Here is a 72,089-nt window from a genome sequence, read left to right as displayed (position 1 = left end):
GTACCGGTGGGACGAAAGGAATTGTCAACGACACAAGGGATTCTGCAGATGCTGGAAAATCAGACCAACAGACACAAAATGCTGGAGGAAATCTTGTTGAAAGATTGGAGTGACTGGGGTTGTATACATTGGAATTTAGAAGGATAAGAGGGGATCTGATTGAAACATATAAGATTATTAAGGGATTGGACATGCTAGAGGCAGGTAACATGTTCCTGATGTTGGGGGAGTCCAGAACCAGAGGTCACAGTTTAAGAATAAGGGGTAGACAATTTAGAACGGGGTTGAGGAGAAACTTTTTCACACAGAGGGTTGTGGTTCTGTTGAATGCTCTGCCTCAGAAGGCAGTGGAGGCCAATTCTTTGGATTCTTTCAAGAAAGAGTTAGCTAGAGCTCTTAATGATAGTGGAGTGAAGGGATATGGGGAGAAGGCAGGTAAAGGGTACTGATTGTGGATGATCAGCCATGATCACAGTGAATGGTGGTGCTGGCTCAAAGGGCTGAATGGCCTACTCCTGCACCTATTGTCTATTGTCTATTGAAATCAGCAGGTTAAGCAGCATCTATGGAGGGGAATAAACAGATGGCATTTCAGGCTGAGACCCTTTATCAAGACAACCTTTTCCACTTCATTGTGAATATTTTTTGCACTGTCTTACTTTTGCAATCTTATTTTCCACTGTGGTATAATTTTAAGTACAATTTCTGAATGATTTATACTCTATGTGTTGCCTGTGATGCTGCTGCCAGCAAAGCTTGTCTTTGTACCTGTACCTCACTGACTATCGCTGATAAACAGGTCAGCTGTATCTCTGCCCATTAATGACTTTGCTTGGCTTCTGAAAATGTGACTTCAAAAGAAATGAACTGGCAAGCATAAGGAGGAGGTGATCCTTGGCAAGAAGTGATTGAGTACTGGACAAATATAAGTTCTTTCGTTAAGTCTCCAAAGATTAGTTGTTACGTAAATTCAGTTGTTTTACTGATGACGGGAGCTTTGCAACCCACAGGGATCGCCAGATCCTGGCCAAGAGCAATATGGCTTCAATCCAGAAATACTATCCACGTCCAACCGTTAATATCTGCAGGTATATGAGATCCTGATTTATGGGGGCACTTAAAGACTGGGGCTATTGCAGTGTCCCTGTTAGCAAACCTTCTCCAGCACTGGGAGGGCCCCCTCAGCCCCTCAGTTTCCTGGCAGATGACTGCATCACTAAGTGCGGGGCAGGAGTGTGGATCTGAACTGAGAGAATTGACAGGTCAGTTGCTGTCCACCAAGCAAAGCATGAACATCAGACAGGGCTCCAACTATTGCTCGTCGCCCCATAAGATTGGTTGACAATGGGCTCAGTCGTGGTTCAAATGGACAAAGGGCTCCTGCTCAGACTCTGAAAGAACATCTGTCTGACCAAGCACAAAGTCTACACTCAAAGACAATGTAAAAGAATGTCACTTAAAGATTCAATTATTTAATTCTAGTTGGGGCCTTAGGGCGGGTAAGCATGTGTATTGATGGACTGAATCCTTTTGACCGAAGAAGAGCAACAAAATCCTGAGAGAAAGCGATTTTCAGAACCTCTGCTAACGGGGTGTATATGAGGAGCCTACTGAAAGGTCTGGGAAGAGCAGACATGGAGAGGATATTTCCATTAGCAGAAGAACCTAGAAACCAGGAGACTACCTCACAATAAAGGGATGTCCTTTTAAAACTCAAATGAGGAAGAATTTCTTCTGCCAGAAAGTGGTGAGTCTGTGGATTTTGTTGTCACACTGGGGTGTGGAGGCCAAATCACTGGGTATTGGAGGCAGAGATTGATAGGTAGGGGCGAGGGGCTAAATGTTACTGGAAGAAGAGGGGAGAGTTAAATTGAAAAAATAAGTCTGCCTTGATTGAATGGTGGCTATTGATATGATCAAGTCAGTTACTAAGAAAGAAATTTCGACAGAAAAACCACCAAAGCCACCAGTAAAGTATTAAACAACAAGTGATTATCACCACAGGCCACCAAGATTGAGGAAACCCTGAGACTGACACCAAATGTTTATGTCACGCAGCCATCTGTGGAAAAGAGTAAACAGTCAACGTTTCGGGCCCAGGCCCTCCTTCATCAGGACTGGAAAAAAGATGAAAAGTTAGAGCAAGAAGGTCGGGGGAGGGGAGTTAGAAGTACAAGGCAAAATAAAAACTGTTTATTTTAGGTTTCCAGTATCTGTAGTTGTTTTTTTTTGTAAATGGTCATTCAGTGTAACATTCTGACTGATTTTATCTTACAGTTATTCGCATGCAGACTCAACGGGCCAAATGCCCTCATTCTACTCCTAAATCCATCGGACCTTAAGACATAGGAGCAGAATTAGGCCATTCAGCCCATCAAGTCTGCTCCGCCATTCCATTGTGGCTGATTTATTATCCCTGTCAACACTATTCTCCCGCCTTCTCCATCAAGAACCTATCAATCTCCGCTTTAAATACACCAATAAGCTGGCCTCTACATCTGTCTGTGGGCATGAATTCCACAGATCCAGCACCCTCTGGCTAAACAAATTCCTCCTCATCTCTGTTCTAAATCGACGTCCCTCTACCCTGAGTCTGTGCCCTCTGGTCCTGGACACCCTCACTATAGGACACATCCACTCTATCTAAGCCTTTCAATATTGTTTTATAGACAGCATGACAATTTGCTCTTCAAAGCAGGTTGAACAAAGAGTTAAAAATTCATCGGGTTTTACAAGAACCACAGAGAAGACAAACACAAAGAACCTGAAGATTGGGTCTCCAAATAGAATTACGATTCTCTGGCTAAACAGCTCCATTCCTTCTGAAAATGGCTACGAGCCAAAGAAACCAACTTCTTACTCCTCACTGAATGCAGTCCTCAGCTTATGATCTGTGTTACGCCCTGGTCAGGAGCTTCTCCAATCCCTCCCCCTGCTCTTCTCTTGAAGAGCTTCCCGGGGCTTTGCCCCTCTCGCTAATGCAGCCGAGGGTCAAATTCCGTTTGATGTCGTTCCTGTGAAGCACCTTATTGAGGGCTTTGGATAATTGTAAAAATTCGCCGTTGTTTGTGTTTAAAATGAATAATGACTGAACTAGTTCATGAGGTTACAGTGGACTGCGGGGACCCCTTGTTCAAGCACACGCACATTCCATTGGCATGTCATTAGTCCATGATTTATTGTGGCATATGAGTTATTGACAACGCTTCATTTATATTCCTAAACTGTTAACAACTGAATTGAACCAGGCGTTTAGTCGTCATTACCACAATGATGCATACCAGAGAAGGCTGGTATATCTGGCAGAAATTTGTCATCATGAGTAAAGTGGCAGGCAGAGTATAGGCAGCTTTGCCCACTGCCCCAGACCACCACCCCCTTCCCCTCAACCCAAGGGCATCCAATACCGAATTCACTTGCAAGAATGTCGGCTGTCTATCTGTACATGGCGCAATGATACAGCACAGATGGAAGCTTCTTGACATGAGATGACTGTGCCAGTTCTGTGAAAAAGCTATCCAACAGATCCTCTTTCTACGTGAGAACTATTCTTTTCAAGGTCCACCTCTTGTTTACATTTGCACCCATCACCCTTGCACTGCTGCTTTGATCATCACAACTTACTGTGTTAAAGGAAAACTTCCTCAGCTTTCCCTCTGCTCCTGCCAATTATCTTTAATATACGTCCACTGGTTACCAAGTCTCCAGACACTACAAACAGATTCTCTTTATTTACTTTAGCAAGTCCTTCTCATCTTTCCTGTGGATTTTGTGCCAGTTATCTTACATCATTGTCTTCTGCTTACTCACCTGGCAGACAGTAGAATTTCCATTTCTTACAATATTTAACTCGCTCTGTATCTCCTCTGGTTTCAGACTGTTTTACGAAATTGCATTCAATTTGACCCAGATCTCATCTGCGCCTACAGAATATTGGTTCAGAAGACAGCAACTGAGGGTACATACAGAGCTCAGGAGGAGGTCAGCAAGATGGGTAAAGAGACACAGGATTCGCCTCTCTTACAAATTTTAACACTCACAGACTTTAACATCCGCTAAAGTCGGAAACTTTAAATTCTTGGCGTTATCATATTAGAGGACCAGTCCTGGGACCAACAAGTGTCATCACAAAGAAGGCACAACTCTACTTTCTTAGAAGTTTACGTAGATTCAGCATGTTATCTGAAACTTCTATAGATGCACAGTGGAGAGTATCTTAGTTGGTTGCATCACGGCCCGGTATTGAAATACTAATGCTCAGGAATGAAAAAGTCTGCAGAAAGTGTGGGATATGGCCCTCTCCGTCACAGACAAAGCCCTCCTCCCAATTCATCAGCACATCTACGTGGAGCGCTGCCTCAGGAAAACAGCATCCATCATCAAGGACCCTTCTCAGACAACCTCTCTTCTTGCTAATGTAGGGTTTCTCAGTAATGTTAACTGCTAAGGCTAATGTAATGGCTTTCCTGTAATGCTAACTGCTGATGTAATGGTTTCTCTGTAGCAGCGATGTTTGGGTTATAACTACAGATAACGGGTAGCTAACCAATGGAAGACAAGTTATTCTTTCTCGTATGTCTGGGAACCGGGCTTTCGGTTGAGGAGGAAGGAGAGGAAGGACGTGTGTGAGAGTGCTGGCAGACCACCAGACGGCGGAGACTGGAACCCGAGGGTCCGAGTGTCGCAGCGTTTCGGCAGAGGTTGTTTGTGGAGGAATACCTACTGCGTAAGCTCCAACGATTTGTTGTGCACAAATTATTTTATAAAAGTGGCACCTTTTTCTTTTATATTCTGTTTCTCTACTAACCACATAGCCAAAGTAAGAGTTATAAAGTGTAATCATGTAATCGCATATTGTGTACTGTCTGATATTTCACGTTGTGGGTTTGTCCTGTGGTGCATTACACAGCATCCACACAAACGTGATTACACCGTTTGGCCAGGCAGATGGTAGCTCCCCCTAGACGAACGTGAGTTAATCGAGCCTGAGTGTTACCCACCAGGAGCCTTAGGTCCCACACCACCAGATTCAGTAACAGTTATTACCATACAACCATCAGGCTCGTCAAGCAGTGTGGACAACTTCACTCACCTCAACCTCCAGGCTCACTTTCAGGAATCTTCAACTCATATCCTCAGTATTATTTATTCTTATTTGGACATTAGTTGCTTGTCAGTCTTTATGCATGCCTTTTCATAAATTCTATAGTATTTCTTTAGTTCCTTGCAAAAGCCCGCCAGAAAATGAACCTCATGGTCGTATATGGTAAAAACTATGTACTTTGATAATAAATTTACTTTGAATTTGAGCTTAAAGTTTGTGATGGAAAGTTTGAGGTGGATCCCAGTGGAAGTAAGATTGGTAGATAAGTAGAGCGTAAAGGGTTTGGGGCAGAAGAAGAAAAGAAAGAAGATATTGAGAAGGAAAACGAGGGAGAGAGCAAACAATAGGAAGAGAAAGAACTGATCGTACAAAATGTGGAACTAGAGGAGAGTGAGAGCAGGAAGGGAGTAGGAATCAGCCTGAAAGAGGAAAAGGTCAAGATAAAACTAAAGGGGGAAGAAAGCGATGAGGAAGTATCTGAGCTTCCCTGAGATCGTACAAGGGAGCTGAGCATTCAAATGAAAAATACCCAACTGTCCTCCCTTTAGTTCCTTGTCCTCTTCTTCTGAAGCTTTGCTCGATGGGGTCTGTGCTGTACACATCTGCCTGCCAGCCTCCAGTACCGCACCCTAGGGTGTGTTTCTCGGAGTACACCTGAAATGAGGACAATGGGTCACCAAGCTACCCCTGACCTTCAGCTGAAGCCTGGGCGAGGGGAGGATGACCCTCGAGAAGTGTGGGGTTTATGACTGTGGTCACACAGGCAGGGTGGTTGCTGTAGGATACGGGAAAGGGGAGTGACTTAATATCTCCAATGTATACAATATACGGAGACGGTGATGGTCAGGCAGCACAGGACATAGCATTGTGCCATTACCTTTGCTCTACCTGCTGCAAAAGGCAGCATCAACTGCTGGCAACCCATTCAAATTCACATCCCCATTCCCGTTCTGACAGGTTTGTCCACGGCCTCCTCTGCTGCCACAATGAGGCCAGGCTCATGCTGGTGGAACAACACCTCATATTCTGTTTGGGTGGTGTCCAATCTGATATGAATATTCATTTCTCCAACTTCTGGGATTGTCTATCTTCTCCCTCCTTCTCACTTTTTCCATTGCCCATTCTGGTTACCCTCTCCGGAGGGTTTCGGCCCAAAACGTCAACTGTGCTTTTTCCCACAGATGCTGCCTGGCCTGCTGAGTTCCTCCGGAACCCTATGTGTGTTCACCCTCTCACTCTTTCTCTTTCCCTCACCTGCACATCACCTCCCTCTGGTTCCTCTCCTTCTTCCCTTTCAACCATGGTCCACTGTCCTCTCCTATCAGGGTCCTTCTCCTTCCCTATCATCTCAAGGCATTTCACTTTGTACCCCCCCCATGCCCACCCACCTTCCTCCTCACCTGGTTTCACCTATTACTAACCAGCTTCTGCTCCTTCCCCCCACTCACCTTCTTGTTCTGGTTTCTACGGTCTTCCTTTCCAGTCCTGACGAAGGGTCTCATCCTAAAACATTGGCTGTTTATTCCCCTCCATAGCTGTTGCCTGACTTGCTGAGTTCCTCCAGCACTTTATGTGTGTTTCTCTGAATTTCCATCATCTGTCCAATCTCTTATGTTTCTGCCCTTTATGTCCAAGGTGGGTATCAATTACCCACCCACACCACTCTCATTTACCAGCACTTGGTCCACAACCCTCTGTGCCTTGGCCCATCAGTGTTTATCATGTAACTTCTTAAATGTCATGAGAGTCTCTGATTCCAGCTCTGCCTCCTGCAGTGCCCTCCAGATTACAACCACACCCAGGCTGGGAAAGTTCTTCCTCAGACCCCCTCTAACCTTAGTACCCTAAAGTTTTAGATATCTCCGCTACGTTCCCTGCAGGCATAGGAAAGACATTGAGGGGTATGGGCCAAATGCTGGGTGATGAGAATCACGGCCAGCATGGACCAGTTGGCCTGGAAAGCCTGTTTTGATGCTGTCTGGCTCTTCGACTCTATCTTACCCTATCGATGCCTTTCGCCATTTTGTCCAGTTCTATCAGGTTCCCCCCTCCCGCTCAGCATCCTCCTCTCAAAAGGAAACAAACCCCAGCTTCTCTTTTATTTTCTTTCTAACTGAAATACTCCATCCCACGTCACAGAACAACAAGTAGGGATGGGCCAGAGGGGTATGGCTTGGATGCTTCCACTGTGGTGAGCGGTTTTCCTTTAACTAGAACAAGGCACCGCCATCCGAGTACAGAGACTCGTTTTAACTGGAGAATAAAGGGAGTGTATAACAGGAACGTGACAGTCAGAAGGAGCCAGGGATTACAAGCAGTTCAAAGCATTCCTGAAATGCATATTAAACGTTATCAGGATCCATATTTATTTGGAGAGATTACATAACTGACACTTCCTGTGCAAATTGGCAGTAAATGAGGAGTTTCCCAACACATCTGTATCTCACTGGAGGAAGGAGTACCAAATGAACAGCGCACTGTTGATGTCTCCTGGTGCAGTGACGAAACGTTTGCAAATGAATTGCCAAGGTCAGAGAACAAGTCAACCCAACCATCAACCACTTGAGTTATACATTTTCCGAGGTTTTTTTCCCTTAGTTATTTATTTATTAATTAAGCTGCAGCCTCCAATAGGCCCTTCTGGCCCTTCAAGCGGTGCTGCCCAGCAACTCCAGTTTAACCCTTGCCTTATCATGGGTCAATTTACACTGACCAGTTAACCGACCAACCAGCACCTCTTTGGAGTGTGGGCAGAAAGAGGAGTGCCCGGAAGAAACCCACTTGGTCGTGGGGAGGATGAACTAACAATGGCATGAACTGAACCTATGTCGCTGGTACTGTAGGGCGTTGTGCTCACCACTACGCTGCCGTGCCCCTCACCACCACCCCCCGCCAATGAATAAAGTAAAATAAGGGACTGCTGAGAAATGGGAGAGACTGCAACTCTGCTCTCATTGGCACCACAGTGCCTCATGGTTTCCTAGTTCGGCACAGGGGCAGCGCCACACATCCTGGCGAAGGCGAACTCAGAGCGAAGGTGCGATCTTGATGATAGAGGAGTTTGGGAGGCGAGAATGATGAGAATTATAGGATACAAAAGCCTTGGAAAAGAACAGACAGATTAAATAATAATCCTGTTGATCTGCGTGACATTTTGGAGGGAGATACTAATCGCTAACGTCACGGCACCCAATAACCTGGCAACGCCATGCTTCTGAGTGATGAGCTCACCACTCTGGTATCGCTGGTGATAACCGTTGCATGGGAGGTCACATACTATCTTTTGAAGTGTATTATCTTTTTTTTCTCTCCAGCTGGGCTTTCCTTTCCTGATGTGGCAGAAAATTTCTTTTTCACATTCTTGCACAAATAGCTTCAGTAAAGCAGCGAGCATAAAGACTCCACTCATCCAGATATTCCCTCTCCTCCACTCTCCCACTGGGGAAAAGATACAAAAGCCTGAAAACACGGTCTACTAGATTCATGGACAACTTCTATCCCACTGTTATAGGACTGTTGAATATTTTCCTCGTGCGATAAACCATACTATTGACCTCACAATCTGCCTCATAATAATCTTTCATCTTAATATTTATCTGCACTGCACCTTATTCTGTATTCTGTTATTGTTTTACCTTGTTCTACCTCAATGCACTGTAAAATGCTCTGTTCTGTATTCATGGTACGCAAGAAAAGTGGTGGTACATGTGACAAAAATAAACCAATTCCAAAACTAAATAATCATTTGATCTAGAGGAGTAGATAGTACTTCAACAAGAGGACAAGGCACTAGAATTAGTTCTGAATCATTACAGCAAAGTTATGCATGGACACAACATGCCAAGAGATCTCCATCCATTCTGTATACTTCCGTAGCCTAGGATCTAGGCTCCGGAATACACTAGTGAAATCCAAAAGTCCTGGATTAACAAAAGATTCAACAAATAACGTGGTAAGTTGTAAGCTATGTGTGATTTGATCAGCTATTATTGGCTGAGTAACCTCCCTTTGCCTCATTATTGAAGTGTAAGCAAACCCAACACACAACCCTGGGGATAGGGTTACATACCTGGAGTCAGCCACCAGTAGATGGGATTCTGCCAACTACTGGAGCAATCCACACTCTGCCCACCTTCCACGTATCACCCTTCTCTGTTATCAAGGTACTGAAGATACTAGGCTGCAAGTGGAACCTGGTGACGGAGAGTCATACGAGCTGCCTGGATAGTCAGCCATGTTGTTCTCATGCCAGGACCCTGGAAGACTGGAGTTGACCTGACGTTGCCTACAGCAACTTCAAACATAAACATGCATACAGCGCACTGCTGATGTCTCCTCGCACGGTGATGAAACGTTTGCAGAACAACACAACCCAACCAAATCAATAAATCAAATGGTTGGCCAACTCTGGTTGACAAAGGGTACAGACGATCCTACCAGGCTTAAAGGCATCCGTTAGTCTTGCGAGACCATGGATCTGCGCCTGGAAAGTCTTCACTCTCCAGGGCACAGGCCCGGGCAAGGTTGTATAGAAGACCAGCAGTTGCCCATGCTGCAAGTCTCCCCTCTCCACGACACCAATGTTGTCCAAGGGAAGGGCACTAGGACCCATACAGCTTGGCACCGGTGTCGTCGCAGAGCAATGTGTGATTAAGTGCCTTGCTCAAGGACACAACACATTCCCTCGGCTGGGGCTCGAACTCACGACCTTCAGGTAGCTAGTCCAATGCCTTAACCACTTGGCCACGTGCCCACACAACCAGGCTTACTGGTACAGTAAATGAGATGGCCACATGATGAAGTTGAAGCTGTACATTCTACGTTCCTGCTTACAACACCCAGCGTCTTCTGTGCAACTTTAACGGTCTTCCTAAACCTCTTTGCTGCATGTAAGGAGTCCATGATTCTACTCAGAGGTTTGTGCACGTACACACGCTGTCTGTCTTCACCTGCAGCCCTTTCAGAATGTTATCCTTTATATTAGATTGCATGTTCTCATCCATTCTGCCCTCAGTGTTGTCTGCTATGAGTCTGCCATAGCAACAGCCAATCCTGTAGTCAATTATTGTCCTATTGTTAACCGTGCTGACACATTGAGTCACCTGCAATTTGTAATTTGTAATGATGTACGAGTCATTAATGTATGCCTTTGCTCACCTCCCTCCAGCCCAAAGGGTATCACTGTGACTTTATATTCCTTTTCCCTTGGTCAGATTTATGTCTGTACTGTTTTTGTATCCCATCGAGTTTGATTTTGAACAGCATTCGCTGTCACTTTATATCGAAAAACCCAATAACTGTTAATTAACTTTCTTCAACATTTTAGCTAATACAGTTTAATCTAGATTTATCCTTTGTGTACACTATAGTTAATTAAAGCTCTGTTGAACTACAAACTTTGCTCCCCGGATGTTACTGCTGTTGCTGCTTCCTGCACCCACCTAACGTGTTCCCCTGAACCAGAATCAGCACTTGTTCTGCGCTCTCTGGGGTGGACAAGAGTTGATAGGAAAGGTTCTCCTAAACACTTCTCAGAAATTCTACCCATGTTTATATTGTGTTCAGTTCTGGCCAGTACATTGTAGAAAGGATGTACAACAGAAGCTTTAGAGAGGGTGCAGAGGAGATTTATCAGGATGTTGTCGGGATTAGAGAACAGCTCTTATAAAGATAGATAAAGCGAGCTCGGGCTTTTCTCTTTGGAGCAAAAGAGGATGGAAGGTGACTTGATAGAGGTGTACACAATGATAAGAGCCACAGATCAAGTGAACAGCAGAGACTTCTTCCTGGGGTGGAAACGGCTAACAACAAAGGGCATAGCTTAAAGGTGTTTGGAGGAAAGTACGGGGGGAGGCCAGAGGTAACTCATTTACACAGCGAGTGCTGAGTTCATGGAATGTCCTGCCTGAGGTGGTGTTAGGGAAAGATGCATTAAAGGGATTTAAGGAACTCTTAGATCACCACAGGGACAATATGAAAAAATAGAGGGCTATAAGGAGGGACGGGCTAAAGGGCTAGCACAACATTGTGGGCCAAAAGGACTGCACTATGCTGAAGTGTTCTATGTTCTATGTTCTGCCTTTTACATCACTAACAACCCTCACAGTATTAGTATAGTTAAAGTCCATTATCATTACTGTATTGGTCTTACACCACTCTCTCTCTTTCTGAATCTTTCTCTCTCCTTGTGATTTAAACGCAGAAATTCCTTCTTTTACTTCTTGGCTCTACGCACATGAATTCTACATGTGCCTATATTAGACCATAAGACACAGGAACAGAATTAGGCCATTTGGCTCATCGAGTCTGCTGTTCCTTCATGGCCGATTCATTCTATCTCTCATCTCCCTTCTCTTGCCTTCTCACTGTAAGCTTTGATGCCCTGACTAATATAGAATCTGTCAACCTCCACTTTAAATTCCACAGACGCACCACACTCTGGCTAAAGGAATCCCTCCTCATCTCTGTTCTTCGTAGTGGAGTAAAGAGAGTTACAGAGGCATGAGAGAGGAGCTGACCAAAGTTGATTGGAAGTGGACACTATCAGGGATAACAGCAGATCAGCAATGGCTGGAGTTTTGGGTGGCAATTCGGAAGATGCAGGATAGATACATTCAAAAGATGAAGTATTCTAAAGGGGATATGAGGCAATTATGGCTGACAAGGTGACAACCCTGAACAACACTAATACTTATTGACTACAGCTCCGTGTTCAACACAATCATTCCCACAGTTCTGATCAGAAAGCTCAAAACCCTGGGTCTCTGTACCTCCCTCTGCAACTGGATCCTCAACTTCCTCACGAGAAGACTACAATCTGTGCAGATCGGAAATAACATCTCCACCTCACTGATAATCAACACCGGAGCACCTCAAGGATGTGTGCTTAGGCCACTGCTCTACTCTCTCTACACCCATGACTGAGTGACTACCCACAGGTCAAATGCTATCTAGAAGTTTGCTGACAACACAACTGTTGTTGGCAGAATTCCAGACTGGTGACGAGGAGGTGTACAGGAGCAGGATAGATCAGCTGGTTGAGTGGTGTTGTAACAACAACCCTGCACTCAACGTCAGTAAGACCAAAGAATTGATTGTGGACTTCAGAAAGGGGAAGATGATGGAACAAACATCAGTCCTCATTGAGGGATCAGAAGTGAAAAGAGTGAGCAATTTCAAGTTCCTGGGCGTCAACATCTCTGAGGATCTATCCTGGGACAACGTATCGATGCAGTTACAAAGAAGGCACGACAGCGATTATATTTCATTCGGAGTTTGAGGACATTTGGTATGTCACCAAAGACACTCGGAAATTTCAGCAGGTGTACTGTGGAGAACATTCTAACTGGCTGCATCACAATCTGGTATGTGGGGTCACTACAGAGGATCAGAATAAACTGCAGAAAGTTGTAAACCCTGTCAGCTCCACCATGGCCACTAACCTCCTCAGCATTCAGGACATCTTCAAGGAGCAATGACTTAAAAAGGCAGCATCCATCATTAAGGACTCACGTCACTCAGGTCATGCCAGGTATATATATACCTCTTCCTGTAATTTACAGTTTTATTGTTATGTATTGTAATGTACTGCAGTCGTACAACAACAAATTTCATGACATAAGCCAGTGGCATTAAACCTGATTCTGATTCAAAGACAGCATAAAAGCAAAAGAGAGTGCATATAATAGTGGGAAGATAGAGGATTGGGATGCTTATTAAAAAATAGTGAAGGCAACTAGAAAACAGTGAAGAGAGAATATAAAAGAGTTTTTCATATATTTAAAGAGTAAAAGAGAGGTATCAGGAGATATCGGACCGCTGGAAATGCCTGAAATTTGAGAGTGCCGGGGGTGGGGGGGTGTGGCAGAAGAGAGTGTAGTTACTATTACTATGGAGAAGGAGCTTGGGAAGCTGAAAGATCTGAACCTAGATAGGTCACCTGGTCCAGAAGGATTACACCCCAGGATTCTGAAAGACATAGATGAAGAGATTATGGAGACATTAGTATTGATCATTTTCAAGAATCCCTGGATTTTCAAATGGATTCGGTGGGAAGGAAAACTGCAAATATCACTCCACTCTTTAAGACAGGAAGGAGGCAGAAGAAAGGAAATTATAGGCCAAGTAGCATGACCAGTAGTTAAGAAGATCTTGGAGTCCATTATTAAGGATAGGGTTTTGGGGTACTAACAGGGAGGTGATAAAGCAGGCCAAAGTCAGCATGGTTTCCTTAAGGGGAAATCTTGCTTGATAGACCTTTTGGAATTCTTTGAGGAAATAGCGGGTTGAATACACAAAAGGAGAGCCAGTGGATGTTGTTTACTTGGATTTTCAGAAAGCCTTTGACAAGGTGTCACATATGAGGCTGTTACACAAGATAAGAGCCCATGGAAATACAAGAAAGACACGACCATGGATAAAAGATTGACTGACTGGCAGAAGGCAAATAGTGGGCATAAAGGGGTCCTTTCCTGGTCCACTGCAGTGACTAGTGGTGTTTCACAGCTGTCGGTGTTTGGATTGCTTCTTTTTATGTTGTTATTATGTCAGTGGTTTAGGTGATTGAATTGATGGCTTTCTGGCCAAATTTACAGATGATACATAGATAGGTGGATGGGCAGGTACTGTTGAGGAAGTAGGAAGTCTGCAGAAGGACTTAGATTGGGCAGATGGAACATACTGTAGGGAAGTACATGGTCATGCACGTTGGTAGACGGAATAAAGTTGTAGACTATTTTCTAAATGTGGAGAAAATTCAAAAATCAGAGGTGCAAATGGATTTGGGAGTCCTTGTGCAGGATTCCCTAAAGGTTAACTTGCAGGTTGAGTCTGTGGTAAGGAAAACAAATAAAATTTTAGCATTCATTTCAAGAGGACTACAATATAAGAGCAAGGATGTGATGCTGATGATTTATAAGGCAGTGGTCAGACCACACTTGGAGTTTCGTGAGTAGTGTCTGGCTCCTTGTCTGAGAAAAGATATGTTGACACTGGAGAGGATGCAGAGGAATTTAACAAGAATAATTCCAGGAATGAAGGAGTTAACATATGAGGTGCTTTTGATAGCTCTGGACCTGCATTTGCTGGATTTTAAAAGAATGAAGTGGGGGGAATCTCATTGAAACTTATCAAATATTGGAAGGCCAATATAAAGTGGATGTAGAGAGGATGTTTCCTGTAGTGGATAAGACTAGAGGACACAGCCTCAGACAGGTAGATGCACAGTTAGACAGAGACGATGAGGATGCCAGAGGGTGGTGAATCTGTGGAATTGATTTCCACAGACGGCTATGGAGGCCAAGTCATCTGGAATATCTAAAGTGGAGTTTGATAGGTTCTTGATTAGTCAGGGCATCAAAGGTTAAGGGAAGAAGGCAGGAGAATAAGGTTGAGAGGGATAGTAAATCAGCCTTGACGGAATGCCACAGCAGATTTGATGGGCTGAATGGCCTAATTTGCTCCTATACCTTATGGCCCTGTAGTGTAAAGAGATGGCCCTCTTTTCTGAGGCTGTGCCTTTTGATCCTGGACTCCAGCACTTTTGGAAACATCCTCTCCACACTCACTCTATCTAGATCTTTCAATATTTCATAGGTTTCAATGAGTCCCCACCCCACCCCCAACCGCGCCATTCTTCTAAACTCCAGAGAGTACAGGCCCAGAGCCATCAAACACTACCTATACATTAACCCTTTCATTCCCGGAATCATTCTCATAATAATCCATTTATCCAGTATTGAAATATGGTTCCTAATCAATATTGCCTTGCCTCTGCTCCCGTTCCTTCCCTCAAGACCATGTCTAAAAATAGTTAGTAGGCTAGCTTTGCTCCCTACTCCGTCAAAGAAGCCAGTATTCAGCCAAGTCTATGTATGCTACGAGACAGAAACAGCATTGTAACCCCACAAAATGCTGGAGGAACTCAGCAGGACAGGCAGCATTTATGGAAATAAATAAACAGTCGAAGTTTCAGGCTGAAACACTTCCTCAAAGCTCAGCCTGAAACATCTACTCTTTATTAATTTCCATTGATGCTGCCTGACCTGCTGAGTTCCTCCAGCATTTTGTGTGTGCTGCTGAAGATTGTCAGCATATTCAGAATGTCCCTGTTGTAATACTGAAGGTGTTTGCACCAGAGTTAGCCTGTTTCCTGCCAAGCTGCTGTTACAAATATAGGTCGCAACATGAAAACTTCCATGGACAAGCATTATGTGGTAAAGGCAGGACAGGCTCCATCCAGTTAACTGCTGCCCCATCAGCCCAGTTTCAGACATCAGCAAAATAAAGGGAAGTGTCATTGATTGTATCAGCCACTTACCGATGCTTAGCTTGGGTTTCACTGATAGCATTCAACTCCAAGTATCACCGTATTGGCTCAGTCAGGAGCAGACATTCTCAAGTGTAGCTATGACTGCTCTGGACACTGAGACAGCACTTGAGTGAGACTAGCACTAGGGAGCCCTGGCAAAGCTGAGGGCCATGGACATCACTATATAAATAGTCCAGTGTTACCGCTGAAATCCAAACTTAGCATCAATAAGCTGGCCACTGGTAGGGTTATATTATCTATGACACCATTGCTGATGTCTCAGACTGTGCTGATGGAACAACAATTATCTGGATTGGACCTGTCCTACCTTTAACGTTCAGCACTTGCCACCCAAGTCACATCTTGCATAGAGCTGGTGGTAGCTACTGCATGTCAATCATCTATGGACACCACTGGAGTCCTCAGGGCAGTGACATGGTCCCATACGTCTTCCACTGCTTCATCAATGTCCATTCTTGCTCGGCGAGCCTGACAGGAGATATTCACTCATTTCCTTCGCTCATAGCCACGTAGTTCAATTTGTAACTCTGAAGAAAATGAAGCACTCTGTGCCTTCATATAACATGACCCAGCCTATATGCTAATAACATTTGCATCAGAAAAGTGTCAGGCAATGGACATCTCCAACAACAGAAAGTCTGACCACCTACCTTTGATATTCAATGTTAAATGTCTCACTGAATCCCCACCATCAATATCCTGAGGGTCACGTTTGACCAGAAACTATCACTAAGTACCCAGTGTATGCTAAGCACTAAGTACCTTGCAGGACCACCAAACCACACGGCAAACCCTTCCCATTACCTACAAGCCATGTCTGAGGCGTGGTGGGATGGTCCCCTGTTGCTTAGATGAATACAGTTCCAGTAAGACTCAAGAAGCTTGTGATGTTGCACATTATAATTTATCTGCACTGTTTTGCTTGATAGTTTTCACACTTTATTCTGCATTGTTAATTTTTTACCTTATTCTAGCTGAGTGCTCTGTTAAATGTTGATGTAACCTTTTTGGATCAGTAATAGGTAATCTTTCTATTTGCTCACATTCCTGGTTTAACCATTCTTCTTCGGCTTTTTGACATAAGCTTTTAACTTTTTTATCTAAGGACTTATATTCTATAGGATTTGCTTTCTTCCGTCCCCTTTCTTCCATTAGATTTTTGATTTCATCTGTCATCCATTTATTCTCTGTGCTTTTTTCTTTTTTAGGAATCACTGACTTTGCTGATTCTACCAAGGCATCCTTTAGAGAGTTAAATTTCATTTCTACATGATTGCTATCATCTTCAACAGATTCTATTTCTAGACTTTGAAATCTATTCCTTACTTCAATTGTAAATTTTTGTCTTAAGCTTTCTTCTTTAATTAATTGCAAATAGTCAAGGGATTGTTCAGGTTTCTGCTTCTTTAGTTTTTTAAGTTTTACTTTTACATGACATACTACTGGGTTATGGTCACTATTACAGTCTGCACCTGGATATGTTTTGCATTGAGTCACTGAGTTCCTAAATCTTTGGTTTATAGTAATAAAGTCAATTTGATTTCTAGTGTTATCACCTGGACTTTTCCAGGTCCACAAGCGTCTTGGATGGTTTTTAAAGTAGGTATTCATAATGACCTGATTATTCATCTTGCACCATTCTACCCATTTTTCACCTCTTTCATTTCTTTCCCCTAGTCCAAATTTTCCTATGGTTATTTCCATCAGCACCTTGTCCTACTTTAGAATTTAGATCTCCCATAACAATAACAATATCTTGAGATTTGCATCCATTCTTTGCTTGTTCAAGCTCTTCATAGAATTTATCTATATCTTCATTTGGTCCATCTGTTGTTGGTGCATATACCTGTATAATTGCAAAATTAAATGGTTGTCCTTTGAATCTAACAAGGAGCATTCTTTCTGATATTGCCCAATGTCCTAAAACACTTTTTGCCATGTTTTCATCCATAAGAATTCCTACTCCATTAGTATGGGATGTTCCACAAGAATAAATTAGTGTTTTATTTCTATTATGACATGTTCCAGCACCTATCTAACGAACTTCGCTAATTCCATTAATGTTAATCTTTAGTCTTTCCATTTCATTTATCACATTGTCCAATCTTCCTGCTTGATATAGGGTTCTTACATTCCAAGTGGCAATAATTTTCTTTTTGCACAAGTGAAGCACAATAAGTTATTTGAAATATTACAGAAAACTCTAGATCTAGATTCCAAAGACCTTCGCCTCATTAGAAATCTGTACTGGGAACAAACTGCCGCTGTAAGAATAGATGGAGAAGTGAGTCAGTTTACGAAAATCAAGAGAGGCATTAGACAAGGGTGTGCTTTCTCCCCTGATTTATTTAATGTGTACCGTGAAACAATATTACAAAAAATAAGAGACATCTTGGGAATCAAAGTTGGTGGTGAAAACATCAATAATTTCAGATATGCAGATGACTCTGTATTAATTGCACGTACGGAGGAAGAACTACAAAACTTAATTGATGTAATTGTTGGAGAAAGTGCAAAAATGGGTCTATCTATCAATTGCAAAAAGACAGAATGTATGGTGATATCCAAAATGAAGGAGAATCTTATCCGCAGGCTGTGAATAAATGGGGAAGACATAAAGCAAGTACAGAACTTTTGCTACTTCGAAAGATGGGTGACATCAGATGGCAGGTGCGACGTGGACATCAAAAGAAGAATAGGGATGGCAAAAGACACCTTTACGAGAATGAAGAGTATACTGACCAACACTAAACTAGGCATGACAACTCACCTCAGAGTACCGAAATATTACGTTTATCCAGGTAGGTTATAAGGCTCAGAATGTTGGACAATATCTAGTAACATGAGGAAACGAATTGAAGCAGCAGAAATGTAGTTTTTGAGGAGGATGCAAAGAATATCATGGATGAAACAAATATCTAACGAGGATGTCATGAACAGAGCAAACACAAAAAGAGAAACAATGTATGAGATCATGAGAAGGCAACGTAACTTCATTGGACATGTGATTAGGAAAGAGGAGTTAGAATGCACGGTAATTATGGGAAAGATTGAAGGGAAGAAAGCAAGAAGAAGACAAAGACAAATGATGATGGAGACAGCAGCCAGAGAATTGGAAATGAATACCAATGAATTGATCCACTTGACCAAAACAGGAGTGTGTGGGCCATGGCAGTCAAAGCTCAAACTGGTCACGGCACCTGATGATGATGATGATGATGCACTGTTAAATAATTCGTTCTGTATGAACAGTGTGCACGATGAGCTTTTCTCTGTGACAGTAATAAACCAGCACCAGCAAACCAGGACTAGTAAACTAACACCAGTAAACCAACACCAGTAAAGCAACACAAGTTAACCAACACGAATAAACCAATTCCAGTAAACCAACACCAATAAACCAACAGCAATAAACCAAGACCAATAAACCAACACCAGTTAACCAACACCAGTTAACCAACACAAGTTAACCAACACGAATAAACCAACACCAGTTAACCAACACCAATAAACCAATACCAGTAAACCAACACCAATAATCCAATATCAATAAACCAAGACCGATAAACCAACACCAGTTAACCAACACCAGTTAACCAACACAAGTTAACCAACACGAATAAACCAACACCAGTTAACCAACACCAATAAACCAATACCAGTAAACCAACACCAATAATCCAATATCAATAAACCAAGACCGATAAACCAACACCAGTTAACCAACACCAGTAAGCAATTCCAATTAACCAACACCAGTAAACAATTCCAATAAACCAACACTAATAAACCAACACCAATATCCAGCGTAAGAAAGCAGTACAAGGCAAGACATAAACATTATAATAACTTAAAAAATAAACAAATAGTATTAAGACAAATAATACAGAACCCATAAACACTATCTCATTATTCATCTTTTACACTATTTATTTATGTTAGTTTTATTATAATAATATTCATCTTACACTGTAGTGCTGCTGCAAAACTACAAATATTACGACATATGACAGTGATAATTAACCTGCTTCTGATTTCTTCATCACACCCACTACACACTCGCTCCCTCTTCCACCACACATTTTCACAAAATCATTCACAAAATGAATGCTCCCTCCCAAATCCAATCACTGAGCAAGTCAGGGACAGTAGGCACAGGTAGCTCTTAAGAGACGGCCGGCTACTCTCAAGATGGCCTACAAGTCCACAAAAAGAGGTGGATACAGCCCATTCCATCGTAAGAAAAGCCTCACTGAGCACATTTACAAGGAGTGCTGCCACAAGAAAGCAGCAGCCATCATCAAAGTCTCCCACCATCTTCTCACAACTACCGGCAAGCAGAAGGCACAGAAGCCTCAGACCCAGTGATGATGGGGAGTGATGTCGGGTTCCACACCACCAGGTTCAGGAACAGTAATCCTACAATCATCCTGCTCATGAACAAACGGGGATAACTTTATTCACCTCAACGCTGAACTGCTCCACAACCTATAGACTCACTTTTAAGGACTCTACAATTCATGTTCCCAGTATTATTTATGTTCATTTGCACAATTTGTCTTTTTTTTTTGCACATTGATTGTTTGTCGGTCTTTATTCTGCATAGTTTTTCATAAATTCTATTTATTTTTTTATTTTCCTGTAAATGCCTACAAGAAAATAAATCTCAGGCAGTAAATGATGAGATAATAAATTTACTTAGACTTTGAAGTTGGACATTTCTCCGGTCTGGAAACCATCATCACTCCCCATCATCACTGAACGTCCATCGTCACAGCACTGTGGGAATAACTTCGCCACAAGGAGCTTGGCTGCTCAAGAAAACAGCTCACCTTCACCACCCCAAGTGCTCATATGGCTGGTATGAAGAGCTGGTGTTGTCAGGGATGCCCATGTCCCTTAACTGCAGAAATGAGTTCCTCATTCAATCCATACACAGTGGTGTTACACCAGGAAAACCAGTTTACAGTGTTTGCATTCTGAGCTATAATTCACCATGTACACAGGCAGTTGCTCGATGCACTCAGTTATGACCACGAGACAATAACACGTTGGAGCAGAATTAGGCCATTCAGCCCATCGAGTCTGCTCCACCATTCCATCATGGCTGATTTGTTATCCCTCTCAATCCTGCTCTCCTGCCTTCTCTCCACAACTTTTGACAACCTTACTAATGAAAAACTTATCAACCTCGCTTTAAAATACTCAATAACTTGGCCTTCACAGACTTCTGTGGTAATAAATTCCACAGATTCACCACCTCTGACGAAAGAAATTCAAAGTTCAAAGTAAAATTTATTATCAGAGTACGTATATGTCACTACATGCAGCCCTGAGATTCCTTGTCTGTGGGCATATCTACAGAACAGTGACTGTAAGCAGGATCTCTGAACTGTAAACATCAGAAACTGGAAACAAACTGTGCAAATACAGATATAAATAAACAGGTAAACAATAAACAAAATTTCTCCTCATCTTTGTTCTAAAGGGACGTCCTTCTACTCTGGGGCTGTGCTGCCGGGTCTCAGTCTCTCCCACCATGTGTGTGCATACACACGTACACAGAGTTGCTATACATGCACAGATTTTTTATTGCACTGGCACCCAGCTGTTTATTGTGCACAATGTTAATCACTGTGTCCACAGCCATTCATTATCTACGGAGTGTTGAACACTGTGCCCGCAGTCATTCACTGTGCGCAGTGTCGTACACAGTGTCCGCAGTCACTCACCGTCCACAGAGAGACATACGCTGGCAGCTATTGGTGAAACTGCCAGCCCCACACTTCTGCACCTCACAATAGAAAGTAAAACTCCGTTTTAAAACTAAACTGCGTCATGGGACGAATAAGCAGCACTGCGGAGTATCTGACTGACGATCTAACTGAAAACTAACTGCGTCACCAGGGGTCTCCCTTTTATATACCTTTTGAGAACAGGTCATCATGTGACCTCACTTGCGAGAAAATTACATCATGTGACCTCCGCAAGACCATTCATCATCCTCAGTAGACAGTCACAAGACATTCATGAAGTATGTAACACCAGTAATTCACTGTCCACAGAGTGTCGTACACTGTGTCCGCAGTCACTCACCGTCTGTAGAATGTCATACACTGTGTCCGCACTCATTCACTGTCGACAGTGTTGTACACTGTGTCCGCAGTCATTCACTGACCACAGAGTGTCGTACACTGTGTCCACAGTCACTCACCATCCACAGAGTGTGATACACTGTGTCTGCAGTCATTCACTGTGCGCAGAGAGTCATACATTGTGTCTGCAGTCACTCAACATCCACAGAGTGCCGTGCACTGTGCCCGCAGTCATTCTCCGTCCACAGAGTGTCATACACTGTGTCCGCATTCTTTCACTGTCCACCGAGTGTTATACATCATGTCTGAAGTCATTCACTGTACATAGAGTCTTTTACATTTTGTCCGCAGTGTCAAGTGACCAGCAACAATGAATATAGAATTCAGTCAGGTTTTATAAAAACAAACAAACATTTATTAACCTTTGCTCAAAAATAGAGAAATTTACTAAAACGACTTAATTAACTGTAAGTTAACTGCAATACGGCAACTCTGGAACCCCTCTTAATAGGGTAAATGCGAAAACAGCTCTTAAAATAGTGAATTCCAAAGTCCAAGAGATTTATACAGTCAATTAGGAGAGACTTTCCTGAAGTAAAGTATTCCGTGAAGACCTCATGTTACCGCTGATCCCAACCGGAACCTACCTTGATCGCAGAATTCACGACAACAGAAATAAAACGGTTCAAAGGATCTGACCTTTTCCTCTGTAGAATAGACACTGCACAACCTTTTCTGCTTTAGCAGAGGTTATCTCATGCAGATCACCCTTTTTTGAACGAAGATTCAATAATGGTCGATCCTCTCCAATACTGCAAACGATATCAGCTTTACTCGATTCCTTCAGGTTCCATACCTTAGTAATATCTTCACTCTCCAATACTACTGAAAAGATACACCAACAAAGCTGGCAGCTATTGGTGAAACTGCCGGCCCAACACTTCTGCACCTCACAATAGAAAGTAAAACTCCGTTTCAAAACTAAACTGCGTCATGGGACGAATACACAGCATAGCGGAGTATCTGACTGACGATCTAAATGAAAACTAACAGCATTACCAAGGGGTCTCGCTTTTATACACCTGTTGAGAACAAGTCATCATGTGACCTCACTGGCGGGAAAATTACATCATGTGACCTCCGCAAGACCATTCATCATCCTCATAAGACAGTCACAAGATATCCATGAAGTATGTAACAGCAGTCATTCACTGTACACAGAGTGTCGTACACAGTGTCCACAGTCATTTACCCTGCACAGTGTCATACACTGTGTTCGCAGTCATTCACTGTACACAGAGTGTCATACACTGTGTCTGCAGACATTCACTGTGCACAGAGTATCATACACTGTGTCCGCAGTCATTCACTGTCCACAGAGTGTAGTACACTGTGTCCGCAGTATCACGTGACCGGCAACAACGAATATAGAATTGAGTCAGGTTTTATAAAACAAACAAACATTTATTAACCTTTGCTCAAAAATAGTGAAATGTACTTAAATGCCGAACTTTACCGGAAGTTAACTGCTATACGGAAAATCTGGAACATTCTTAAAAGGGTGAATGCGAAAGCAGCTCTTAAAATGGTAAATTCGAACACAGTTCGTAGAATGGTAAATCTGAAAGTCCAAGAGATTTATACAGTCAATTAAGAGAGACTTTCCTGAAGTGAAGAATTCCTCAAAGATGACACGTTACCGCTGATCCCAGCTGGAACCTGCCTTGTCCGCAGGATTCACAACGACGGAAATAAAACGGTTTAAAGACACTGACCTTTTCCTCTGTAGAATAGACACTGCACAACCTTTACTGCTTTAGCAGAGGTAATCTCATGCAGATCACTCTTTCTTGAACGAAGATTCAATGATGGTCGATCCTCTCCAATATCGCCGAACGATATGAGCTTTAATCGATTCCTTCTGGTCCACGAACTTAGTAATGTCTTCACTCTGCAATACTACTGAAAAGGTACACCAACAAAGCTGGCAGCTATTGGTGAAACTGCCTGCCCAACACTTCTGTACCTTACAATAGAAAGTAAAGCTCCATTTTAAAACTAAACCGCGTCATGGGACGAATACTCAGCATAGTGGAGTATCTGACCAGCAATCTAACTGAAAATAACTGCGTCACCAGGAGTCTCCCTTTCATATACCTGTTGAGAACAGGTCATCATGTGACCTCACTGGTGGGAAAATTACACCATGTGACCTCCGCAAGACCATTCATCATCTTCATAAGGCAGTCACAAGATATCCATGAAGTATGTAACAGCAGTCATTCACTGTCCACAGAGTGACATACACTGTGTCCGCAGTCATTCACTGTGTACAGACTGCTATATACTGGGTCCGCAGTCACTCACATTCAACAGTGTCGTACACTGTGTCCGCAGTCATTCACCATCCACAGAGTGTCGTACACTGTGTCCGCAGTCATTCTCCCTGCACAGAGTGTCGCACATTGCGTCTGCCGTGTCACGTGACCATCAACAATGAATACAGAATTGAGTCATGTTTTATAAAGCAAACAAACATTTATTAACCTTTGCTCAAAAATAGCGAAACGTACTCGAACGACTATTTTAACTGGAAGTTAACTGCTAAACGGCAACTGTGGAACAGTTCTTAAAAGGGTAAATGCGAAAGCAGCTCTTAAAATGGTAAATTCGAACACAGATCTTAGAATGGTAAACTCGAAAGTCCAAGAGATTTACACAGGCAATTAAGAGAGACTTTCCTGAAGTAAAGAATTCCTCAAAGACGTCACGTTACCGCTGATCCCGGCTGGAACCTGCCTTGTCCGCAGGATTCACTACGACAAAAATGAAATGGTTTTAAGGAATTGACCTTTTCCTCTGTAGATCACCGCACAACCTTTTCTACTTTAGCGGAGCTAATTCATGCAGATCACTCTTTCCTGAACGGAGATTCAATGGGGGTCGATCCTGTCCAATACCGCCGAACGATATCAGGTTTACTCGATTCCTTCTGGTCCACGAACTTAGTAATGTCTTCACTCTGCAATACCACTGAAAAGGTACACCAACAAAGCTGGCAGCTATTTGTGAAACTGCCGGCCCAACACTTCTGTACCTTACAATAGAAAGTAAAACTCCGTTTCAAAACTAAACTGCATAATGCGACGAATACTGAGTATATCGGAATATCTGACAACCTCACTAAAAATAACTGCGTCACCAGGGGTCCCCTTCTATATACCTGTTGAGAACAGGTCATCATGTGACCTCACTGGCAGGAAAAGTACATCATGTGACCTCCGCAAGACCATTCATCATCTTCATTAGACAGTCACAAGATATCTATGAATTATGTAACAGCAGTCATTCACTGTCCACAGAGTGTCATACACTGTGTCCGCAGTCATTCACCGGGCACAGAGTGTCATACATTTTGTGCGCAGTCCTTTACTGTCCACAGAGCGTTATGTCACATACCACAAGGAGATCTTGTGACTTTCTTGTGAGAATGATATAATTGTCTTTTGGAGGCACCTGATATAATTTTCCCGCCGTTGTGAGGTCACATGATGACATGTTCACTGCCAGTATAAAAGAGAAGACCCCTGGTGACGCAGTTAGTTTTCCAGTTAGAACGTCAATGCGATACTCCACTCCGCTGCTTATTTGCAAAATGACTCAGTTTTGATTTTAAACGGAATTTTATGTTCTAATGTAAGGTACAGAAGTCTGAGCCAGCAGTTTGATCAATCGCTGCCAGGTTTGTTAATGTATCTTTTCAGTAACATTGGAGAGTGAAGACGGGACCCTGAAGGAGACGTTCAACGGGTTTGGAAAGGATTGACCATTATTGAATGTGTTCAAGAAAGTGATCTGCATGAGACAGCCTCTGCTAAAAAGGCAGCAGAAAAGGCTGTGCAGGATCTATTCTACGGAGGAGGAAGGTCAGTGTCATTAAACCTGTTTTATTCCCGTCGTCGTGAATCCTGTGGATAAGACAGGATCCGGCTGGGAGTGGCAGTGACGTCGTGTCTTCGAGGAAGTCGTTACTTCACAAAAGTCTCTCCAAATTGACTATATAAATCTCTTGGACTTTAAAATTTACCATTCGAAGAACTGTGTTTGAATTTATTGCTTTAAGGACTGGTTTCGCATTTATCACTTTAAGAACTAGTACTGAGTAGCGGTTTACTGAATGGCCGCATACTTGTTTATTTCCTGTTAGGGTTTTCATTTTTTCTAATTGTTTATCAGGGTTTAATAAATGTTTGTTTGTTTATAAATCCTGACTCGATATATTCATTATTGCCAATCATGTGACATTAATTGGGGGCTCGTACGGATATGTTCCGATTTTGAGTTTAAGTGCTTGTTTAATTATCAAACCTGATTTGGAAAAGGGAATATTCCTGATTCTTTTGTTTGATTGGGGTGTGAGTGATATTCTGCAGCAATGGATGTTGACGCCAAACCCAGAGGTTTTAGTAAATGCAAAAAAACCTGAGGTGTCGGAGATTGCTAAAATGTTGAACCTTAAAGGTATTCCGGAGGGTACAACTAAACCCATAATTCAGAGAAATATCACTGAGCATTATCTAAGTTTGGGGAAGTTTGATGAGGAGGTGTTAGGGAGGTTTCTAATGAGTAAACTGGAAATGCAGTTGCATCTTGAATAGATAAAGTTTGAGAAATTTAAAGCAGAAATGGCCGAAAGAGAAGCTAAAAACCTGAGGAAATTTGAGCTAGAGATGGAGAAATTAAAGATGGAAAATCGATCTTCTGGTTCTAGGAAAGTTTGTAGCAAGTTGTGAGGTTGTTTTGGCTCCTCCATTTAATGAGACAGAAGTGGATAAATATTTCCAGCATTTCCAAACTTTTGCTCTGAGTTTAGGGTGGCCGAAAGAGCAATGGCCAGTGATGTTGCAAAGTGCAATTAGAGGAAAGGAACAACAAGTTTATACTGCTTTAAATGCTGAGAAATCACTTGATTATGATATTGTGAAGCAGCATATATTAAAGGCGTATGAGCTGGTTCCAGAAGAGTATAGAGAAAGATTCAGAAATTTGAAGAAACCAGTGGAAAAAATGTATGTGGAATTTGCCTACGAGAAATGTGTGTGTATTTTGAGAGATGGGTTTCCTCTAAAAATGTGAATGGGGAGTATAATAAATTAAGAGAGTTGATTTTGCAGGAGGAATTTAAAAGAAGCATTCCTGTTGAAGTGAGGACATATTTAAATGAAAAGGACAGACACTGTTACATTGCATGAGATTGCTAAATTGGCTGATGAGTATACTTTAATTCATGAGTAAATTTTCTCCAGGTAGAACCTTTAAAAGGAAAAATAGCACAGAGAGTCAAAGTAAACCAGAAATTAAATCTGAAGTTAGTGAGAAAGGGAGGGATGAAGGGAGACATGTGAAGGAAAGACATTTTGGTATTATTTGTAATTATTGTAAGAAACCTGGTCACGTAATAGCTAACTGCTTTCGATTGAAGAAGAAAGAGAAGGAAGCCGTCCCAAATGCTTGTGAGCAGCATATTGAAATACCTGTAAATCCACAGGGTTCAGAAAATACAAATGAGGTTTTGTTAGAGTCTGACCAAGTTAAGAGGAGATATGAACATTTTATAACTGAAGGATTTGTATCCTTGAAAGAGGGATCCACTCCTGTACCAATAAAAATACTTAGAGATACTGGAGCTTCTCAATCACTAATATTAGACAGTGTTCTAAAGTTTAGTGATGTATCTGACATTGAGGAGGCAAATTATATAAGAGGAGTTGGGAGTGCCCTTATGCCGGTACATTTACATAGAGTAAATTCAAGGTCAGGGTTAGTTACAGGGCCTGTTAAAGTAGGACTACAACCCCTGTGAATGATGTTGCTCTATTGTTATGGAATGACTTAGCAATGGACAAGTTTTTCCTGATGTACATTTTACAATAAAGCCTATTTCTGAGGAACCACAGAGGGATTCTTCCAGTGTTGTAACCCGAGCTATGGCTAAGAAGACTGAGGTACAGGATGAGGTTGTTACCCATGACAGTTCGACTCGGGATGCAAAATTTTGAGGATGTGTCAGAAACTTTCTTACCTTCATTATATGATCAAGGTTCTTATGATAAGTCTGACCATGAATATTTGTCTTTATCTTGGAAGGAGATGATAGCAGAGCAGGGTAGAGATCCTGAGATAGTTAAATTAAAGGAACAAGCTCTTCCAGATAGTGAAATTGAGAAGGTGCCAGTAGGATATTATTTTGAAAAGGGAGTACTAATGAGGAAGTGGAGATCACCTACAATTCCTGAATGTGAAGAATGGGAAGTTAATCACCAGGTAGTAGTTCCAAAAGTTTATCAAAATGAGATTTTAACTATGGCTCATAGTATTCCTTTGGGTGGCCATTTAGGAGTAAAGAAAACTATGAACAAGGTTTCTAAATATTTTTACTGGCCTAGTTTAAGAAAAGATGTAGTGACATTTTGTAAAACGTGTCAAATTGTGGGTAAACCTAATCAGGACACTCCAGTGGCCCCCTGCAACCAATTCCAGCATTTGGTGAGCCGTTCCCAAAAATCATTGTAGACTGTGTAGGTCCTTTGCCAAAAACTAAAACTGGACATCAATATTTGTTAACTATTATGTGTACAGTGTCTAGGTTTCCAGAGGCAATACCTCTCAGGAATATAACAGCCAGAACTGTGACAAAGGCTCTTATAAAATTCTTTACTTACTTTGGGTTGCCTAGGAAAATGCAATCGGATCAAGGTAGTAATTTTATGTCAGGGTGGTTTCAACAGATAGTTTATAAACTGGGAGCAAAACAGATTATCTCATCTGTATATCATCCAGAATCACAAGGTGCCTTGGAGAGATTTCACTCTACCCTTAAAAGTACGATTAGGATGTATTGTGTGGAAAATGAAAAGGATTGGGATGAAGGCGTACATTTACTACTTTTTGCAGTACGAGAGGCAGTGCAGGAATCATTAGGTTTTAGTCCTTTTGAACTTGTGTTTGGGCATAGAGTTCGAGGATATTTGGCCTTGTTGAAAGAACAGTGGATTAATAAAGAGGTACACACTAATTTGCTGGATTATGTTTTAAAATTTAAAGAAAGATTATAGACCGGTTAGCCTGACATCGGTAGTGGGAAAGATGCTGGAGTCGATTATAAAAGATGAAATTGGATAGCACATCTGGATAGCAGTAACAGGATCGGTCCGAGTCAGCATGGATTTACGAAGGGGAAATCGTGCTTGCCTAATCTTCTGGAATTTTTTGAGGATGTAACTATGAAAATGGACAAGGGAGAGCCAGTGGATGTAGTGTACCTGGACTTTCAGGAAGCCTTTGATAAAGTCCCGCATAGGAGATTAGTGGGCAAAATTAGGGCACATGGTATTGGGGGCAGAGTGCTGACATGGATTGAAAATTGGCTGGCTGACAGAAAACAAACAGTAGCGATTAACGGGTCCCTATCGGAATGCCAGGCGGTGACCAGTGGGGTACCACAGGGTTCAGTGCTGGGACCGCAGCTGTTTACAATATATAGTAAAGATTTAGATGAGGGAATTAAAAGTAACATTAGCAAATTTGCCGATGACACAAAGCTGGGTGGCAGTGTGAAATGTGAGGAGGATGTTATGAGAATGTAGGGTGACTTGGACAGGCTGGGTGAGTGGGCAGATGTATGGCAGATGCAGTTTAATGTGGATAAATGTGAGGTTATCCACTTTGCTGGTAAGAACAGGAAGGCAGATTATTATCTAAATGGAGTCAAGTTAGGAAAAGGGGAAGTACAACGAGATCTAGGTGTTCTTGTACATCAGTCACTGAAAGCAAACATGCAAGTACAGCAGGCAGTGAAGAAAGCTAATGGCATGCTGGTCTTCATAACAAGGGGAATTGAGTATAAGAGCAAAGAGGTCCTTCTGCAGCTGTACAGGGCCCTGGTGAGACCACACCTGGAGTACTGTGTGTAGTTTTAGTCTCCAAATTTGAGGAAGGACATTCTTGCTATTGAGGGAGTGCAGCGTAGGTTCACAAGGTTAATTCCCGGGATAGCGGGACTGTCATATGTTGAAAGATTGGAGTGACTAGGCTTGTATTGAAACATATAAGATTATTAAGGGATTGGACTCGCTGGAGGCAGGAAGCATGTTCCCGCTGATGGGTGAGTCCAGAACCAGGGGCCACAGTTTAAGAATAAGGGGAAGGCCATTTAGAACAGAGTTGAGGAAAGACTTTTTCACCCAGAGAGTGGTAGATATATGGAATGCTCTGCCCAAGAAGGCTGTGGAGGTCAAGCCCCTGGATGCTTTCAGAAAGAGATGGATAGAGCTCTTAAAGATAGCGGAATCAAAGATTATGGGGATAAGGCAGGAACTGGATACTGATTGTGGATGATCAGCCATGATCACAGTGAATGGTGGGTGCTGGCTCGAAGGGCCGAATAGCCTGCTCCTGCACCTGATGTGTATGGTCTATTGTCTATTGTCTATTACATAAAACTTGTAGCTTGGCCAAAGAAAATTTAAAATCAGCTCAAGGAAAGATGAAGACTTGTATGATAAGGAAACTAGAATGAAGTCATTTAAGCCTGGAGATAAAGTGTTGGTTCTTTTCCCAGTGCAAACAAACCCATTACAAGCTAAATTTCATGGTCCTTATGAGATTAAATCCAAAGTAAATGATGTGGATTACGTGATAAGAACTCCAGATCGAAGAAAGCCAACACAGCTGTGTCATATATATATGATAAAACCATATTATGAGAAACAAATACAATTATGACTGTTAAGGAAATAAATTCAACTCCAATTTAGCCACAAAGTTTAATGTTACAGGAGTACAATATTTTGATCTCTCATATTAAAGGTAAAGATAATCTGATTAATGATTGTCTATCTAGATGTTAAATGTACAATGAAATTTTTTATGGCGTGGTATTTTAACATTCGTAAGACTCCTACTGTATATTAGTTTGTAAAGTGCTGAAAGATAATACTGTGTATATTGCGTATGTTGTAAATTTTATACCATTGTATTTTTTTTTGTAAATTGTTAATTGTTAAAATTTTGTTCCTTAGGAGAACAAATTTTTTTTTGGAGGGAAGTGTTACATATCTCGAGGAGATCTTGTGACTTTCTTGTGAGAATGATGTAATGGTCTTTTGGAGGTCACCTGATGTAATTTTCCCGCTGATGTGAGGTCACGTGATGACATGTTCACCGCCGGTATAAAAGGGAAGACCCCTGGTGACGCAGTTAGTTTTCCAGTTAGAACATCAATGCGATACTCCACTCCGCTGCTTATTTGCAAAATGACGCAGTTTTGATTTTAAACGGAATTTTATGTTCTAATGTAAGGTACAGAAGTCTGAGCCAGCAGTTTGATCAATCGCTGCCAGGTTTGTTAATGTATCTTTTCAGTAACATTGGAGAGTGAAGACGGGACCCTGAAGGAGACGTTTGACAGGTTTGGAAAGGATTGACCATTATTGAATGCGTTCAAGAATGTGATCTGCATGAGACAGCCTCTGCTAAAAAGGCAGCAGAAAAGGCTGTGCAGGATCTATTCTACGGAGGAGGAAGGTCAGTGTCATTAAAACCGTTTTATTCCCGTCGTTGTGAATCCTCTGGATAAGGCAGGATCCGGCTGGGAGTGGCAGTGACATTGTGTCTTCGAGGAATTCATTACTTCACGAAAGTCTCTCCTAATTGACTACATAAATCTCTTGGACTTTAATATTCACCATTCGAAGAACTGTGTTTGAATTTATTGTTTTAAGGACTGGTTTCGCATTTATCGCTTTAAGAACTAATACTGAGAAGCGGTTTACTGAATGGCTGCATAGTCGTTTACTTCCGGTTAGGATTTTCATTTTTTTTCATTGTTTTTCAGGATTTAATAAATGTATGTTTGTTTATAAATCCTGACTTGATATATTCATTGTTGGTGATCACATGACAGTTATACACTGTGTCCGCTGTCATTCACTGTGCACAGAGTGTCGTACTCTGTGTCCAGAGTCATTCACCATCCACAGAGTGTCGTACACTGTGTCCACAGTCATTCACCGTCCACGGAGTGTCATACACTGTGTCTGCAGTCACTCACTATCCACAGAGTGTCGTACACTGTGTCTGCAGTCATTCACTGTCCACAGAGTGTTTTACTCTGTGTCTGCAGTGTCCCATGTCCGGCAACAATGAATATAGAATTGAGTCAGGTTTTATAAAAACGATCGTTTATTAACCTTTGCTCAAAAATAGCGAAATGTACTTAAACGACTAACTTAACCGGAAGTTAACTGCTATACGGCAACTCTGGAACAGTTCTTAAAAGGGTAAATCCGAAAACAGTTCTTAAAATGGTAAATTCAAACACAGTTCATAGAATGGTAAATTCGAAAGTCCAAGAGATTTATACAGTCAATTAGGAGAGACTTTCCTGAAGTAAAGAATTCCTCGAAGACGTCACATTACCACAGATCCCAGCTGGATCCTGCCTTGTCTGCAGGACTCATGACGACAGAAATAAGATGGTTTAAAGGAACTGACGTTTTCCTCAGTAGAATAGACACTGCACAACCTTTACCGCTTTAGCAGAAGGAATTCATGAGGATCACTCTTTCTTGAATGAAGATTCAATAATGGTCAATCTTCCCCAATACCGCCGAACAATATCAGCTTAACTTGATTCCATCAGGTTCTGTACCTTAGTAACGTCTTCACTGAAAAGGTACACCAACAAAGCTGGCAGCTATTGGTGAAACTGCCGGTCCCACATTTCCGTACCTTACAACAGAAAGTAAAACTCCGTTTTAAAACTAAGCTGCGTCATGGGACGAATACGCAGCATAGCCGAGTATCTGACTGAGGATCTAGCTGAAAACTAACTGCGTCACCCTTCTATATACCTGTTGAGAACAGGTCATCATGTGACCTCACTGACAGGAAAATTACATCATGTGACCTCTGCAAGAACATTCATCATCCTCATAAGACAGTCACAAGATATCCATGAAGTATGTAACAGCAGTCATTCACTCTCCACACAGTGTCGTACATTTTGTCCACAGACATTCACTGGCCGCAGAGTGTCGTACACTGTGTCCCCAATCATTCACTGTGCACAGAGTATCGTACACTGTGTCCGCAGTCACTCACCATCCACCAACTGTTGTACACTGTGTTCGAAGTCATTCACTGTGCACAGAGTGTTGAACACTGTGTCTGCGGTCATTCGGTATACGCAGAGTGTCGTACACTGTGTCCACAGTCACTCACTGTACACAAGGTGTTGTACACTGTGTCCGCAGTCATTCTCTATCCACAGAGTGTTTAACTCTGTGTCCGCAGTGTCACAGGACCGGCAGCAATGTATATAGAATTGAGTCAGGGTTTATAAAAACAAACAAACATTTATTCACCTTTGCTCAAAAATAGCGAAATGTACTTAAACGACTAACTTAACTGGAAGTTAACTGCTATATGGCAACTCTGGAACAGTTCTTAAAAGGGTAAATCCGAAAACAGTTCTTAAAGTGGTAAATTCGAACACAATTCATAGAATGGCAAATTCAAAAGTCCAGGAGATTTATAGTCAATTAGGAGAGACTTTCCTGAAGTAAAGAATTCCTCGAACACGTCAAGTTACCGCTAATCCCAGCCGGATCCTGCCTTGTCCGCAGTATTCATGATGACGGAAATAAAATGGTTTAAAGGAACTGATGTTTTCCTCTGTAGGATAGTCACTGCACAACCTTTACCGCTTTAGCAGAAGTAATTCATGAGGATCACTCTTTCTTGAAAGAAGATTCAATAATGCTCGATCTTCTCCAATACTGCTGAACAATATCAGCTTAACTTGATTCCATCAGGTTCTGTACCTTAGTAACGTCTTCACTGAAAAGGTACATCAACAAAGCTGGCAGCTATTGGTGAAACTGCCGGCCCAACACTTCCGTACCTTACAATAGAAAGTAAAACTCCGTTTTAAAACTAAGCTGCGTCATGGGACAAATACGCAGCATAGCGGAGTATCTGACTGACAAACTAACTGAAAACTAACAGCATCACCAGGGGTCTCGCTTTTATATACCTGTTGAGAACAGGTCATCATGTGACCTCACTGGCAGGAAAATTACATCATGAGACCTCCGCAAGAACAGTCACAAGATATACATGAAATAGCAGTCATTCACTGTGCACAGAGTGTCATACACTGTGTCCGCAGACATTCACCGTCCAGAGAGTGTTGTACACTGTGTCCGAAGTCATTCACTGTCTCGAGAGTGTCGTACACTGTGTCCGCAGTGTCATGAATCCCGTGATGGGTTGAAAAGGACCAGCAGAAATGGGACACACCTAGAGTCTGGCTTACTATAAATTAAGACTATATTTATTACTACTACGAATTAATATCATTAAACCGAATAATACAATACAGATTATAAACTATTATATATATATATATCCGTAAATGTGTGTGTGGATACAAAAAATAATAGTCTAGGAGGTAGATATCAGTCTTACAGTGTCAGGCAAGTTTAAGCAGTTCAGTTCACTTTGTGGTGCGTCGAGTTGAATTGATGGAGAGAGAGAGAGTTAATTGAGTTGATGTCCAAGTTGGCAGCTTTAGTTGTTCTTGCTTCGAAGTCTTCAGATTCATTTTGTGTGACCCCCCCCCCACACAGACACAGATGGACAGAGCCCCTTCTAGGGAACGGTCTACTAACCTACAGCACGGGTTCACCACCAGCAGACCCCCACAGGCAAGCTCTTACCCGTACTGGTAATCACAGGTCTAAATTAATCAGTCGTTCGCCTCCACCCTCATGGTGGTCTTAAGCTCCACCAGTGGTTTCTTGGGTTGCTTCCGCAGTTCTCTCATGCCGTGTCTCCTCTGTCGTTATCAGACCGAAAAAATAACTTTTTATAATCCATCCAAAATTCCAGCCTCCATTAGCTCAACCACTCTGAGCTGTTACCATGGTGACTTCCCAGCTCGTGTCTCAGATTGCGCCGTACTCTCTCTCTCTTTTAATCGCCTCCTTGTTCATTAGACTGCTGAACTTTCTAGCAGTTTCTCACCTGCATGACACCTTCCCCCATTGGGAAAATTTCATTCTACGAGCAAAATTTTGCTGACTCACAAATTCTACACACCGAGCACTACATTCTACTTCACAGAGTGTACATTAAGCATTTACACAGTTTGTCAGCATTTTTAACAGCGGGATAGGCAATCCGCAATGACATTGTCCGTACCCCTTAAGTATCTTATCTCGATATCAAGCTGCTGTAAACACAGGCTCCAGTTTAATAAATGCCGATTTCGATCTTTAATCTTATCTAAAAACACCAAAGTGTTGTGGTCAGTGTCCACCACTAACGGCTTTTGTGCGGGACTAACATAAACCTTGAAATGTTGTAATGCAAAAAAGAGGGACAGCAATTCCTTTTCTATTGTCGAGTAATTTTTCTGGTGCACATTAAACTTTGTGGAAAAGTATGCCACCGGATGTTCAATACCATCATCTCCTCTCTGTAATAGCACTGCCCCTGCAGCTTCATCGCTAGCGTTCATCGCTAGGGAGAACGACTTAGTGAAGTCCGGTGCCTTTAGCACTGGATGGTGACACAGGATACCCTTTAACTGTTCAAATGCCTCTTGGCAATGCTTATCCCACACAAATCGTTCACTCTTTCTCAACAGCCTTGTCAGTGGAAGGGCAATATCCGCAAAGTTCTTGTAAACTTTTCGATAATACCCCACCATACCTAAAAACCTTCTCAATGCTCTCTTACCCGTTGGAATGGGTACATCAGCAATAGTCTAAACTTTCCCTTTCACAGGAGCCAGTTGACCCTGGCCCGCTACGTAACCAAGATATGTGACCCTGGCGTGATCAAACTCACTCTTGGCAAGGTTCACTGTCAGATTAGCTTTAGAGAGCCAATCAAATAATTTCTCTACTGTTACAATGTGTTCCTCCGACATGTCGTTCCATACTACTAAATCGGCAATGTATGCCCCAGTATTCTTCAAGCCTTGAATCACAGAGATTATCATACGTTGGAATATCCCGGGGCAGTCTTCATCCCAAAAGGTATCACATTATACTTGTACAACCCCGAGGGGTGACGAATGTCGATATCTCTCGAGCCCTATCCGTTAAGAGAACGCACCAGTACCCTTTTAGCAGGTCAATTTTGTTAGGTACTTAGCCTTTCCCACCCTATCGATGCAGTCACCTATTCTGGGAACAGGGTAAACATCTGTTTTAGTTATTGCTTTGACCTTTCTATAATCTGTGCAAAATCTCATTGTACCATCGGGCTTGGGTACTATCATGCACGGGGAAGCCCACGCAGAGGTGGATGGCCTGAATATACCATTGGCCAACATATATTCGATTTCCTCTTCCACTACTTTACTACGTTCTAAATTCATCCTGTAGGGGTGCTGTTTCACTGAATCAGCCTGCCCCACAATGACATCATGGGTAGCTATACTACGCTGCCTTGGTGTATCTGGGAATAGATCGGAATGTTTGCCAATTAGCTCCTTTATCTGTTGCTGTTGTTTTAGTTCCAGGTGGTTAATTTTACTGTCTATGTTCTCCAAAACACTAGCATTCTTCAGTCGAGCTGAAACCAGACACGGCTCATTACACTCACCGTTATCTCTGGGCTAGTCTTTGCAGCTGGGTCTTGTTTGGTCATAACCCCAACTGATACGGATTTAGAATCAAAATAAGGTTTGATTAGGTTCACATGCACTAATTGAGTGGTCTTCCTTCTACCAGGTGTCCTGATAACACAGTTCAGCTCATCAGTTCTCCTCATTATTTTGTAAGGTCCACTAAATTGAGCCTGGAGAGGGTTATTCTCCAAGAGAAACAATACCAAGACCTTATCTCCAACCTCATAGCTTTGCTCCCTAGCCTGTCTGTCATACCAGTGCTTCATATCAGCCTGGGAATCTTGGAGATTGTGTTTTGCAAGGTCACAAGCCCTGCTCAGCCTGTCTCGAAACTCTAAGGCATAATCCTATACACCAATTCGCACTTCCTTATCAGACCATTGCTCTCCCAGTGCCAAAGGTCCTCGAGGTCTATGACTGAACACAAGCTCAAATGGACTGAACCCCAACGATTCTTGGATCGAATCTCTTATTACAAATAGGAGTAAAGGTATACTTTCATCCCAATGTTTTTCATTTTCCATACAGCACATTTTAATCATGGTTTTGAGGGTAGAGTGAAACCTCTTTATCGCTCCCTGGGATTGGGGATGGTATGCCGTGGACAAAATTTGTTTTGCTCCCAGCTCCGTAACTATCTCTTGGAATACAACCAATGTAAAATTACTGCCCTGATCCAATTGTATCTCCGTGGGCAGACCCACTAACGTGAAGAACTTAATAAGCGCCTTCACAACTGTTTTAGCCTATAGGTTCCTGAGGGGTATTGCTTCTGGGAACCTAGAGGCAGCGCACATAATGGTTAACAAATATTGGTGGCCACCTGCAGTCTTTGGCAGTGGGTCAACACAATCCGTAATGACCCTGGAGAAAGTTTCGCCAAAAGCTGGTATGGGGTGAAGTGGCGCTTTTGGGATAGTCTGATTTGGTTTCCCTACCACTTGACATGTGTGACAAGTTTTACAAAAAACAGCCACATCCTTTCTTATACCCGGCCAATGAAATTCTTTCATAATCTTGTGCCCTGTCTTTCTAACTCCAAGATGTCCCCCTAAAGGCATTGTATGAGCCATCTTTAAAATTTCTGTACGGTAACCCTTCGGAACCACCACCTGCTGCACCAAGGCCTAGTCCTCATCGGCAGGTACTGTCGGTGGCCTCCACTTCCTCATTGATACCCTGTACTTCAGACAGTAACCCATTGACTCCCTCTGAATTTCATCCTCAGAAAGAGCTGTCTCTTTTAAAACCGCAATCTCAGGATTCCTATCCTGCTCTTCCACAAGCTTCCACCTGGACAATGACAAACCCCTCTTATCCGCCTCACTACCTGGGTCTTGGTCGAACACAGACGGTAGAAAAGTTTCAGATAAGTCAGTAGGATCCATACCACTGTCTTTGCACCTGACCCCTCCCATCCAGAACACTTCACTTCTGCAGCTTTCCTTGTCATACTTCTTGTGACGGCGCATGCGGGATAAAGTTCACTGTCTGCGCTTGTCTCACTAACAGCAGGCCGGCTTGTTAGCTGTAACCATGGGTATACATCTTTTCCTGCCAGGTCATTTCCCAACAGGACATCCACGTTGTCGGAGCAGTGCTGCCAGGATAATCAAGGACACGACCCACCCAGCCAACACACTTTTTGTCCCTCTTCCCTCCGGGAGAAGGCTCAGGAGCTTGAAGACTCATATGGCCAGATTTGGGAACAGCTTCTTTCCAACTGTGATAAGACTGCTGAATGGATCCTGACCTGGATCTGGGCCGTACCCTCCAAATATCCGGACCTGCTTCTCGGTTTTTTTGCACTACCTTACTTCCCATTTTTTTATTTTCTATTTATGATTTATAATTTAAAATTTTGATATTTACTAATTTGAACTATTTTTAATATTTTTAAAATTTAATATTTGTAATCCAGGGAGTGTGAAGCTCAGAATCAAATATCATTGTGATAATTGTCTGTTCTAGTACCAATTGTTTGGCGACAATAAAGTATAAAGTATAAAGTTAGCTATCGGTAATTTAGGTCGTATCCCTATCGCAACTGGTTCAGACACTAAGTCACATTTCAAAATTATTTTGTGCAAAGGCATGACCTCTGTTCACTTGCCAATACCTTCCAGAATATTCACTTGGTCCGTTTTTGTCTCGTCACCAAATTCTAAGACATCACTTAATATCAGTGACTGAAAGGCCCCAGTATCGCGCCAGATTCTCACTGGAACTAGGGGTGACCCCTCCTTCACAGACACAAAGCCCTTGATAATAAACCACTCAATCCCTTCCTGAACTTGGCCAGACCCCACCTTCCTTCCTGTGACCTCAGCCGCCGGCGCTCACACGTCGGAGGTTTTCCCCTCCTCCTTTCCTATTTCTTTCTTCGGAATAAGACAGTTAGATGCCACATGGCCAGGCCTCCTGCAGTAGTAACAGGTAAAACTGGAAAATTTATTTTTGGTCGGTTTCCCCTCCTCTTTACCTCTGTCACTAGCCCCTGCCTTGTTTACGGTTTTACTCGGCGGATTATCCCGGTAACTCTTCTGATAACCCTTGTTCGGGAAAAGCTTAATCTTGTGAGTCAGGGCAAACTCATCCGCTAACCTAGTGGCCGCGGAAAGAGTTTCAACCTCTTTCTCTTCTACGTATGTCCAAATCTCACCAGGGACACACTCTTTAAATTCCTCGATCAGCATCAGCTGTCTCACTTTGTGGTAGTCCTCGTCTACCTCTTTCGAGGCGCACCACCGATCAAAGTACCTCTCCTTTTCACGGGCAAACTCTATATATGTCTGGTTCCCAGACTTCCTCAAACCCCGAAACTTCTGTCGGTATGGTTCTGGCACCATTTCAAAGACCTTAAGCACAGGCTCCTTCACAGTATCATAATTAGTCGACTCGGTCACAGATAAGGCAGAATATCCTTGCTGTGCCTTCCCTTTTAACACACTTTGCAGCAATACTGCCCAGTCCTCCCTCGGCCACTTCCTGTTCTCAGTCACTTTCTCAAAATGTAGGAAGTACCTATCAACGTCTTCTTCAGCAAATGGAGGTACCAACTTAATTTCCTGACTGACATTAATTGATACACCCCTCTTGCCACCACGGCCTGACACTTGACCCTCTTGACGTCGCATCTCCCTCTCAAACTCCCTCTGTTCCTCTGCCTCTGCAGCCTTGAACTTAAGCCTCTCCGTTCTTAATTGTTCTAGTCGTAACAGGGTCTCCTCGTCACCTATCGGAAACTCCTGTAGCGACTCCTCCTCAAATAACTCTTTCCCAACACAATATTCAGCTATTTTCCTCCGAATTCCTGCCTTGGTCATACTCTTCTGTATTCCGGAAAGTTTCCATTTCTTAGCAATGTCACATAGAACCTCCTTTCTGGCACTCCTCAGAAAAAGAGGAGTAGGGCTCTCTATAAATTCACTAGCCTGCATTTCTGCTGTTTTCCACACACAGATTAATTACAAGGGATTTCCCCAATCAAGACAAGCCCCCACACAATTTCAAAAATTGTCTCCAACCAAATTTGTTTAGATCCCGGACACAGGCCCCAATTTTGTCACGAACCCCGTGACGGATTGAAAAGGACCAGCGGAAATGGGACACACCTAGAGTCTGGCTTACTATAAATTAAGACTATATTTATTACTACTACGAATGAATATCATTAAACCGAATAACACAATACAGGTTATAAACTATTTTATATATATCCGTAAATGTGTGTGTGGATACAAAAAATAATAGTCCAGGAGGTAGATATCAGTCTTATGATATCAGGTAAATTTAAGCAGTTCAGTTCACTTTGTGTTGCGTTGAATTGATGGAGAGAGAGAGAGAGTTAATTGAGTTGATGTTCAAGTTGTTCTTGCTTCCGAAGTCTTCAGAGTCACTTGGTGGTCACACAGACACAGATGGACAGAGCCCCTTCTAGGGAATGGTCCACTAACCCACGGTACGGGTTCACCACCAGCAGACCCCCACAGGCAAGCTCTTACCCGTACTGGTAATCATGGGTCGAAATTAATTGATTCGTGGCCACCACCCTCGTGGTGGTCTTAAACTCCACCAGTGGTTTCTCGGGTAGCTTCCGCAGTTCCCTCGTGTCATGTCTCCTCTGCTGTTATCAGACCGAAGGATCAACTTTCTACAATCCATCCAAAATTCTAGCATCCGTTAGCTAAACTGCTCTGAGCTGTTACCATGGTGACTTCCCAGCTCGTGTCTCAGCTCGCGCCGTACTCTCTCTCTCTTTTAATTGCCTCCTTGTTCATTAGACTGCTGAACTTTCTAGCAGTTTCTCACCTACGTCACAGCAGTCATTCACTGTCCACAGAGTGTTGTACTGTGTCCGTAGTCACTCACTGTCTACAGTGTCATTCACTGTGTCCGCAGTCATTCACAGTCCACAGAGTGTCATACACTGAGTCCGCAGTCATTCACTCTGTACAGAGTGTCGTACACTGTGTCCGCAGTTATTTACTGTGCATAGAGTGACATACACTGTGATCGCACTCATTCACTGTACACGGAGTGTTATACACTGTGTCCACAGTCATTCACTGTGTCCGCAGTCGTTCACTGTCCACAGAGTGCTTTACACTGTGTCTGCAGTGTCACGTGACCGGCGACAATGAATACAGCATTGAGTCAGGTTTTATAAAAACAAGTAAACATTTATTAACCTTTGCTCAAAAATAGCAAAATGTACGTAAACGACTAACTTAACTGGAAGTTAAGTGCTATACGGCAACTCTGGAACAGTTCTTAAAAGGGTCAATACGAAAACAGTTCTTAAAGTGGTAAATTTGAACACAGTTCTTAGACTGGTAAGTTCGAAAGTCCAGGAGACTAATACAGTCAATTAGGAGAGTATTTCCTGAAGTAAAGAATTCCTTGTAGACATCATGTTACCGCTGATCCCAGCTGGAACCTGCCTTGTCTGCAGGATTCACAACGACGGAAATAAAACGGTTTAAAGGAACTGACCTTTTCCTCTGTAGAATAGACACTGCTCAACCTCTTCTGCTTTAGTAGAGGTTATCTCATGCAGATGACTCTTTCTTGAACGAAGATTCAATAATTCTCGATCTTCTCGAATACCTCCGAACGATATCAGCTTTACTCGATTACTTCAGGTTCCGTCCCTTAGTAATGTCTTCACTCTCCAATACTACTGAAAAGGTACACCAACAAAGCTGGCAGCTATCAGTGAAACTGCCAGCCCAACACTTCTGTACTTGAGGGGAAGACCTGACAGGGGACGCCCACTATGACCGGGTCTCTGGCACTGAGCTTGGCGCTGTTGTGCAGGAGAGAAGGAGGGAGAAGAAGAATGCGGTAGTCATAGGGGATTCCATAGTCAGGGGAACGGACAGGAGATTCTGTGAGCCTGATAGAGATACCCGCATGGTGTGTTGCCTCCCAGGTGCCAGGGTGCGGGATGCTTCGGATCGGGTCCAGAATATTCCGAAAGGAGAGGGCGAGCAGCCAGTTGTCTTGGTACATGTTGGTACCAATGACATAGATAGGACAAAGGAGGAGGTCCTGAAGAGAGATTTCTGGGAGTTAGGAAGGAAGCTGAGAAGCAGGACCTCCAGAGTAGTAATCTCGGAATTGCTACCTATGCCACGTGCTAGCGAGGGCAAGAATAGCAGGATCAAGCAGATTGGTGCAGGGGGCAGGCCTTCAGATTCTTGGATCATTGGGATCTCTTCTGGGGGAAGTATGACCTGTCCAAAATGGACAGGTTACACCTGAACCCGAAGGGGACTGATATCCTGGCGGGAAAGTTTAATAGAGCTGTTAGGGAGGGTTTAAACTAAATTGGCAGGAGGATGGGAACCGGAATGACAGAGCGGAAGAAGGGGAAAACAGAAATAAATCTAAGATAGTGAGCAGTAAAGATGTCAGGAAAGACAGGCAGGTGATGGGGCAAATGTGTAGCCATTGGGATGAGTTGCAGTGCAATAAAGTTGCAGTGAAATCAAAGCGAAAAGTACCAAATACTGGTCTTAAGGTGTTATACTTAAATGCACGCAGCATAAGGAATAAGGTGGATGATCTCGTCGTACAGCTACAGATTGGCAGGTATGATATTGTGGCCATCACTGAGACGTGGCTAAAGGATGCATGTCTCTGGGAGCGGAACGTCCAAAGACACATGGTGTATTGGAAGGATAGGCAGGTAGGCAGAGGGGGAGGCGTGGCTTTATTGGTAAGAAATGATATTAAATCATTAGAAAGAGGTGACATAGGATCAGAAGGTGCAGAATCTTTATGGGATGAGCTAAGAAATCGCAGGGGTAAAAGGTCCCTGATGGCAGTTATATACAGGCCTCCAAACAGCTGCAGTGATGTGGACTACAAATTACAACAGGAAATAGAAAAGGCTTGTCAGAAGGGCAGTGTTATGATAATTGTGGGTGATTTTAACATGTGAGTGGATTGGGAAAATCAGGTCGGCACTGGATCTCAAGAGAGAGAATTTGTAGAATGTCTGCGAGATGGTTTTTTAGAACAGCTTGTTGTTGAGCCCACTGGGGATCGGCTGTACTGGATTGGGTATTGTAGTCAGGAAGCTGAATAGTCTAAAGGTAGATAAATCTCCCGGACCAGATGGAATGCACCCTCGTGTTCTGAAGGAAGTAGTTGTGGAGATTGCGGAGGCATTAGCGATGATCTTTCAAAAGTCGATAGATTCTGGCATGGTTCCGGAGGACTGGAAGATTGCAAATGTCACTCCGCTATTTAAGAAGGGGGCAAGGAAGCAAAAAGGAAATTATAGACCTGTTAACTTGATATTGGTGGTTGGGAAGTTGTTGGAGTCGATTGTTAAGGATGAGATTACAGAGTACCTGGAGGCATATGACAAGATATGCAGAACTCAGCCTGGATTCCTTAAAGGAAAATCCTGCCTGACAAACCTATTGCAATTTTTTGAGGAAATTACCAGTAGGCTAGACAGGGGAGTTGCAGTGGATGTTGTATATTTGGATTTTCAGAAGGCCTTTGACAAGGTGCCACACATGAGGCTACTTAACAAGATAAGAGCCCATGGAATAAGAGCTCTTGGACTGTATTCCTTGGAGTTTAGAAGAATGAGGGGAGACCTCATAGAAACATTTCGAATGTTGAAAGGCATGGACAGAGTGGATGTGGCAAAGTTGTTTCCCATGATGAGGGACTCTAGTATGAGAGGGCATCACTTAAGGATTGAAGGGTGCCCATTCAGAACATACTTGCGAAGAAATTTTTTTAGCCAGAGGGTGGTGAATCTATGGAATTTGTTGCCATGGGCGGCAGTGGAGGCCAAGTCATTGGGTGTATTTAAGGCAGAGATTGATAGGTATCTGAGTAGCCAGGGCATCAAAGGTTATGGTGAGGAGGCGGAGGAGTGGGACTAAATGGGAGAATGGATCAGCTCATGATAAAATGGCGGAGCAGACTCGATGGGCCGAATGGCCGGCTTCTACTCGTTTGTCTTATGGTCTTATGGGACCTTACAATAGAAAGTAAAACTCTGTTTTAAAACTAAATTGCGTGATGGGACGAAAGCGCAGCATAGAAGAGTATCTGATGGACAATCGAACTGAAAACTAACTGCGTCACCAGGGGTCTCCCTTTTATATACCTGCGGAGAACAGGTCATCATGTGACCTTACTGGTGGGAAAATTACATCATGTGACCTCCACAAAACCATTCATCATCCTCATAAGACGGTCACAAGATATCCTTGATGTTATGTAAAAGCAGTCATTCACTGTCCACAGAGTACATGCGAGTAAATGCGAAAACAGTTCTTAAAGTAGTAAATTCGAACACAGTTCTTAGAATGATAAATTCTAAAGTCCAAGAGATTCATACAGTCAATTATGAGAGACTTTCCTGAAGCAAAGAATTCGTCGAAGACGTCACGTTACCGCTGACCCTTGCTGGAACCTGCCTTGTCTGCAGGATACATGACGACGGAAATAAAACGGTTTAAAGGAACTGACCTTTTCCTCTGTAGAATAGACACTGCACAACATTTACTGCTTTAGCAGAGGTAATCTCATGCAGATCACTCTTTCTTGAATGAAGATTCAATAATGGTCGATCCTCTCCAATATCGCCGAACGATATCAGCTTGACTCGATTTCTTCAGGTTCCGTACCTTAGTAATGTCTTCACTCTCCAATACTACTGAAAAGGTACACCAACAAAGCTGGCAGCTATTGGTGAAACTGCCGGCCCAACTCTTCTGTACCTGACAATAGAAAGTAAAACTCCGTTTTAAAACTAAACTGCGTCATGGGACGAATACACAGCATAGCTGAGTATCTGACTGACGATCTAACTGAAAACTAATTGCGTCACCAGGGGTCTCCCTTTTATATACCTGTTGAGAACATCATGTGACCTCACTGGTGGGAAAATTACCTCCGTAAGACCATTCATCATCCTCATAAGACTGTAACAAAATATCCATGAAGTATGTAACAGCAGTCATTCACTGTACACAGAGTGTCGTACACTGTGTCCGCAGTCATTCACTGTCCAGAGAGTTATCCACTGTGTCCACAGTCACTTACAGTCCACAGAGTGTCGTACACTATGACCGCAGTCATTCACTGTGCACAGAGTGTTATACACTGTGTCCACAGTCACTCACCATCCACAGAGTATCGTACACTGTGTCCAGAGTCATTCACTGTACACAGAGTGTTTTACACTGTGCCCGCAGTCACTCACCATCCACAGAGTATCGTACACTGTGTCCAGAGTCATTCACTGTACACAGAGTGTTTTACACTGTGTCCACAGTCACTCACCATCCACAGAGTATCGTACACTGTGTCCAGAGTCATTCACTGTACACAGAGTGTTATACACTGTGTCCACAGTCACTCACCATCCACAGAGTATCGTACACTGTGTCCAGAGTCATTCACTGTACACAGAGTGTTTTACACTGTGTCCACAGTCACTCACCATCCACAGAGTATCGTACACTGTGTCCAGAGTCATTCACTGTACACAGAGTGTTTTACACTGTGTCCACAGTCACTCACCATCCACAGAGTATCGTACACTGTGTCCAGAGTCATTCACTGTACACAGAGTGTTATACACTGTGTCCACAGTCACTCACCATCCATAGAGTATCGTACACTGTGTCCAGAGTCATTCACTGTACACAGAGTGTTATACACTGTGTCCACAGCGTCAAGTGACCAGCAACAATGAATATAGAATTGAGTCAGGTTTTATAAAAACAAACAAACATTTATGAACCTTTGCTCAAAAATAGCGAAATGTACTTAAACGACTAACTTAACCAGAAGTTAACTGTGACACGGCAACGCTAAAAACACTTCTTAAAAGGGTAAACGTGAAAACAGTTCTTAAAGTGGTAAATTTGAACACAGTTGTTAGAATGGTAAATTCAAAAGTCTAAGAAATTTATACGGTCAATTAGGAGAGATTTTCCTGAAGTAAAGAATTCCTCGAACACGTCACGTTACTGCAGATCCCAGCCGGAACCTGCCTTGTCCGCAGGATTAATGACAACAGAAATAAAATGGTTTAAAGGAACTGACCTTTTCCTCTGCCGAAGAGACACTGTACAACCTTTACCACTATAGCAGAAGTAATCATGCAGGTCACTCTTCCTCGAATGAAGATTCAATAATGGTCGATCCTCTCCAATATCGCCAAACGATATCAGCTTGACTCGATTTCTTCAGGTTCCATACCTTAGTAACGTCTTCACTCTCCAAAACTACTGAAAAGGTACACCAACAAAGCTGGCAGCTATTGGTGAAACTGCCGGCCCAACACTTCTGCACCTCACAATAGAAAGTAAAACTCCATTTTAAAACTAAACTATGTCATGGGACGAATACGCAGCATAGCGGAGTATCTGACTGATGATCTAACTGAAAATAACTAAGTCACCAGGGGTCTCTCTTTTATATACCTGTTGAGAACAGGTTATTATGTGACCTCAATGGTGGGAAAATTGCATCATGTGACCTCCGCAAGACCATTCATCATCTTCATTAGACGGTCACAAGATATCCATGAAGTATGTAACAGCAGTCATTCACTGTCCACAGAGTGTTCTACACTCTGTCCACAGTCACTCACCATCCACAGAGTATCATACACTGTGTCCACAGTCATTCACTGTCCACAGAGTGTTTTACACTGTGTCCATAGTGTCACATGACCGGCAACAATGAATATAGAACTGATTCAGGTTTCATAAAAACAAACAAACATTTATTGACCTTTGCTTAAAAATAGCAAAATGTGCAAAAATAGCAAAATGTGTCGGAGGGAGGAGATGGCGCGACAGCAGCGCACGCGGGCACTTCGGTGGTGATGTCTGTTATCTGTCAAGTAGGGGACTGTGCACAATTCTGATTTGATGGAGACAGATGTGAGAGCACAGAGGAACATCTGGAAAACTTCTGAAATGCCCGCTTCGCTGCCGCTGCTACTGTGTGGTAACCGGAATCTCCTCAGCAGAAGGCCCCAAAATCCTTGGCTTTGCATGTTTCAGCGGCTGGGGCAAGGTCAAAGGCACTCGGCAGAGGATGGCGCTCGGGTGGCTGTATCGAAGAGGCTGTAACTATATGTTTTAATTATGTGGTTCTGTCGGTGTTAGTCTTTGGTTTGTCCTGTTTTCTGTGATACATGTTTGACAAATCTTATTGAATTTTTTGATGAGGTTACTAGGTAAGTTGACGAGGGTAAAGCAGTGGATGTTGTCTATATGGACTTCAGTAAGGCCTTTGACAAGGTTCCACACGGAAGGTTAGTTAGGAAGGTTCAATTGTTAGGCATTAATATCGAAATAGTAAAATGGATTCAGCAGTGGTTAGATGGGAGATGCCAGAGAGTAATGGTGGATAACTGTGTCTCAGATTGGAGAACATTGTGTAATGGTGTGCCTCAAGGATCTGTACTGGGTCCAATGTTGTTTGTCATACATATTAATGATCTGGATGATGGGGTGGTAAATTGGATTAGTAAGTATGCAGATAATACTAAGATAGGTGGCGTTGTGGATGATGAAGTAGGTTTTCAAAGCTTGCAGAGAGATTTAGGACAATTAGAAGAGTGGGCTGAAAGATGGCAGATGGAGTTTAATGCTGAAAAATGTGAGGTGCTACATTTTGGTAGGATTAATCAAAATAAGACATACATGGTAAATGGTAGGGCATTGCTGTAGAACAGAGGGATCTAGGAATAATGGTGCATAGTTTCCTGAAGGTGGAATCTCATCTGGATAGGGTGGTGAAGAAAGCTTTTGGTATGCTGGCCTTTATTAATCAGAGCATTGAGTATAGGAGTTGGGATGTAATGTTGAAATTGTATTAAGTTATTGATAAGGCCAAATTTGGAGTATTGTGTACAGTTCTGGTCACCGAATTATAGAAAAGATGTCAATAAATTTGAGAGAGTACAGAGGAGGTTTACTAAAATGTTGCCTGGGTTTCATCTCCTAAGTTACAGAGAAAGGTTGAACAAGTTAGGTCTTTATTCTTTGGACCATCAAAGGTTGAGGGGGGACTTGATAGAGGTGTTTAAAATTATGAGGGGGATTGATAAGAGTTGACGTGGATAAGCCTTTTCCATTGAGAATGGAGGAGATTCAAACAAGAGGACATGAGTTGAGAGTTAAAGGGCAAAAGTTTAGGGGTAACATGAGGAGGAACTTCTTTACTCAGAGAGTGGTAGCTGTGTGGAATGAGCTTCCAGCAGAAGTGGTTGAGGCAGGTTCGATGTTGTCTTTTAAAGTTAAATTGGATAGCTATATGGACAGGAAAGGAATGGAGGGTTATGGGCTGGGGACAGGTCAGTGTGACTAGGTGAGAGTAAAAGTTCAGCAGGAACTAGAAGGGCCGAGATGGCCTGTTTCCGTGCTGTAATTGTTATATGGTTATATGGTTATATATCACTCCGGAGAAACATTGTATCATTTCTTAATGCATGTATGCATTTCTAAATGACAATAAAAAGAGAACTGAGTGTTCTAATAATCTAAAGTAACCAGAAGTTAACTGCTATACGGCAACTCTGGAACAGCTCTTAAAAGAGGAAATGCAAAGACAGTTCTTAAAGTGGTAAATTTGAACACAGTTCTTAGAATGGTAAATTCAAAAGTCCAAGAGATTTATACAGTCAATTAGGAGAGACTTTCCTGAAGTAAAGAATTCCTCGAACACATCACGTTACTGCTGATTCCAGAGGGAACCTGCCTTGTCCGCAGGATTCACCATGACGGAAATAAAACGTTTAAAGAAACTGACCTTTTCCTCTATCGAGCTTTACTCGATTCCTTCAGGTTCAGTAACTTAGTAATGTCTTCACTCTCCAATACTACTGAAAAGGTACACCAACAAAGCTGGCAGCTATTGGTGAAACTGCCAGCCCAACACTTCTGCACCTCACAATAGAATGTAAAACTCTGTTTTAAAACTAAACTGCGTCATGGGATGAATACGCAGCATATCAGAGTATCTGACTGACAATCTAACTGAAAATAACTGCGTCACCAGGGGTCTCCCTTTTATACACCTGTTGTGAACAGATCATCATGTGACCTCACTGGCGGGAAAATTACATCATGTGACCTCCGCAAGACTATTCATCAACCTCATAAGACAGTCACAAGGTATCCATGAAGTCTGTAACAGCAGTCATTCACTGTCCACAGAGTGTCGTACACTGTGTCCGCAGTCATTCACTGCCAGAGTGTCAAACACTGCGTCCACAGTCACTCACCATCCACAGAGAGGCATACACAGTATCTGCATTCATTCACCATGCGCAGAGTGTCATACACTGTGTCCGCAGTCATTCACTGTGTGCAGAGTGTCGTACACTGTGTCCGTAGTCGTTCACCGTACACAGAGTGTCGTACACTGTGTCCGCAGTCGTTCACTATGCACAGAGTGTCGTACACTGTGTCCGCAGTGTCACGTGACCGGCAACAATGAATATGCAGGTTTCATAAAAACAAACAAACATTTATTGACCTTTGCTCAAAAATATCAAAACGTACTCAAACGACTAACTTAAGTCAGAGGGAGGAGAAGATGGCGGCGCAATAACAGCGCATACGACCACATCGGTGGTGATGTCTGTTATCTGTCAAGTAGGGGACCGTGCACAATTCTGATTTGATGGAGACAGACGTGAGAGCACAGAGGAACAACTGGAAGACTTTTGAAATGCCTGCTTCGGTGACGCTGCTACTGTGTGGTAACCAGAATCTCTGGAGCAGAAGGCCACGAAATCCTCGGCTTTGCATCTTTCAGCGGCCAGGGCGAGGTCGAAGGCACTCGGCAGTGGATGGCACTCGGGTGGCTGTATCAGAGAGGCTGGTCGGAAGCTCGGAGTTTTCGGATGGACGGACAGTGTCGGCTATGGTCGGTTGCTTCCAAGGCATCGGCAAGTTGATGGTGCCGAGAGGTTTATGGCAGGGAGTTTCTCCCTTTTGCCGCCTGCTATCGGGGACTCAGAAGTCGATCGACTGGGGGACTTTTGAGACTTTATTTACCGTGCCCATGGTTTGTTCTTCATCAAATTATGGTATTGCTTTGCACTGCTGTAACTATATGTTATAAATATGTGATTCTGTCAGTGTTAGTCTTTGGTTTGTCCTGTTTTCTGTGATATCACTCCGGAGAAACATTGTATCATTTCTTAAGGCATGTATGCATTTCTAAATGACAATAAAAAGAGGACTGGGTGTTCTAATAGTCTAAAGTAACCAGAAGTTAACTGCTACACAGCAACTCTGGAACAGTTCTTAAAGGAGTAAATGCAAAAACAGTTCTTAAAGTGGTAAATTCCAATATAGTTCTTACAATGATAAATTCGAAAGTCCAAGAGATTTATACAGCCAATTAGGAGAGACTTTCCTGAAGTAAAGAATTCCTCGAACACGTCACGTTACCGCAGATCTCAGCCGGAACCTGCCTTGTCCGCGGGACACTGCACAAGCTTTACTGCTTTAGCAGAGGTTATCTCATGCAGATCACTCTTTCTTGAATAAAGATTCAAAAATGGTTGATCCTCTCCAATATCGCCGAATGATATCAGCTTGACTCATTGTAATCACTTGTAATCATTTTCCAATGTTCTATAGATTCGGGATCAGTTCCTGTGGATTGGAGGGTGGCTAATGTTGTCCCTCTCTTCAAGAAGAGAGGAAGAGAGAAAACAGGGAATTATAGACCGGTTAGCCTGACATCGGTGGTCGGAAAGATGCTGGAGTCAATTATAAAAGATGAAATTTCAACACATCTGGATAGCAGTAACAGGATCAGTCCGAGTCAGCATGGATTTACGAAGGGAAAATTGTGCTTGACTAATCTTCTGGAATTTTTTGATGATGTAACTATGAAAATGGATGAAGCAGAGCCAGTGGATGTAGTGTACCTGGACTTTCAGAAAGCCTTTGATAAAGTCCCACATAGGAGATTAGTGGGCAAAATTAGGGCACATGGTACTGGGGGCAGAGTACTGACATGGATTGAAAATTGGCTGGCTGACAGAAAACAAAGAGTAGCGATTAACGGGTCCTTTTTGGAATGGCAGGTGGTGATCAGTGGGGTACCACAGGGTTCAGTGCTGGGACCGCAACTGTTTACAATATATATTAATGACTTAGATGAGGGAATTAAAAGTAACATTAGCAAATTTGCCGATGACACAAAGCTGAGTGGCAGTGTGAAACGTGAGGAGGATGTTATGAGAATGCAGGGTGACTTAGACAGGCTGGGTGAGTGGGCGGATGCATGGTAGATGCAGTTTAATATGGATAAATGTGAGGTTATCCACTTTGTTGGTAAGAACAGGAAGGCAGATTATTATCTAAATGGAGTCAAGTTAGGAAAAGGGGAAGCACAACGAGATCACAAGATCTAGGTGTTCTTGTACATCAGTCACTGAAAGTAAGCATGCAGGTACAGCAGGCAGTGAAGAAAGCTAATGGCATGCTGGCCTTCATAACGAGGGGAATCGAGTATAAGAGCAAAGAGGTCCTTCTGCTGCTGTACAGGGCCCTGGTGAGACCACACCTGGAGTACTGTGTGCAGTTTTAGTCTCCAAGTTTGAGGAAGGGCATTATTGCTATTGAAGGAATGCAGCGTAGGTTCACAAGGTTAATTCCTGGGATGGTGGGACTGTCATATGTTGAAAGATTGGAGCGACTGGGCTTGTATACTCTGGAATTCAGAAGGCTGAGAGGGAATCTTATTGAAACATATAAGATTATTGAGGGATTGGACACGCTGGAGGCAGGGAGCATGTTCCCGCTGATGGGTGAGTCCAGAACCAGAGGCCACAGTTTAAGAATAAGGGGTAGGCCATTTAGAACAGAGTTGAGGAAAAACTTTTTCACCCAGAGAGTGGTGGATGTATGGAATGCTCTGCCCCAGAAGGCTGTGGAGACCAAGTCTCTGAATCCTTTCAAGAAAGAGATGGATAGAGCTCTTAAAGATAGCGGAATCAAAGGTTATGGGGATAAGACAGGAACTGGATACTGATTGTGGATGATCAGCCACGATCACAGTGAATGGTGGTGCTGGCTCAAAGGGCCGAATGGCCTACTCCTGCACCTATTGTCTATTGTCTATTGTCTATTGACTCGATTTCTTCAGGTTCCGTACCTTCGTAATGTCTTCACTCTCCAATACTACTGAATGGGTACACCAACAAAGCTAGCAGCTATTGGTGTAACTGCCGGCCAAACACTTCTGGACCTTAAAATAGAAAGTAAAACTACGTTTTAAAACTAAACTGCGTCTTGGGACGAATACGCAGCATAGTGCAGTTTCTGACTGACGATCTAACTGAAAATAACTGCGTCACCAGGGTCTCCCTTTTATATACCTGTTGAGAACAGGTCATCATGTGACCTCACTGGCGGGAAAATTACATCATGTGACCTCCGCAAGACCATTCATCATCCTCATAAGACAGTCACAAGTTATCCGTGAATTATGTAACAGCAGTCATTCACTGTCACAGAGTTTTATACACTGTGTCCGCAACAATGAATATAGAATTGAGTCAGGTTTTATAAAAATAAACAAACATTTATTCACCTTTGTTCAAAAATAGCGAAATGTACGTAAACGATTAACTTAACCGGAATTTAACTGCTATACGGCAACTCTGGAACAGTTTTTAATAGGTCAATGTGAAAACATTTCATAAAGTGGTAAATTCGAACACAGTTCTTAGAATGGTAAATTCGAAAGTCCAAGAGATTTATACAGTTAATTAGGAGAGACGTTGCTGAAGTAAAGAATCCCTCGAAGACATGATGTTACTGCTGATCCCAGCCGGAACCTGCCTTGTCCACAGGATTCATGAGGACGGAAATAAAACGGTTTAAAGGAACTGACCTCTTCCTCTGGAGAATAGACACTGCACAATCCTTCTTGCTTTAGCAGAGGATATCTCAAAATGCAGGTCGCTTTTTCCTAAACGAAGATTCAATAAAGGTCGATCCCCTCCAAAACCGCCGAATGATATCAGCTTAACTCGCCTTGGCAAATTCCTGTACTTTGGTAAGATCTTCATTCTCCAATACTACTTACAATAGAAAGTAGAACTCCACTTTAAAACAAAACTGTGTCATAAGACGAATACACAGCATCGCAGAGTATCTGACTGACGATCTAATTGAAAATAACTGCGTCACCATGGGTCTCCCTTTTATATACCTGTTAATAACAGGTCATCATGTGACCTCACTGGCGGGAAAATTACATCATGTGACCTCGGCAAGACCATTCATCATCCTCAGTAGACAGTCACAAGATATCCATGAAGTATGTAACAGCAGTCATTCACTGTGCACAGTGTCGTACACTGTGTCCGCAGTCATTCACCATGCGCAGAGTGTCGGACACAGTGTTCGCAGTCATTCACCGTGCGCAGAGTGTCGGGGACACTGTCAGCAGTGTTACATACCACAAGAAGATCTTGCGATTTTCTTGTAGGAATGATGTAATTGCCTTTTGGAGGTCACCTGATGTAATTTTCCTGCCCATGTGAGGTCACGTGATGACATGTTCACCACGGGTATCGAAGGGAAGACCCCAGCTGATGCAGTTAGTTTTCCAGCTAGAACATTAGTCAGTGTTTCTGTTCCATTGCGTATTTGTTTTATGATACAGTTTCACTTTTAAAACGGAGTGTTACATCCTATTGTGAGGTACAATAGTGCTGGATTGGCAGTTTACCCATTTCTTCAGATTTGTCGATGTACCTTTTCAGTAGTATTGGAGAGTGAAGAATTTATCAAAGTACAGGATATGAAGGATTAAGAGAAGTTGGTATCGTTCGGCAGTTTAAGAAAGGATCGACCCTATTGAGTCTTCGTTGAAGAAGTAGTGAGCTGCGTCGAGGATAACTCTTGCCAAAAGAGGAACGTAGATCATACAGGATTAACTGCCGACGGGACATCAACCGTCTCGACTTCACCGCACCTTGTTCCAACCTCACTCCTTCGGAACGCTCTGCTCTCCACTCCCTCCGCACTAATCCTAACCTTATTATTAAACCCGCCAATAAGGGGGGTGCTGTTGTAGTCTGGCGTACTGACCTCTACCTTGCCGAGGCACAGCGACAACACGCGGATACCTCCTCTTATTTACCCCTCGATCATGACCCCACTAAGGAGCACCAGGCCATTGTCTCCCACACCATCACCAACTTTATCCGCTCAGGGGATCTCCCATCCACTGCTACCAACCTTATAGTTCCCACACCTCGCACTTCCCGTTTCTACCTCCTACCCAAGATCCACAAACCTGCCTGTCCTGGCCGACCTATTGTCTCAGCTTGTTCCTGCCCCACTGAACTTGTTTCTGCATACCTCGACATGGTTTTATCCCCCCTTGCTCAATCAATTCCTACCTATGTTTGTGACACTTCTCATGCTCTTAAACTTTTCGATGATTTTAAGTTCCCTGGCCCCCACCGCTTTATTTTCACCATGGATGTCCAGTCCCTATATACTTCCATCCCCAATCAGGAAGGTCTCCAAGCTCTCCGCTTCTTTTTGGATTCCAGACCTAATCAGTTCCCCTCTACCACCACTCTGCTCCATCTAGCGGAATTAGTCCTTACTCTTAATAATTTCTCCTTTGGCTCTTCCCACTTCCTCCAAACTAAAGGTGTAGCTATGGGCACCCGTATGGGTCCTAGCTATGCCTGTCTTTTTTTTTGGCTTTGTGGAACAATCTATGTTCCGTGCCTATTCTGGTATCCGACCCCCACTTTTCCTTCACTACATCGACGACTGCATTGGCGCTGCTTCCTGCACGCATGCTGAGCTCGTTAACTTCATTAACTTTGCCTCCAACTTTCACCCTGCCTTCAAGTTTACCTGGTCCATTTCTGACACCTCCCTCCCCTTTCTAGATCTTTCTGTCTCTATCTCTGGAGACAGCTTATCTACTGATGTCTACTATAAGCCTACTGACTCTCTCAGATATCTGGACTATTCCTCTTCTCACCCTGTCTCTTGCAAAAATGCCATCCCCTTCTCGCAATCCCTCCATCTCCGCCTCATCTGCTCTCAGGATGAAGCTTTTCATTCCAGGACGAGGGAGATGTCCTCCTTTTTTAAAAGAAGGGGCTTCCCTTCCTCCACCATCAACTCTGCTCTCAAACGCATCTCCCCCATTTCACGCACATCTGCTCTCACTCCATCCTCCCGTCACCCCAATAGGAATAGGGTTCCCCTGGTCCTCACCTACCACCCCACCAGCCTCTGGGTCCAACATATTATTCTCCGTAACTTCCGCCACCTCCAACGGGATCCCACCACTAAGCACATCTTTCCCTCCCCCCTCTCTCTGCTTTCCGCAGGGATTGCTCCCTACGCGACTCCCTTGTCCATTCGTCCCCCCCATCCCTCCCCACTGATCTCCCTCCTAGCACTTATCCTTGTAAGCGGAACAAGTGCTACACGTGCCCTTACACTTCCTCCCTTACCACCATTCAGGGCCCCGGACAGTCCTTCCAGGTGAGGCGACACTTCACCTGTGAGTCGGCTGGGGTGATATACTGCGTCCGGTGCTCCCGATGTGGCCTTCTATATATTGGTAAGACCCGACGCAGACTGGGAGATCATTTTGCTGAACATCTACGCTCTGTCTGCCAGAGAAAGCAGGATCTCCCAGTGGCCACACATTTTAATTCCACATCCCGTTCCCATTCTGATATGTCTATCCATGGCCTCCTCCACTGTAAAGATGAAGCCACACTCGGGTTGGAGGAACAACACCTTATATTCCGTCTGAGTAGCCTCCAACCTGATGGCATGAACATTGACTTCTCTAACTTCCGCTAATGCCCCACCTCCCCCTCGTACCCCATCCATTATTTATTTACACACATTCCTTCTCTCTCTCTCCTTTTTCTCCCTCTGTCCCTCTGACTATACCCCTTGCCCATCCTCTGGGTTTTCCACCCCTCCCCCTTTTCCTTCTCCCTGGGCCTCCTGTCCCATGATCCTTTCATATCCCTTTTGCCAATCACCTGTCCAGCTCTTGGCTCCATCCCTCCCCCTCTTGTCTTCTATCATTTCGGATCTCCCCCTCCTCCTCCTCCCACTTTCAAATCTCTTACTAGCTCTTCCTTCAGTTAGTCCTGATGAAGTGTCTTGGCCTGAAACGTCGACTGTACCTCTTCCTAGAGATGCTGCCTGGCCTGCTGCGTTCACCAGCAACTTTGATGTGTGTCGCTCATACAGGATTTGCTCGCCAGAAGAAAGGTCAGTTGCTTTTAAGCTGTTTATTTCCTTCGTCATTAACCCTTTGGACAGAACTAGCAGGAAAGTCGCGTCTATGAAGAAATCCTTCTCCAGAGAAGTCTCTCCCAATTGAATGTATAAATCTGTTGGACTTTCGAATTTACCACTTTAAAAACTGTATTTGACTTTACCACTGTTTTCGCATTTATCGCTTTAAGAACCAGTACCGAGTGGCAATTTGTTGAATGGCCGCATAGCGGTTAACTTCCGGTTAAGGTTTTTCATTTTTTTAATTGTTTATCTGTGTTTAATAAATGTTTGGTTGTTTTTATATAACCTGTCTCGATTTATATTCACTGTTGCCGGTTACATAACATAAATTGTGGGGGCTCGTTCAGATTTTTCTTGGCGGTTGATCGGGACAGGACTACGCAAGCGCATGCAAGTCAGTCCGTGAGTCAGTGGGAGTATTTAAAAGAGAGCAGTTTGACGAAGCGGGCGACAGGGTAGAGGGAGACAGAGTAGGAAGGTTTTGGCTCGAGAGGCTTCGGTGAGCAGAGGCTGAGGACGAGCTTCACTCCAAGTGAGGACCCCTCGAGAGTCTTCGGCGAGGAGACTACGCCACAGTTGGAGAGGGTGAGAAGTGGTGAAGAGATGACTGCTAGGCTGATTCAGTGTGCTGCGTGCATGATGTGGGAGGTCAGGGACACTGATAGTGCCTCTGGCTCCTACACCTGTGGAAAATGTGTCCAGTTTCAGCTTCTGAAGGACCGTGTTGCAGCACTGGAGAGGCAACTGGAAGACCTTAGGTTGATCCGGGAAAACGAGAGTTTTCTGGACAGGACCTACAGTGAGGTCGTTACACCCAGGATACAGGAAGAGAGTAGGAGGATGACGATGAGCAAGGAAAGGATGCTTGAAGTACAGGAGACCCCGGGGGATGTGCCACTCGTAAACAGGTTCACCCTCTTGGAAGCTGTCGGGACAGAAGATGATGCCAGCCTGAGAGGCGGTCAGGTCTGCGAGTCAACAATTGGCACTGAAGCAAAGCCGAGGAGACGGACGTCAGGCAGAGCCGTGGTAGTAGGGGACTCCATAGTGAGAGATACAGAAAGGGGTTTCTGTGGCAACAGGCAAGATTTAGGGATGGTGTGTTGCCTCCCTGGTGCCGGGATCCAGGATGTCACGGACCGATTGCAGGGAATCCTCAAGAGTGAAGGTGAACATCCGGAAGTGGTGGTGCATGTCGGCACAAATGATGTGGGGAGGAAGAGGAAAGGCATTCTACAGCGTGACTTCAGAAAACTCGGAAGAAGGCTGAAAAGCAGGACTTCCAGGGTGGTTATCTCCAGTTTGCTTCCAGTTCCTCGTGCTGGAGTGGGTAAGAACAGGGAGATAATGGATCTGAATGTGTGGCTGAGGAACTGGTGCAGGAAGCAAGGATTTACATTCTTGGACCACTGGGGTATGTCTCGGGGTAAGGATGAATTGTACAAAAGGGATAGGTTGCACCTTAATAAGCGGGGCCTCAGCATTCTGGCAGGCAGGTTTGCCTCTGCAACACGGGTGTGTTTAAACTAAGTAGTGGGGGGGAGGGGACGAACTGGAAACATAAGGATGGAGATAAAGGGAAAGTGAGAATAAGAAAAGTTAAGACAGACAGCAGAATCAACAGAGCAGAAAGCTCAAGAAGGGATCGTACAGTATGGCCAAGTGAAATAGGAATTGATATGGGAGGTGAGGGGAGTAATGAATTAAACGTATTATATATGAATGCATGGAGTATAAGAAATGAAGTAGATGAGCTTGAAGCACAGTTGGAAATTGGTAAGTATGATGTTGTGGGATTAACAGAGACATGGCTTCAATTAGACAGGGCCTGGGAAAAGGATATTCAAGGGTATACATCCTATCGAAAGACTGATGGGCAGAGGGGGTGGGGTGGCTCTGTTGGGGAGGAATGATATTCAGTCCCTTGCGAGGGGGGACATAGAATCAGGAGACTTAGAGTCAGTATGGATAGGACTGAGAAATTCTAAGGGTAGAAAGACCCTAATGGGAGTTATCTACAGGTCCCCAAACAGTAGTCTGGATGTAGGGTGTAAGTTGAATCAAGAGTTAAAATTGGTATGTCACAAAGGTAATGCTACAGTTGTTATGGGGGATTTCAACATGCAGGTAGACTGGAGGAATCAGGTTGGTACTGGACCCCAAGAAAGGGAGTTTGTGGAGTCCCTCTGAGATGGATTCTGAGAACAGCTTGTACTGGAGCCTACCAGAGAGAACGCAATTCTAGATTTAGTGTTGTGCAATGAACCGGATTTGATCAGGGACCTTGAGGTAAAGGAGCCATTAGGAGGTAGTGACCATAATATGATAAGTTTTAATCTACAATTTGAGAGGGAGAAGGGGAAATCGTGCTTGACTAATCTTCTGGAATTTTTTGAGGATGTAACTATGAAAATGGACAAGGGAGAGCCAGTGGATGTAGTGTACCTGGACTTTGATAAAGTCCCACATAGGAGATTAGTGGGCAAAATTAGGGCACATGGTATTGGGGGCAGAGTACTGACATGGATTGAAAATTGGCTGGCTGACAGAAAACAAAGAGTAGCGATTAATAGGTCCCTTTCGGAATGGCAGGTGGTGACCAGTGGGGTACTGCAGGGTTCAATGCTGGGACCGCAGCTGTTTACAATATATATTAATGATTTAGATGAGGGAATTAAAAGTAACATTAGCAAATTTGCTCATGACACAAAGCTGAGTGGCAGTGTAAAATGTGAGGAGGATGTTATGAGAATGCAGGGTGACTTGGACAGGCTGGGTGAGTGGTCAGATGCAGTTTAATGTGGATAAATGTGAGGTTATCCACTTTGGTGGTAAGAACAGGAAGGCAGATTATTATCTAAATGGAGTCAAGTTAGGAAAAGGGGAAGTACAACGAGATCTAGGTGTTCTTGTACATCAGTCACTGAAAGCAAGCACGCAAGTACAGCAGGCAGTGAAGAAAGCTAATGGCATGCTGGCCTTCATAACAAGGGGAATTGAGTATAAGAGCAAAGAGGTCCTTCTGCAGAGGTACAGGACCCTGGTGAGACCACACCTGGAGTACTGTGTGCAGTTTTGGTCTCCAAATTTGAGGAAGGACATTCTTGCTATTGAGGGAGTGCAGCGTAGGTTCACAAGGTTAATTCCGGGGATGGCGGGACTGTCATATGTCGAAAGATTGGAGCAACTGGGCTTGTATACTCTGGAATTTAGAAGGCTGAGAGGGGATCTTATTGAAACATACAAGATTATTAAGGGATTGGACACACTGGAGGCAGAAAGCATGTTCCCGCTGATGGGTGAGTCCAGAACCAGAGGCCACAGTTTAAGAATAAGGGGTAGGCCATTTAGAACAGAGTTGAGGAAAGACTTTTTCACCCAGAGAGTGGTGGATATATGGAATGCTCTGCCCCAGAAGGCTGTGGAGGACAAGTCTCTGGATGCTTTCAAGAAATAGATGGATAGAGCTCTTAAAGATAGCGGAATCAAAGGTTATGAGGATAAGGCAGGAACTGGATACTGATCGTGGATGATCAGCCATGATCACAGTGAATGGTGGTGCTGGCTCGAAGGGCCGAATGGCCCACTCCTGCACCTATTGTCTATTGTCTATTTTGTTCCAAATTTTTGAGCTTAAGTGCTTGTTGAATTGCCATTCTGATTTGGAAAAGGGAAATACCCGATTTTTTTTTTTAGTTTGATTGGTGTGTGAGTGGTATTCGGCAGCAACGAATATTGACGACTTTATGGATTCACGTGACCCGGAGTTTTTTGCGAATGCGAGAAAATCTGTTGTATTGGAGATTGCTAGAAGGTTGGATATTAAGGGAATTACGGAAGAGTACCACAAAGACCTTAATTCAAAGAAAAATTGCTGAGCATTATATAAGTTTGAAAAGGTTTGAGGATGAGGTGTTAGATAGGTTTCCAATGAGTAATCTGGAAATGCAGTTACATCTTGAACAAATAAAGTTAAAGCAATTAGAAGCTGATTTGGAAAGAAGTCGGTTAGAAGCTGAAAATAAACAGAAGGAATTCGAGGCTAGAGAAGCCCATAAAATAAGGGAATTTAAAGAAAGAAAAGCTGAAAACCAGAGGAAATTTCAGCTAGAGGTGGAGAAATTAAAGTCCGGAAATCAGTCTTCTGGTTCTAAGAAACAGTTTATTGCTAGTCGTAAGGTTATTTTGGCTCCTCCGTTTAATGAAGCTGAAGTGGACAAATATTTCCAGCATTTCGAAACTGTGGTTCTGAGTTTAGGGTGGCCAAAAGAGCAATGGCCAGTGATGTTACAAAGTGTAATTAAAAGAAAGGAACAACAAGTTTATACAGCTTTAAATGCTGAGTAAGCACTGGATTATGATATTGTTAAACAGCATATATTAAAGACATATGAGCTGGTTCCAGAAGCGTATAGAGAAAGATTCAGAAATTTGAAGCAATCTGTGGAAAAAAACTTATGTGGAATTTGCCTACGAGAAATTGTATGTTTTGAGAGATGGGTTTCCTCTAAAAATGTGAATGGGGAGTATAATAAATTAAAAGAGTTGATTTTAATGGAGGAATTTAAAAGGAGCATTCCTGTTGAAGTGAGGACATACTTAAATGAAAGGGACACTGCTACATTGCAGGAGATTGCTAAATTAGCTGATGAGTATGCTTTAATTCATAAGAATAAATTTTCTCCGGGTAGAACCTTTAAAAGGAAAAATAGCACAGAGAGTCAAGGTAAACCAGAAATTAAACCTGAAGTTAGTGAGAAAAGTAAGGATGAAGGGAGACATGTGAAGTAAAGACATTTTGGTATTATTTGTAATTATTGTAAGAAACCTGGACATGTAATAACTAACTGTTTTCAATTGAAGAAGAACGAGAAGGAAGCAGTTCCAGATGCTTGTGTGCAGCATATTGAAACACCTGTAAATCCACAGGGTTCGATAAATACAAATGAAGCTTTGTTAGAGTCTGACCAAGTTAAGAGGGATATGAATATTTTATAACAGACGGATTTGTATCCTTGAAAGGAGGATCCAATTCAGTACCAATAAGAATACTTAGAGATACTGGAGCTTCTCAATCACTAAGATTAGACAGTGTGCTAAGGTTTAGTGATGAGTCTGACATTGATGAGGTAAACTGTATAAGCGGAGTTGGGAGAGCCCTTATGCCAGTACATTTACATAGAGTAAATTGAAGTTCAGGAGTAGTTACAAGGGTTGTTAAAGTAGGACTACAACCCAGTTTACCTGTGAATGACGTTTCTCTTTTGTTAGGGAATGACTTAGCAGGTGGACAAGTTTTTCCTGAAGTGCATTTAACAATAAATCCTAATTCTGAGGAACCACAGAGGGATTCTAACACAGATTCTTCCTGTGTTGTAACAAGAGCTATGGCTAAAAAGACTGACGTACAGGATGAGGTTGTTACACATGACTGTTCAACTCAAGATTCGAATTTTGAGGATGTGTCAGAAACTATTCTTACCTACATTATTTGATCAGGATTTTGGTAGTAAGTCTGACCATGAAGATTTGTCTTTATCTCGGAAAGAGATCATAGCAGAGCAGGGCAGCAAACCTGAGATAGTTAAATTAAAGGAACAAGCTCTTCCAGATAGTGAAATTGAGAAGGTGCCAGTAGGATATTATTTTGAAAAGGGAGTATTAATGAGAAAAGTGGAGATCGCCTATAATTCCTACTAGTGAGGAATGGGAAGTTAATCACCAGGTAGTAGTTCCTAAAATTGTGGGTAAACCTAATCAAGTTACTCCAGTGGCCCCACTGCAACCAATTTCAGCATTTGGTGAGCCGTTCTCAAAAATCATTGTAGACTCTGTAGGTCCTCTGCCAAAAACTAAACCTGGACATCAATATTTGTTAACTATTACGTGCACAGTGTCTAGGTTTCCAGAGGCAGTACCTCTTAGGAATTTAACAGCCAAAACTGTGACAAAGACTCTTATAAAATTCTTTACATATTTTGGGTTACCTAAGGCAATACAATTGGATCAAGGTAGTAATTTTATGTCTGGATTGTTTCAGCAGATAGTTTATAAACTGGGAGTAAAACAGATTATCTCATCAGCCTATCATCTAGAAACACAAGGAGCCTTGGGGAGATTCCATTCTACATTAAAAACTATGATTAGTACATATTGTGTGGAAAATGAAAAGGACTGGGATGAAAGTGTGCATTTACTACTTTTTGCAGTAAGGGAGGCAATACAGGAATCATTAGGTTTTAGTCCTTTCGAACTTGTGTTTAGGCATAGAGTTCGAGGACCTTTGGCCTTGTTGAAGGAACAGTGGATTAATAAAGAGGTATGCACTAATTTGCTAGATTATGTTTTAAAATTTAAAGAAAGATTATATAAAACTTGTAGCTTGGCAAAGGAAAATTTAAAATTGGCTCGAGAGAAGATGAAGACTTGGTATGATAAGGAAGCTAGGATGAGGTCATTTAAGCCTGGAGATAAGGTGTTGATTCTTTTCCCGGTGCAAACGAACCCATTACAAGCCAAATTCCATGGTCCTTATGAGATTAAATCTAAGTTAAATTATGTGGATTATGTGGTAAAAACCCCAGATCGGAGAAAGACAACACAGTTGTGTCATATAAATATGATAAAACCGTATTGTGAGAGAGGGATTGCTACTATGACTGTTGTGATCAATAATGAGTCTGATATTTATAAAAACTTAAGGGATGATTCATCTGAAACTCATTTTAAACCCAACGTTATTTGGGTTTAAAATAACCCAAATTACCAAATTCAAAAATTCTAGAAAATATTGATGAGAAATTAGCTCATTTACAGCCAGAGCAGAGAGAGCAGATGAAAGAGATAATTTTTAAATATAGAAATTTATTTCCAGACATTCCTAGAAGAACCACCGTAGCTTCACATGATGTAGATGTTGGAGACGAAAAACCCATAAAGCAATATCCATATCCGATGAACAGGGAAAAATGTGAACTTGCTGAACAAGAAATTAAGTATATGTTAGCGAATGATATTATTAGACATTCTAATTCGAATTGGAGTTCAGTGCGTGTTATGGTGCCTAAGCCAGACAATAGTATTAGGTTTTGTACAGATTACAGAAAGGTGAATGCTGTGACAAAAACTGATGCATATCCAATCCCTAGGGTAGGCGATTATGTGGATAAAGTTGTACAAGCCAAGTTCCTTACAAAGATTGATTTGTTGAAAGGTTATTGGTGTGTTCCATTGACGGATAGAGGAAGAGAGATTTCTGCATTTGTAACCCATCTGGGTTATATGAATGTAATTTTCTACCATTTGGGATGAAGAATGCACCAGATACTTTTCAGAGGATGATTAATAGTGTGATTCATGGATTAAAAGATACAGATGCTTATATTGATGATTTAGTTACAGGAATTAATATGTTCAAAGCTCATATTACTGAGGCGGAGAAACTATTTGAGAGACTTTCAAAGGGTAACTTAACTATTAACTTAACTAAAAGTGAATTTGGGCATGCCACAGTGACTTACCTTGGTTATGTTGTGGGTCAAGGAAAATTAGCTCCTGTTCAAGCAAAAGTTCAGGCAATTTTAGAAGTACCCACTCCAACTGGTAGAAAAACTCTCAGAAGATTCTTGGGTATGGTAGGATATTACAGAAAATTTTGTAAGAAATTTGCGATTATTGCTCTTCCATTAACTAATCTCTTGGAGAAAAATGAAAAGCTTGTTTGGACAGAGTCTTGTCAGGAAGCATTTGATAAGTTGAAAACTATAATATGTAGTCAACCTGTAATCAAATCTCCTGACTTTGAAAACCATTTTTGTTAGCTGTAGATGCCAGTGATGAAGCTGCAGAAGCAGTGTTACTTCAAAGAGATGAGGGTGATGAAATTGACCGTCCGGTAGCTTATTTTTCTAAGAAATTTAATGCCCATCAAAGCAATTATTCAACAATAGAAAAGGAATTATTATCCCTTGTTTTGGCTTTACAACGTTTTGAAGTGTATGTTAGTACTACTCATAAACCACTGACAGTTTATACCGATCATAATCCGTTAGTGTTTTTGAGTAAGATGAAGAACAAAAATAGTAGATTAATAAATTGGAGTTTGTTACAGGAGTACAATATTTTGATCACTCATATTAAAGGTAAAGATAATGTGATCGCTGATCGTCTATCTAGATGTAAAATATACAATGAACTTTTTTTATGGAGTGGTAGTTTAACATTTGTAACACTCCTACTGTATATTAGTTTGTAAAGTGCTGAAAGATAAGACTGTGTATATTGTGTATGTTGTAAATATTATACCTTTATATTTTTTTGTGTAAATTGTTAATTGTTAAAATTTTGTTCCTTAAGAGAACAAAATTTTTTTTGTTGGAGGGAGGTGTTACATACCTCAAGGAGATCTTGTGACTTTCTTGTGAGAATGATGTAATGCTCTTTCGGAGGGCACCTGATGTAATTTTCCCACCTATTTAAGGTCACGTGATGACATGTTCACCACGGGTATCAAAGGGAAGACCCCTGCTGATGCAGTTAGTTTTCCAGCTAGAACGTTAGTCAGTGTCTCCGTTCCATTGCGTATATTTTTATGACGTAGTTTGATTTTTAAAACGGAGTGTTACATTCTATTGTAAGGTACAATAGTGCTGGATTGGCAGTTTACCCATTTCTGCCAGATTTGTTGTACCTTTTCAGTAGTATTGGAGAGTGAAGACTTTATCAAAGTACAGGATATGAAGGATTAAGAGAAGTTGGTATCATTTGGCAGTTTAACAAAGGATCGACCCTATTGAGTCTTCGTTGAAGAAGTAGTGACCTGCATGGAAGATAACTCCTGCCAAAAGAGATTGGTAGTTCATGCAGGATTTGCTCGCCAGAAGAAAGGTCAGTTGCTTTTAAGCTGTTTATTTCCTTCGTCATGAATCCTTTGGACAGAACCAGCAGGAAAGTCATGCCTATGAAGAAATCCTTCTCCAGAGAAGTCTCTCCCAATTGAATGTATAAATCTGTCGGACTTTCGGATTTACCATTTTAAGAACTGTATTTGACTTTACCGCTTTAAGAACTGTTTTCGCATTTATCGCTTTGAGAACCAGTAGCGAGTGACGATTTGTTTAACAGCCGCATAGTGGTTAACTTCCGGTTAAGGTTTATCATTTGTTTTTTATTGTTTATCAGTGATTAATAAATGTTTGGTTATTTTTATATACCCTGACTCGATTGATATTCATTGTTGCCGGTTACGTAACAGCAGTCATTCAAAATCCACAGAGTGTCGTACACGATGTCCGCAGTCATTCACTGTGCACAGAGTGTCGTACACTATGTCCACAGACACTCAATGTGCACAGAGTGACATACGTTGTGCCCGCAGACATTCACTGTGCACAGACTTATACACTGTGTCCGCAGTTATTTACTGTCCACAGAGTGTTTTACACTGTGTCCACAGTGTCATGTGACCGTCAACAAAGAATATAGAATTGAGCCAGGTTTTATAAAAAAAATAAACATTTACTCACCTTTCCTCGAAAATAGCACTGCTATACGGCAACTGTGGAACAGTTCTTAAAAGGGTAAATGCGAAAACGATTCTTAAAGTGGTAAATTCGAACACGGTTCTTATAATGGTAAATTCGAAAGTCCAAGAGATTTATACCGTCAATTAGGGGAGACTTTCCTGAAGTAAAGAATTCCTTGTGTATGTCACGTCACCGCTGATCCCAGCAGGACCCTGCCTTGTCCGCAGGATTCACCACGATGGAAATAGAACAGTTTAAAGAAACTAACCCTATCCTCTGTAGAATAGACACTGCACAACCTTTACTGCTTTACCAGAGGTAATCTCATGCAGATCACTCTTTCTTGAATGAAAATTCAATAATGGTCGATCCTCTCCAATATCGCTGAACGATATCAGCTTGACTCGATTTCTTCAGGTTCCATACCTTAGTAATGTCTTCACTCTGCAATACTACTGAAAAGGTACACCAACAAAGCTGGCAGCTATTGGTCATCATGTGACCTCACTGGCATGAAAATTGCATCATGTGACCTCCGCAAGACAATTCATCATCCTCAGAAGACAGTCACAAGATATCCATGAAGTATATAACAGTAGTCATTCACTGTACACAGAGTGTCATACACTGTGCCCACAGTCACTCACTGTCCACAGACTGTCGTACACTGTGTCCGCAGTCATTCACTGTCCACAGAGTGTCGAACAATGTGTCTGCTGTCATTCACTGTCCACAGAGTGTTTTACACTGTGTCCGCAGTATCATGTGACCGGCAACAATGCATATAGAATTGAGTCAGATTTTGTAGAAACAAACAAACGTTTATCACCTTTGTTCAAAAATAGCGAAATGTATTTAAATGACTAACTTAACCTGAAGTTAACTGCTGTACGGCAACTCTGGAACAGTTCTTAAAAGGGTCATTGCGAAATCAGTTCTTAAAGTGGCAAATTTGAACACAGTTCTTAGAATGGTAAATTTGAAAGTCCAAGAGATTTATACAGTCAATTAGGAGAGACTTTCCTGAAGTAAAGAATTCCTCAAAGACATGACGTTACTTCTCATCCCAGCCGGAACCTGCCTTGTCCGCAGGATTCACGACGACGGAAATAAAACGGTTTTAAGAAACTGATCTTTTCCTCTGTAGAATAGACACTGCACAACCTTTACTGCTTTAGCAGAGGTAATCTCATGCAGATCACTCTTTCTTGAATGAAGATTCAATAATGGTTGATCCTCTCCAATATCGCCAAACGATATCAGCTTGACTCGATTTCTTCAGGTTCCATCCCTTAATAATGTCTTCACTCTGCAATACTACTGAAAAGGTACACCAACAAAGCTGGCAGCTATTGGTGAAACTGCCGGCCCAACACTACTGTACCTTACAATAGAAAGTAAAACTCCGTTTTAAATCTAAACTGCATCATGGGACGAATAGGCAGCATAGCGGAGTATCTGACTGACGATCTAACTGAAAATAATGGTGTCCCAGGGGTCTCCCTTTTATATACCTGTTGAGAACAGGTCATCATGTGACCTCACTGGGCGGGAAAATTACATCATGTGGCCTCCGCAAGACCATTCATCATCCTCATAAGACAGTCACAAGATATCCATAAAGTATGTAACAGCAGTCACTCACTGTCCACAGAGTATCATACACTGTATCCGCTGTCTTTCACTGTCCACAGAGTGTCGTATACTGTGTCCGCAGACATTCACTGTCCACAGAGTGACATACACTGTGTCCGTTTGTCATTCACAGTGTCACGTCACAGGCAAAAATGGAAATAGAATTGAGTCAGGTTTTATAAAAACAAACAAACATTTATTCACCTTTGCTCAAAAATAGCGAAATGTACTTAAACAACTAAATTAACCGGAAGTTAACTGCTATACGGCAACTCTGGAACAGTTCTTAAAAGGGTAAATGCGAAAACTGTTTTTAAAGTGGTAAATACGAACACAGTTCTCCAAATGGTAAATTCAAAAGTCCAAGAGATTTATACAGTGAATTAGGAGAGACTTTACTAAAGTAAAGAATTCCTCAAACACATCACCTTACCGCTGATCCCAGCCAGAACCTGCTCTGTTGGCAGGATTCAGGACGACGGATATAGAACGGTTTAAAGAAACTGACCTTTTCCTCTGTAGAATAGACACTGCACAACCATTACTGCTTTATCAGAGGTAATCTCATGTAGATCACACTTTCTTGAATGAAGATTCAATAATGGTTGATCCTCTCCAATATCGCCGAACGATATAGAACATTGAACATAGAATAGTACAACACATTTGAGGCCCATCGGCACACAATGTTGTGCCGACCCTCAAACTCTGCCTTCCAATCACCCCCCCCACCTTAAATCCCTCCATATACCTGTCTAGTAGTCTTTTAAACTTCACTAGTGTATCTGCCTCCACCACTGACTCAGGCAGTGCATTCCACGCACCAACCACTCTCTGAGTGAAATACCTTCCTCTAATATCCCCCTTGAACTTCCCACCCCTTACCTTAAAGCCATGTTCTCTTGTATTGAGCAGTGGTGCCCTGGAGAAGAGACGCTGGCTGTCCACTCTATCTATTCCTCTTAATATCTTGTACACCTCTATCATGTCTCCCCTCATCCTCCTTATCTCCAAAGAGTAAAGCCCTAGCTCCCTTAAACTCTGATCATAATCTCTAAACCAGGCAACATCCTGGTAAATCTCCACTGTACCCTTTCCAATGCTTCCATATCCTTCCTATAGTGAGGTGACCAGAACTGGACACAGTACTCCAAGTGTGGCCTAACCAGAGTTTTATAGAGCTGCATCATTACATCGCGACTCTTAAACTCTATCCTTCGACTTATGAAAGCTAACACCCCATAAGCTTTCTTAACTACCCTATCCACCTGTGAGGCAACTTTCAGGGATCTGTGGACATGTAGCCCTGGAACACTCTGCTCCTCCACACTACCAAGTATCCTGCCATTTGCTTTTTACAGCTTGTCTCGATTTCTTCAGGTTCCGTACCTTCGTAATGTCTTCACTCTCCAATACTACTGAAAAGGTACACCAACCAAGCTGGCAGCTATTAGTGAAACTGCCGGCCCAACACTTCTGCAACTTACAACAGAAAGTAAAACTCCAGTTTAAAACTAAACTGCGTCATGGAACGAATACGCAGCATAGCGGAGTATCTGGCTGACCATCTAACTGAAAACTAACTGCGTCAACAGAGGTCTCCCTTTTTTATACCTGTTGAGAACAGGTCATCATGTGACCTCACTGGCGGGAAAATTACATCATGTGACCTCCGCAAGACCATTAATCATCCTCATAACACAGTCACAAGATATCCATGAAGTATGTAACAGCAGTCACTCACTGTGCACAGAGTGTCATACAAAGTGTCCACAGTCATTCACCGTCCACAGAGTACCATACACTGTGTCTGCAGTGATTCACTGTACACAGAGTGTCGTACACTGTGTCTACAGTCATTGACTGTCCACAGAGTATCCTACACTGTGTCCGCACTGTCACGTGACCTGCAACAATGAATATAGAATTGAGTCAGGTTTTAAAAATCAGCCAAACATTTATGAACCTTTGCTCAGAAATAACAAAATGTACTTAAACGACTAACTTAATCGGAAGTTAACTGCTATACGGCAACTCTGGAACAGTTCTTAAAAGGTAAATGCAAAAACAGTTCTTAATGTGGTAAATTTGAACAGAGTTCTGAGAATGATAAATTCGAAAGTCCAAGATATCTATACAGTAAATCAGGAGAGACTTTCCTGAAGTAAAGAATTCCTCGAACACGTCACGTTACCGCTGATCCCAGCCAGAATCTGCCTTGTCCGCAGGATTCACGACAACGAAAATAAAACGGTTTTAAGAAACTGACCTTTTCCACTGTTGAATAGACACTGCACAACCTTTTCTGCTTTAGCAGAGGTAATCTCATACAGATCACTCTTTATTGAACGAAGATTCAATAATGGTTGATCCTCTACAATATCGCTGAATGATACAGAACATTGAACACAGAATAGTACAACACATTACAGGCCCTTCGGCCCACAATGTTGGGCCGACCCTCAGACCCTGCCTCCCATATAACCCCCCACCTTAAATTCCTCCATATACCTGTCTAGTAATCTCTTAAACTTCACGAGTGTATCTGCCTCCACCACTGACTCAGGCAGTGCATTCCATGCACCAACCACTCTCTGAGTGAAAAACCTTCCTGTAATATCCCCCTTGAAATTCACACCCCTTACCTTAAAGCCATGTCCTCTTGTATTGAGCAGTGGTGCCCTGGAGAAGAGGCGCTGGCTATCCACTCTATCTATTCCTCTTAATATCTTGTACACCTCTATCATGTCTCCTCTTATCATCCTTCTCTCCAAAGAGTAATGGTGTAACTCCCTTAATCTCTGATCATAATCCATACTCTCTAAACCACGCAACATCCTGGTAAATCTCCTCTATACCCTTTCCAATGCTTCCACATCCTTCCTATAGTGAGGCGACCAGAAATTGACACAGTACTCCAAGTGTGGCCTAACCAGAGTTTTATAGAACTGCATCATTACATCATGACTGCACGCAGCATAAGAAATAAGGTGGATGATCTTGTTGTACAGCTACAGATTGGCAGGTATGATATTGTGGCCATCACTGAGACGTGACTAAAGGATGCATGTCTCTGGGAGCTGAACATACAAGGATACACGGTGTATCGGAAGGATAGGAAGGTAGGCAGAGGGGGAGGCGTGGCTCTATTGGTAAGAAATTATATTAAATCATTAGAAAGAGGTGATATAGGATCGGAAGGTGCAGAATCTTTATGGGTTGAGCTGAGGAATAGCAGGGGTAAAAGGACCCTGATGGCAGTTATTTATAGGCCTCCAAACAGCTGCAGGGATGTGGACTACAAATTACAACAGGAAATAGAAAAGGCTTGTCAGAAGGGCAGTGTTATGACAATTGTGGGGGATTTTAACATGCGAGTAGATTGGGAAAATCAGGTCGGCACTGGATCTCAAGAGAGAGAATTTGTAGAATGTCTGCGAGATGGCTTTTTAGAACAGCTTGTTGTTGAGCCCACTAGGGGATCGGCTGTACTGGATTGGGTATTGTGTAATGAACCGGAGGTGATTGGACAGATTGAGGTGAAAGAACCCTTAGAAGGCAGTGATCATAACACGATTGAATTCACTGTGAAATTTGAAAAAGAGAAGCCGAAATCTGATGTGTCGGTATTTCAGTGGAGTAAAGGAAACTACAGTGGCATGAGAGAGGAACTGGCCAAAATTGACTGGAAAAGGACACTGGCGGGAAAGATGGCAGAGCAGCAGTGGCTGGAGTTTATGCGAGAAGTGAGGAAGGTACAAGACAGGTATATTCCAAAAAAGAAGAAATTTTCGAGTGGAAAAAGGATGCAACCGTGGTTGACAAGAGAAGTCAAAGCCAAAGTTAAAACTAAGGAGAGGGCATACAAGGAAGCAAAAATTAGTGGGAAGACAGAGGATTGGGAAGTCTTTAAAACCTTACAAAAGGAAACCAAGAAGGTCATTAAGAGAGAAAAGATTAACTATGAAAGGAAACTAGCAAATAATATCAAAGAGGATACTAAAAGCTTTTTCAAGTATATAAAGAGCAAAAGACAGATGAGAGTAGATATAGGACCGATAGAAAATGATACTGGAGAAATTGTAATGGGAGATGAGGAGATGGCAGAGGAACTGAACAAGTATTTTGCATCAGTCTTCACTGAGGAAGACAGCAGGGTACCGGACACTCAAGGGTGGCAGGGGAGAGAAGTGTGCGCAGTCACAATTAGACAGAGAAAGTACTCAGGAAGCTGAATAGGCTAAAGGTCGATAAATCTCCTGGACCAGATGGAATGCACCCTCGTGTTCTGAAGGAAGTAGCTGTGGAGATTGCTAAGACATTAGCGATGATCTTTCAAAAGTCGATAGATTCAGGCATGGTTCCGGAAGACTGGAAGATTGCAAATGTCACTCCGCTATTTAAGAAGGGGGCAAGGAAGCAAAAAGGAAATTATAGACCTGTTAGCTTGACGTTGGTGGTTGGAAAGTTGTTGGAGTCGATTGTCAAGGATGAGGTTACAGAGTACCTGGAGGCATATGACAAGATAGGCAGAACTCAGCATGGATTCCTTAAAGGAAAATCCTGCCTGACAAACCTATTACAATTTTTTGAGGAAATTACCAGTAGGCTAGACAAGGGAGATGCAGTGGATGTTGTATATTTGGATTTTCAGAAGGCCTTTGACAAGGTGCCACACATGAGGCTGCTTAACAAGATAAGAGCCCATGGAATTACAGGAACGTTACATACGTGGATAGAGCATTGGCTGATTGGCAGGAAACAGAGAGTGGGAATAAAGGGATCCTATTCTGGTTGGCTGCCGGTTACCAGTGGTGTTCCGCAGGATCCGTGTTCGGGCTGCTTCTTTTTACATTGTACATCAA

The sequence above is a fragment of the Mobula hypostoma genome, chromosome 26 (genome assembly GCF_963921235.1).
Source record: "Mobula hypostoma chromosome 26, sMobHyp1.1, whole genome shotgun sequence".
Classification (NCBI taxonomy): domain Eukaryota; kingdom Metazoa; phylum Chordata; class Chondrichthyes; order Myliobatiformes; family Myliobatidae; genus Mobula; species Mobula hypostoma.
The sequence above is the reverse complement of the archived record's forward strand: the minus strand, read 5'-3'. Positions refer to the sequence as shown.